A 72,089-nucleotide genomic window follows, 5' to 3' on the forward strand; every position below is an offset into this window, starting at 1 on the left:
TCTCTGTCCTGCTCATCAGCCCTGCTGGTTCTTCCTCCCTGTCTCATCCCAGCTCATTGTGCCTTTTTGCCTTCATCTCTCCGTCCTTTTCCCTGTGTGTTTGTTTCTCTCTCAGCTCCTCTGTCTTCTCTCTTGTCTGATTTGTCTCTTGCTAGTCCTCTGTCCTTCTCCCCAGCAGCTTCAACTGAATGGCCAGGTGTCCCTGCACTCTGGTGGTTCCTCATCACTGCCCTGGGCTGTGTCTGTAGGGCTGGGGATCATTTAGGAGCTGCTCTCCTTCTGCAGACAGCAGAGCCTGGTGCAGCTACAGCAGAGGTTGTTCTCAGCTGCTGCTTATGCAGCTCGTTGGAAGAGCAGCTGTGGGCCTTCTTTGGAAGGGAGGTTTCTTGTTCTGTGCTTACTGCTCCTGGGGACCCTGCACAGGAGCGGTGTTGGGGTCTGCAGGGACGGGTGGGACCTGCTGTGATTCCTGGTGAACGTGAACTGAACTTGTCCTGATGTACTCGAATGAAAACAGACTGACTGGAGATGGTTTACTGCCCTGTTTCAGTTCCAAACTACATGCTTGGCACTGGAGAACATGAGACTTTGTGCTGCGTTCCAGATGTCAGCTGAGAACATCACTGCCTTTGGTACCAGGGCAGGTGGTCTGTGATCAGGGCTGCGGACTTGCATGGCAGTGCTTTAATGAACATTTTATGGTCTTGCCACTTCAAAGCCCTTCATTTTCCTAGAAATTTGAAGATGGCATTTCTCATTCGGAGGTTCAGACTTCGGTTGGACTTGATGTTGAATGGTCCATACAATGGGGTGCATAAAAGAAGAATCTCGCTTCCTTGTTGTTGTTGTTTTCTAACGCTGTCTGAATTTGGTAAGCAAGAGGAAGAGTGGCTTGCAGTGTCTGCTTTTGAGAGGAACGTATTCCTGACTGTCTCCATCTCTGTATGGTGAAGCTTTCTGCCTGCACTATGATTTTGCTGGGCTGTGAGGCTGTGTTGGAGCAGCAGAGCTCAGAAGTGGTGGCTTTAAAGGCGTTGAAGCTGTGGTCAAACTAGCAGGAAAAGCTGGTTTCTTCCCAGAGAGCTGCCTGACAAATATAGCTACAAGTAAAGACCCTTGAAGTTGGCTTTTTTTATTTAAATTTACTATTAATATGTAGCTTTTGGGATTGATTGATTGATTGATTTCTGGGAAGCAAGAAGTGAGAGCCTGTGCACTCCCACAGGCAGAGCTGCCTCCCAAAATAGGTGCCCCCTTCTCCACTTCTGTTCCTTCCATGCTGGTGTAGCACAAGGCCATGCAGCAGTGTGCAGATGTGGTGATTCCAATGTGACTGTGAGGTCAGAGCCCCTCGGTGACGTGCTGTGCTGTGTCTTGGCAGCAGCAGCATCATGGGGCGAGCGTGGGGGCCATGGTCCTCACCCTGTTCCTCCTCCTGGTGTCCCTGCCAGCCCGGGACGCCCAGGCTGCTCCAGCCGAGCGCAGGGAGCAGGTGGGCGAGCAGGGGCAGCACCCAGCCCCGAGCAGCTCAGCAGGGCAGCAGTGGGGCCAGGGCTGGGGCTGGGGCCGGGAGAGCAGCCGGGCTGCAATAGTTGAGCCTTGCAGTAGCCAGCAGGCTCTGATTTAGGAGAAACATGGATGATCATTTTTTGCCCTGGTGCTCCATGCTCCCACGTTAGTGTGGGTTTCCTTTTGTGTGTGTGAGAGGTCTCCTGGTCAGAAGGCCCTGAGAGGCCCCGTGTTGGTCCATCTGGTCCTTGAGGGGTGTTGCATGTGGCCTGGACACAGTAGTTTGGAAGCTGCCAGGTCCCAGACAAGGGCTCTGCAGCCCCTCTGCAGCTTTGGCAATTTCAGCATGCGTCTGGGTCCCGTGTTGTTGCCTGACCCCCGTCCAGGCGCTGCAGGTCATTTCACAACGTGAAATGGAAACGCTTTTCCTTTCTGCTCGATTCCAGCCGTCCCTGTAGGCAGCGGCTCCTTGACTGCTTCACCTGAGTGTGTCCGTGAGCCTCGGGGCCATCCCACAGGTACGACCTGGGAACAGATGAGCGTTTCCATGTTAATTTTCTGTTCCTGTGAAATTTAGCTTGCTGCTTTCTTGGCTGACGCTCGGTCACGCAGAGGGGAAGTGGGTCCAGCTCAGTGCTGTGCCCCAGAGGGCTCTGCCTTGCAAAGCTCTTTGCCAACTGCTCCGTCTCTGCGCCGCTCGCAGTGCCGGCTGCCGAGGCAGCAGCAGGTTGGGGCTGAGTTTAGAGCTGGGTGAGCTCCAGGGAGTCCTTTCTCCTGACAGCTCCAGGCCTGCTTAGTGGCCACTGAGTTTGGGTTTGGGTTAGGGTTAGGCTTAGGTTTTGGAGTTTGGGTTAGGGTTAGGCTTAGGAGTTTGGGTTAGGCTTAGTCTTAAGCTTAGGAGTTTGGTTTAGGCTTAGACTTAGGGTTAGGAGTTTGAGTTAGGATTTAGGGTTAGTCTTAAGGCTAGGAGTTTGGGTTAGGGTTAGGAGTTTCCGTTAGGGTTAGGCTTAGTGTTAGGAGTTTGGCTTAGGCGTCTGGGTTGGGCTTAGGCGTCTGGGTTGGGCTTAGGCTTAGAGTTAGGAGTTTGGGTTAGGGTTAAGGGATTGGGATAAGGGTTAAGAGATTGGGTTAGGGTTAAGGGATTGGGTTAGGATTGGGTTTAGGGTTAGGAATTAGGCTTAGGTTTAGGATTAGGATTAGCGTTATGGTCTGGGTTAGGAGTTGGGGTTAGGAGTTGGGGTTAGGAATCTTAACCCTCGACAGGGACAAAGGGGGTCCCCAGGATGTCACAATGGGCCCTGGGGACAACATGGGGCCCTGGGAATTCACAATGGGCCCTGGGGACAAAGAGGGGTCCTCTGAATGTCACAATGGGCCCTGGGGACAAATGGGGGTCCCGATGGTGTCACAATGGGCCCTGGGGACAAAGTAAGGTCCTGGAATGTCACAATGGGACCCAGTAACAAAGGGGGTCCCCATGGTGCGAAAATGGGCCCTGGGGACAAAGGGGGTCCCTAGGATGTCACAATGGGCTCTGGGGACAATGGGGGGTCCTGGGATGTCACAATGGGCCCTGGGGACAGGGGGGTCCCCCGAATATCACAATGGGCCCTGGGGACAAAGGGGGTCCCCACGGTGTCCCAATGATCCCTGGGGACAATGGGGGGTCCTAGGAAGTCACAATGCGCCCAGGGGAGAAAGCGGGGTCCTCTGGATGTCACAATGGGCCATGGGGACAAGGGGGAGTCATGGGACGTCCAATGGGCCCTGGGGACAAAGGGGGTCCCCAGGATGTCACAATGGGCTCTGGGGACAAGGCGGGGTCCCCATGGTGTCACAAAACACCGTCCTCAGGGATACGGGTCAGTGCCAGGGGTGGGTTATGCTTGGCCTCCATGACCTCGAGGGTCTTTTCCAACCAAAATGAGTTTTTAGGGTTTATCCCAAATGATGGGAACCCCCGCTTCCAGCTCTGCTCTTCACCAAACACCTTTTAGAGGATGAAGAGGAAGGAGACGCAACACCTCAGCATACGGAGGGTCTTCCCCAAAGGGGTGGTCTGGGGTATCCAAAACACAAGGGGTGCTGTGGGCATCCGAAGCACAAGGGGTGGTCTGGGGTATCCAAAACACAAGGGGTGGTGTGGGCATCCGAAGCACAAGGGGTGGTCTGGGGTATCCAAAGCTCTCCTGGAGCGACTGCTGCTTCTTCTTGCTTTCCATCAGCTTCTTGATGTCTTCCCGCGTGGGGACACGCTCGTCATCTTCGTCATCTTCGTCATCTTCGTCATCTTCGTCATCTTCGTCATCTTCGCCATCAGATTCCGAGGATTCTGGAGGAGCGAACAGCGAGAAATGGGCTGGGGAGGGTCCAGCACCGGCCCTGGCTCTTCCTGCCCAGCATCCCAGGCCCATCCCCAGCTGCTCCAGCTTCATCCAAAAGAGGTGGCGAGCTCCAAAAACTCAGTGGCTCCTCCAAGAGCGTCCAATGGGAAGAGGCCCCAGGCAGAGAAGTCGTGGGCTCAAAGGAAAGCACCACGTTGCGAGGATCTCCAGAGGATCCCTGGCCTGCTCCAGAAGATCCCCATCATCAACAAGGTGAGGTCGTCCATGTTGTTTTCAAAGGCGAGGAGGAGCTCAAGGGCCCTCAGCATCGGGGCTCGCGTGCGGTTATGAGAGGGCAAGGAGGGAAGGAGGGAAGGAAGGAGGGAAGGAAGGAGGGAAGGAAGGAGGGAAGGAAGGAGGGAAGGAAGGAGGGAGGGAAGGAAGGAGGGAAGGAAGGAGGGAAGGAAGGAAGGAGGGAAGGAAGGAGGGAAGGAAGGAAGGAGGGAAGGAAGGAAGGAAGGAGGGAAGGAAGGAAGGAGGGAGGGAAGGAGGGAAGGAGGGAAGGAAGGAAGGAAGGAGGGAAGGAGGGAAGGAGGGAAGGAAGGAGGGAAGGAAGGAAGGAAGGAAGGAGGGAAGGAAGGAGGGAAGGAAGGAAGGAAGGAAGGAGGGAAGGAAGGAGGGAAGGAAGGAAGGAGGGAAGGAGGGAAGGAAGGAAGGAGGGAAGGAGGGAGGGAAGGAGGGAGGGAAGGAGGGAGGGAAGGAGGGAAGGAAGGAAGGAAGGAAGGAAGGAAGGAAGGAAGGAACCGGGGGTTCCCATCATTTGGGATAAACCCTAAAAACTCATTAATCACTTTGGTTGGAAAAAAGCACCCACCTCCATAGGACCCCATAGGGACCCATAGAGACCATAGAGGCCCATAGGGAGCCACAGAGCCCCATGGAACCCCATAGAGACCCATAGGGACCGTAAAGCCTGTAGAGACCCATAGGGACCCATAGAGACCCATAGAGCTCCATAGGACCCCATAGGGACCCATAGAGACCATAGAGGCCCATAGGGAGCCGCAGAGCCCCATGGAACCCCATAGGGACCCATAGAGACCCAAAGGGACCCATAGGGACCCATAGAGACCATAGAGACCCATAGGGACCCATAGGGACCGTAGAGCCTGTAGAGACCCATAGGGACCCATAGAGCTCCATAGGACCCCATAGGGACCCATAGAGACCATAGAGGCCCATAGGGAGCCGCAGAGCCCCATGGAACCCCAAAGGGACCCATAGAGACCCAAAGGGACCCATAGGGACCCATAGGGACCGTAGAGCCTGTAGAGACCCATAGGGACCCATAGAGCTCCATAGGACCCCAGAGGGACCCATAGAGACCATAGAGGCCCATAGGGAGCCACAGAGCCCCATGGAACCCCATAGAGACCCATAGGGACCGTAGAGCCTGTAGAGACCCATAGGGACCCATAGAGCTCCGTAGGACCCCATAGGGACCCATAGAGACCATAGAGGCCCATAGGGAGCCACAGAGCCCCATGGAACCCCATAGAGACCCATAGGGACCGTAGAGCCTGTAGAGACCCATAGGGACCCATAGAGCTCCGTAGGACCCCATAGGGACCCATAGAGACCATAGAGGCCCATAGGGAGCCACAGAGCCCCATGGAACCCCATAGAGACCCATAGGGACCCATAGAGACCCAAAGGGACCCATAGAGAGGGAGGGTTTTAGGACCCTGGGGGTTCCATAGAGACCCATAGAGCATCAAGGAGCCCCATAGGGACCCATAGAGCCTGTAGAGACCCATAGAGACCCATAGGGACCCGTAGAGACCCATAGAGACCCATAGGGACCCATAGAGACCCAAGGAGCCCCATAGAGACCCATTAAGACCCATAAGGACCCATAGGGACCCATAGGGACCCATAGAGCCCCATAGAGGCCCATAGGAAACCACAGAGCCCCATGGAACCCCATAGGGACCTAGAGAGCTCCATAGGGACCCATAGGGACCCATAGAGCTCCATAGGGACCCATAGAGCCCCATAGGGACCCATAGAGAGGGAGGGTTTTAGGACCCCGGGGGTTCCTGCTGGGCTCAACTATGGCAAGAAAACCTTAACGAATAATTAACCGAATATTAATGAATGCAAAAGGCCAGGAACCAATGAGGAGTGAGCACTGAGCCCTGGGACAGCGGGGACAGGGACAGCGGGAATGCGACCCTGGGACCCATTGACTCCCATTGACCCCATTGACCCCATTGACTGACCCCATTGACCCCCATTGATCCCCATTGACCGATTGACCCCCATTGACCCATTGACCCCATTGACCCCATTGACCCATTGATCCCCATTGCCCCCCATTGATCCCCATTGCCCCATTGACCCCATTGACCCATTGATCCCCATTGACCCCATTGACCCCATTGACCCCATTGATCCCCATTGACCCCATTGACCCCCATTGACCCCATTGATTCCCATTGACCCATTGACCCCACTGACCCCATTGACCCATTGATCCCCATTGACCCCCATTGAGTCATTGAGTCATTGACTTCATTGACCCCCCATTGACCCCCATTGCCCCCCATTGATCCCCATTGCCCCCATTGCCCCCCATTGATCGCCATTGACCCCCATTGACCCCCATTGACCCCGTTGACCCATTGATCCCCATTGCCCCCCATTGACTCCCATTGACTCCCATTGCCCCCATTGCCCCCATTGACCCCATTGACCCATTGACCCATTGACCGCATTGACTCCCATTGCCCCCATTGACCCCATTGCCCCCCATTGCCCCCCATTGCCCCCATTGCCCCCCATTGCCCCCATTGTACCCACTGCCCCCATTGTCCCCCATTGTCCCCCATTGCCCCCCACTGACCCCATTGCCCCCCACTGACCCCATTGCCCCCCATTGACCCCATTGCCCCCCATTGCCCCCATTGTCCCATTTCAGGTAAAAGAGGACATAAACAAGAGAGAAAAAACAAAACACAACACATTTGGGTACTCCTGGGTCCTTTGGGGCACCCCTGGGTCCCTCCTGAACTCCTGGGTCCTTTGGGGCACTCCTGGGTCCCTCCTGAACTCCTGGGTCCTTTGGGGCACTCCTGGGTCCCTTGGGGTACTCCTGGGTCCCTCCTGAACTCCCCATAGACCCCCATAATTTCCCCCTTAGGGACCCAGGAGTGCCCCATAGTGACCCATAAGTGACTCATGGAGCCCCCTAAGTGTGTTCGGGTCCCTTCGGGTCCCTTCGGGTGAGTGCGGGCCCCACTCGGGTCCCTTCGGGTCCCTTCGGGTGTGTTCGGGTCCCACTCGGGTCCCTTCGGGTGCGTTCGGGTCCCTTCGGGTGCGTTCGGGTCCCTTCGGGTGCCTTCGGGTGCCTTCGGGTCCCCTCGGGTGCGTTCGGGCCCCACTCGGGTCCCTTCGGGTGCGTTCGGGTCCCTTCGGGTGCGTTCGGGTCCCTTCGGGTCCCCTCGGGTCCCTTCGGCTCCCTTCGTGTATCTTCGGCTCCTCTCGGAGCCGCCTCCGCGCACGCCACGCACAGTGGGCGTGGCCACGCACCCACCCCGCTTCCCATTGGCTGCCGCCTGAGGAAGGGGGCGTGGCCTCGCTCGCAGCCACCGCCGCGGCGGGAAACGATCGTGAGGCGGGAAAAGGGGAAGAAAGGGGGCGGGGGGAGGAAGAGGAGGGGCCGGGGGGGGAGCGGAACACGGGTTTTGGGGTAAAAAGGGGGGGATTTGGGAGTTTGGCGCCTTTTGGGGCACTTTCGGGTGGGTTCGGGTCCCTTCGGGGAGACTTCGGGTCCCTTCGGGGAGACTTCGGGCCCCTTCGGGTGGGTTCGGGCCCCTTCGGGGAGACTTCGGGTCCCTTCGGGTGCGTTCGGGTCCCTTCGGGTGCGTTCGGCTCCACTCGGAACCCTTCGGGTGCGTTCGGGTCCCTTCGGGTGCGTTCGGGTCCCTTCGGGTGGGTTCGGGTCCCTTCGGGTTTGTTCGGCTCCACTCGGGCCCCTTCGGGTGGGTTCGGGTCCCTTCGGGTGCGTTCGGCTCCACTCGGACCCCTTCGGGAAGACTTCGGGTCCCTTCGGGTGCGTTCGGCTCCACTCGGACCCCTTCGGGAAGACTTCGGGTCCCTTCGGGTGCGTTCGGCCCCGGCCGGGACTCGGGCGCCGCTCGGCTCCGCTCGGGCTCCGCTCGGGCGCCGCTCGTCTCCGCTCGGGCCCATTCGGCTCCGCTCGGCTCTTTCCGTCTCCGCTCGTTTTCCCGCGCTTTCCCTCAGAGCGCGAAGCGAAGCGCGGGGACCCCCGGGGCCGCTTTTTTCGCGCTTTTCCCGAGGTGACAACAGCGGGGGCTTTGGGGACACAGCTCGGGGAGCCTCAGCGGGAGGGTTTTGGGTTGAAAAAGCGCTATTTTGGGTCAATTTTGAGGTGGTTTGTGGCCCTCCCGGCGGGGCAAGATGGCGGCTCCGGACATCGAGGGGCTGCTGGGTGAGTAATGAGGGGGAATTAGGGGTGATTAGCGCGAATTAGGGGGTAATTAGGGGGCAGCGGGGATACGGGGGGGTGGGGGGGGTGTTAATTAGCGCTGCTGAGGGTGTTAATTGTTAATGAATGCAGAGGAGGAGCCGTTGCAGGAGCTGCACCCCGGGCTGGCCCCGCTGAGGGGGATTGGGGGGGTGGGAGCGGAGCTGGAGAGGGAGGTGAGACAGGTAAGGGGGCATTGGGGACAATGGGGACAGAGAGAGAGAGTGTGTGCGGATCAGCAGTGATCACCCCAAACCTGCCCCGCAGACACGGCACCCAAAATCCTGCACCCCAAAATACTCTTCCCAAACCTGCACCCCAGATCCTGACCCCAAGCCCTGCACCAAAACCCTGCCCCTCAATCCTGCACCCCCAAATCCTCCACCCCCGATCCTGTCTTCCCAAACCCTGCACCCCAGATCCTGCACCCCCAAATTCGGCCCTACCAAACTCTGCACCCCTAAACCCTACAACTGAAACCTTGCACCCCCTAATCCTGCCCTCCCTACCTTCCTGAACCCCGAAACCTGCACCCCAAACCCTGCATTCCCAAATCTTTCCGTCCTATACCCTACACCCCTAAACCTGCCCCCAAACCCTGTACCCCAAAGAATTCCCTCCCAAACCCTGCACCTCCAAATCCTGCACCTCAAAGGCCTGGCAACCCAAGCCCTTCAACCCCATCCCTGCAACACCAAATCCTGTACCCCAAACCCAGCACCCCAGAATCCTGCACCCCAAATCCTGCCTACCAAACCTTTCACTGCAAACCCCTGCACCCCAAGATTGTGCTGCCCTAAACACTGAACCCCCAAATCCTGAAGACCCGGATCCTTGCCTCCCAAGACTCTGCACCCCCAAATCCTGCACCCAAATCTCTCACCCCCACCACCCTGCACTCCCAACCCCTGCACCCCAAAACTCCACACCTCCAAATCCTGAACCCTGAAACCCCGCACCCCCAAATCCTGTGCCCCAGTCCTGTGCACCCCACACTCTGCAACCTTAAATTTCCCCCCAAGCCCCTGCACCCCAAACGCTGCACTCTTAGACCTGACTTCTAAACCCAAGGGCCCATTGTGACATCCCAGAACCTCCTATTGTCCCCAGGGCCCATTGTGACATCCTGGGAACCCCCATTGTCCCCAGGGCGCATTGTGACATTCAGGGGACTCCTCTTTGTCCCCAGGGCCCATTGTGACATCCTGGGGACCGCCCCTTGTCACTGGGGCCCATTGTGACGTCACAGGACCCCCCGTTGTCCCCAGGGTTCATTGTGACGTCTTAGGACCCCCCATTGTCCCCAGGGCCCATTGTGACATCCTGGGGAACCCCCTTGTCCCCAGGGCCCATTGTGACGTCCCAGAACCCGCCATTGTCCCCAGGGCCCATTTTGACATCCTGGGGATCCCTCCTTGTCCCCAGGGCCCATTGGGACGTCCCAGGACCCCCATTGTCCCCAGGGCCCATTGTGACATCCCAGGACCCCACATTGTCCCCAGGGCCCTTGTGAGATCCTGGGGAGCCCACTTGTCCCCAGGACCCATTGTGACACTATAGGGACCCGCCCTTGTGCCCAGTGACCATTGTGACACCGTGGGTACCACCCTTGTCCGCAGGGCCCATTGTGACATCCTGAGGACACCCCCTTGTCTCCAGGGCCCATTGTGACATCCTGGGAATCCCTCCTTGTCCCCAGGGCCCATTTTGACATTCAGGGGACCCCCCATTGTCCCCAGGGCCCATTGTGACATCCTGCGGACCCCCCGTTGTCCCCAGGGCCCATTGTGACATTCAGGGGACCCACCATTGTCCTCAGGGCCCATTGTGACGTCCCAGGACCCCCCGTTGTCCCCAGGGTTCATTGTGACGTCTTAGGACCCCCCATTGTCCCCAGGGCCCATTGTGACATCCACTGCACCCCCCTGTCCCCAGGGCTCATTGTGACATGCAGGGGACCCCTCTTTGTCCCCAGGGCCCATTGTGACATCCTGGGGACCCCCCCTTGTCCCCAGGGCCCATTGTGACGTCCCAGGACCCCCCATTGTCCCCAGGACCCATTGTGACATTCAGGGGACCCCCTTTGTCATTGGGGCCCATTGTGAAATCCCAGGACCCCACATTGTCCCCAGGGCCCATTGTGACATCCTGGGGACCCCCCCTTTGTCCCCAGTGCCCATTGTGACATCCTGCGGACCCCCCTTTGTCCCCAGGGCCCATTTTGACATTCAGGGGACCCACCATTGTCCTCAGGGCCCATTGTGCGGTCCCAGGACCCCCCATTGTCCCCAGGGCCCATTGTGATATCCTCGGCACCCCCTTGTCCCCAGGGTCCATTGTGACACTGTGGGTACCACCCTTGTCTGCAGAGCTCATTGTGACATCCCAGGACCCCCCATTGTCCCCAGGGCCCATTGTGACATTCAGGGGACCCCCCTTGTCCCCAGGGCCCATCCTGATACCGTGTGGACCCCCTTTGTCCCCAGGGCCCATTGTGACATCCTGCGGACCCCCCTTGTCCTCAGGGTCCATTGTGACAGCCCAGGACCTTACATTGTCCCCAGGGCCCATTGTGATATCTGGGGGACCCCCTTGTTCCCAAGGCCCATTGTGACATCCTGGGGACCCACCCTTGTCCCCAGGGCCCATTGTGACATCCCAGGACCCCCCATTGTCCCCAGAGCCCATTGTGACATCCTCGGCACCCCCTTGTCCCCAGGGCCCATTGTGACATCCTGGGGACCCCCCCTTCTTCCCAGGGCCCATTGTGACGTCCCAGGACCCCCCATTGTCCCCAGGGCCCATTGTGACATCCTCTGCACCCCCTTGTCCCCAGGGCCAATTGTGACATTCAGGGGACCCCTCTTTGTCCCCAGGGCCCATTCTGACATCCTGGGGATCCCTCCTTGTCCCCAGGGCCCATTGTGACGTCCCAGGACCCCCCATTGTCCCCAGGACCTATTGTGACATTCAGGGGACCCCCTTTGTCACTGGGGCCCATTGTGACACCATGGAGACCCCCGCTTGTCCTCAGGGTCCATTGTGACATCCTGGGTACCCCCCATTTTCCCCAGGACCCATTGTGACATCCTGGCCACCCCCTTGCTCCCAGGGCCCGTTGTGGCACCATGGGGACACCACCTTTGTCCCCAGGGCCCATTGTGACATCCCAGGACCCCCCTTTGTCCCCAGGGCCCATTGTAGCACCATGGGGACCCCCTTTGACCCCAGGGCCCATTGTGGCACCATGGCAACCCCTTTTGTCCCCAGGGCCCATTGTGACATTCTTGGACCCCACTTTGTCCCCAGGGCCTATTGTGACATCATGGGGACCCCTCCTTGTCACTGGGGACCCATTGTGACACCATGGGGACCCCCCCTTGTCCTCAGGGCTCATTGAGACGTCCCAGGACCCCCCACTGTCCCCAGGGCCCATTGTGACATCCACTGCACCCCCTTGTCCCCAGGGCCCATTGTGACATTCAGGGGACCCCTCTTTGTCCCCAGGGCCCATTGTGACATCCTGGGGACCCCCCCTTGTCCCCAGGGCTCATTGAGACGTCCCAGGACCCCCCACTGTCCCCAGGGCCCATTGTGACATTCAGGGGACCCCCTTTGTCACTGGGGCCCATTGTGACATGCTGGGGACGCTCTTTGTCCACAGGGCCCATTGTGACATCCTGGGGACCCTCCTTGTCCCCAGAGCCCATTGTGACATCCAGGGGACCCCCTTTGTCCCCAGGGCCCATTGTGGCACCATGAGGACCCTCTTTGTCACTGGGGCCCATTGTGACACCGTCGACACCCCCCTTTGTCCCCAGGGCCCATTCTGATACCGTGGGGACCCCCCATTGTCCCCAGGGCCCATTGTGACATGCTGGGGACGCTCTTTGTCCACAGGGCCCATTGTGACATCCTGGGGACCCTCCTTGTCCCCAGAGCCCATTGTGACATCCAGGGGACCCCCTTTGTCCCCAGGGCCCATTGTGGCACCATGAGGACCCTCTTTGTCACTGGGGCCCATTGTGACATCCCAGGACCCCCCTTTGTCCCCAGGGCCCATTGTGACATCCTGGGGACCCTCCTTGTCCCCAGAGCCCATTGTGACATCCCAGGACCCCACTTTGTCCCCAGGGCTTATTGTGACGCCATGGGGATCTCCCTTGTCCCCAGGGCCCATTGTGACATCCATGACCCCCCTTTGTCCCCAGTGCTATTGTGAAATCCTGGGGACCCCTTTTGTCCCCAGAGCCCATTGTGACACCGTGGGGAACCCCTTTGTCACTGGGGGCCATTGTGACATTCCAGGATTTCACTTTGTCCCCAGGGCTCGTTCTGACACCTTGGGGACTCCCATTGTCCCCAGGGCCCATTGTGACATCCTGGGCAACCCCATTGTCCCCAGGGCCCATTGTGACATCCTGGGGACCCCCATTGTCCCCAAGGCCCATTGTGACATTCCAGGACCCCCCATTGTCCCCAGGGCCCATTGTGACATCCACTGCACCCCCTTGTCCCCAGGGCCCATTGTGACATTCAGGGGACCCCTCTTTGTCCCCAGAGCCCATTGTGACATCCTGGGGACCCCCCTTCTCACTGGGGCCCATTGTGACGTCCCAGGACCCCCCATTGTCCCCAGGACCCATTGTGACATTCAGGGGGCCCCTTTGTCACTGGGGCCCATTGTGACATCCCAGGACCCCACATTGTCCCCAGGACACATTGTGACATCCTGGGGACGCTCTTTGTCCCCAGGGCCCATTGTGACATCCTGGGGACCCTCCTTGTCCCCAGAGCCCACTCTGACATCCAGGGGACCCCCTTTGTCCCCATGGCCCATTGTGGCACCATAGGGACCCCCTTTGTCACTGGGGCCCATTGTGACATCCCAGGACACCCCCTGGTCCCCAGGCCCCATTGTGACATCCTGGGGACCCCCTTTGTCCAGGACTTCATTGTGACATCCTGGGGACCCCCCCTTGTCCTCAGGGTCCATTGTGACAGCCCAGGACCTTACATTGTCCCCAGGGCCCATTGTGATATCTGGGGGACCCCCCTTGTCCCCAGGGCCCATTGTGACATCCCAGGACCCCCCATTGTCCCCAGGGCCCATTGTGACATCCCAGGACCCCCCATTGTCCCCAGGGTTCATTCTTACATCCTGGGGACCCCCCTTGTCCCCAGGACCCATCGTGACACCATGGAGACCCCTCCTTGCCTCAGGGCCCATTGTGACATCCTGGCATCCCCCTTTGTCACCCGGGACATTGTAACACCATGGGGACCCCCTTTGTCCCTAGGGCCTATTGTTACGTCCCAGGACCCCCCGTTGTTCCCAGGGCCCATTGTGACACCTTGGGGACCCCCTTGTCACTGGGGACCCATTGTGACACCATGGGGACCACCCCTTGTCCTCAGGGCCTATTGTGAACATCTTGGGGAACCTCCATTGTCCCCAGAGCCCATTGTGAGTTCCTGGGGACCCCCTTGTCCCCAGGTCCCATTGTGACATCCTGGGGAGTCTCTTTGTCCCCAGGGCCCATTGTGACATCCTGGGGACCCCCTTTGTCCCCAGGGCCCATGGTGACATCCTGGGGACCTCCTTGTCCGCAGGACCCATCCTGGCACCGTGGGGACCTCCCTTGTCACTGGGGACCCTTTGTGACACCATGGGGACCTCCCATTGTCCTCAGGGCCCATTGAGACATCCTGGGGACCCCCTTTGTCACTGGGGACCCATTGTGACATCCCAGGAACCCCATTGTCCCAAGGGCCCATTGTGACATCCTAGGGACCCTCCCTTTGTCCCCAGGGTTCATTGTGGCACCATGGGGACCCCCTTTGTCACTGTGTCACATTGTGATATCCAAGAACCCCACTTTGTCCCCAAGGCCCATTTTGACATCCTGGGGACCCCCTTTCTCCCCAGGGCCCATTGTGACATTCAGGGGACACCCCCCTTGTCCCCAGGGCCCATTGTGACTTCCCAGGACCCCCCATTGTCCCTAGAGCCCATTGTGACATTCAGGGGACCCCCTTTGTCACTGGGGCCTATTGTGACATCCCAGGACCCCACATTGTCCCCAGGGCCCATTGTGACATTCAGGGGACACCCCCCTTGTCCCCAGGGCCCATTGTGACGTCCCAGGATCCCCCATTGTCCCCAGGGCCCATTGTGACATTCAGGGGACCCCCTTTGGCACTGGGGCCCATTGTGACATCCCAGGACCCCACATTGTCCCCAGGGCCCATTGTGACATTCAGGGGTCCCCCCCTTGTCCCCAGGACCCATTGTGATGTCCCAGGAGCCTCATTGTCCCCACGGCCCATTGTGACATCCTGGGGACCCCCCTTTGTCACTGGGGCTCATTGAGACACCATGGAGACCCCTGCTTGTCCTCAGGGTCCATTGTGACATCTTGGGCACCTCCCATTGTCCCCAGGACCCATTGTGACATCCTGGGGACCCCCTTGCTCCCAGGGCCCATTGTGGCACCATGTGGACATCCCCTTTGTCCCCAGGGCCCATTGTGACATTCCAGGACCCCCCATTGTCCCCAGGGCCCATTGTGACATCCACTGCACCCCCTTGTCCCCAGGGCCCATTGTGACATTCAGGGGACCCCTCTTTGTCCCCAGTGCCCATTGTGACGTCCCAGGACCCCCCATTGTCCCCAGGGCCCATTGTGACATCCTGGGGATCCCTCCTTGTCACTGGGGACCCATTGTGACACCATGGAGACCCCTGCTTGTCCTCAGGGTCCATTGTGACATCTTGGGCACCTCCCATTGTCCCCAGGACCCATTGTGACATCCTGGGGACCCCCTTGCTCCCAGGGCCCATTGTGGCACCATGGGGACATCCCCTTTGTCCCCAGGGCCCATTGTGACATTCCAGGACCCCCCATTGTCCCCAGGGCCCATTGTGACATCCACTGCACCCCCTTGTCCCCAGGGCCCATTGTGACATTCAGGGGACCCCTCTTTGTCCCCAGGGCCCATTGTGACGTCCCAGGACCCCCCATTGTCCCCAGGGCCCATTGTGACATCCTGGGGATCCCTCCTTGTCCTCAGGGCCCATTGTGACGTCTTAGGACCCCCCATTGTCCCCAGGGCCCATTGTGACATTCAGGGGACGCCTCTTTGAAACCCAGGGCACATTGTGACATCCTGGGGACCCCCCCTTGTCCCCACAGCCCATTGTGACGTCCCAGGACCCCCCATTGTTCCCAGGGCCCATTGTGACATCCTGGGGATCCCTCCTTGTCCCCAGGGCCCATTGTGACACTATGGGGACCCCCCCTTGTTCCCAGGGCCCATTGTGACATCCTGGGTACCACCCTTGTCCGCACGGCTCATTGTGACGTCCCAGGACCCCCCATTGTCCCCAGGGCCCATTGTGACATCCTGGGGATCCCTCCTTGTCCGCAGGGCCCATTGTGACGTCCCAGGACCCCCCATTGTCCCCAGGGCCCATTGTGACATCCTCTGCACCCCCTTGTCCCCAGGGCCCATTGTGACATTCCGGGGACCCCTGTTTGTTCCCAGGGCCCATTGTGACATCCTGGGGACCCCCTCTTGTCACTGGGGCCCATTGTGACGTCCCAGGACCCGCTATTGTCCCCAGGGCCGATTGTGACATTCAGGGGACCCCTCTTTGTCCCCAGGGCCCATTGTGACATCCTGGGGATCCCTCCTTTTCCCCACGACCCATTGTGACATCCTGGGGACCCTCCTTGTCCCCAGAGCCCATTGTGACATCCAAGGGACCCCCTTTGTCTCCAGGGCCCATTGTGGCACCATGGGGACCCCCTTTGACACTGGGGCCCATTGTGACACCGTCGACACCCCCCTTTGTCCCCAGAGCCCATTGTGACGTCCTGGGGACCCCCCTTGTCCCCAGAGCCCATTGTGACATCCAGGGGACCCCCTCTTGTCCCCAGGGCCCATTGTGACGTCCCAGGACCCTCCATTGTCCCCAGGACCCATTGTGACATCCTGGGGATCCCTCCTTGTCCCCAGGGCCCATTGTGACGTCCCAGGACCCCCCATTGTCCCCAGGACCCACTGTGACATTCAGGGGACCCCCTTTGTCACTGGGGCCCATTGTGACATCCCAGGAGCCCACATTGTCCCCAGGGCCCATTGTGACATCCTGGGGACCCCACTTGTCCCCAGGACCCATTGTGACACTATGGGGACCCCCCCTTGTCCCCAGGGCCCATTGTGACGTCCTGGGTACCACCCTTGTCCGCAGGGCTCATTGTGACGTCTCAGGACCCCCCATTGTCCCCAGGGCCCATTGTGACATCCTGGGGATCCCTCCTTGTCCGCAGGGCCCATTGTGACGTCCCAGGACCCCCCATTGTCCCCAGGGCCCATTGTGACATTCAGGGGACCCCTGTTTGTCCCCAGGGCCCATTGTGACATCCTGGGGACCCCCTCTTGTCACTGGGGCCCATTGTGACGTCCCAGGACCCCCCATTTTCCCCAGGGCCCATTGTGACATTAAGGGGACCCCTCTTTGTCCCCAGGGGCCATTGTGACGTCTAACGACCCCCCATTGTCCCCAGGGCCCATTGTGACATCCTGGGGATCCCTCCTTGTCCTCAGGGCCCATTGTGACGTCCCAGGACCCCCCATTGTTCCCAGGGCCCATTGTGATGTCCTTGGGAGCCCCCTCTCTTCCCAGGGCTCATTGTGACTCTCAGGGGACCCCACCTTGTCCCCAGGACTGCTTGTGACGTCCTAGGGCCCCTCTGTGTCCCCAGGGCCCATTGTGACGTCCCAGGACCCCCATTGTCCCCAGGGCCCATTGTGACATCCTCGGCACCCCCTTGTCCACAGGGCCCATTGTGACATTCAGGGGACCCCTCTTTGTCCCCAGGGCCCATTGTGACATCCTGGGGACCCCCTCTTGTCCCCAAAGCCCATTGTGACGTCCCAGGACCCCCCATTGTCCCCAGGGCCCATTGTGACATCCTGGGGATCCCTCCTTGTCCCCAGGGCCCATTGTGACGTCCCAGGAACCCCCATTGTCCCCAGGACCCATTGTGACATTCAGGGGACCCCCTTTGTCACTGGGGCCCATTGTGACATCCTGGGGACCCCCATGCCACTGGGGCCCATTGTGACGTCCCAGGACCTCGCATTGTCCCCAGGGCCCATTGTGACACCTTGGGGACCCCCTTGTCACTGGAGACCCGTTGTGACATCATGGGGACCACCCCTTGTCCTCAGGGCCTCTAGTTACGTCCCAGGACCCCCCATTGTCCCCAGGGCCCATTGTGACATTCAGGGGACCCCCTTTGTCACTGGGGCCCATTGTGACATCCCAGGACCCCACATTGTCCCCAGGGCCCATTGTGAGTTCCTGGAGACCCCCTTGTCCCCAGGTCACATTGTGACATCCTGGGCAGCCTCTTTGTCCCCAGGGCCCCTTGTGACATCCTGGGGACCTCCTTGTCCCCAGGACCCATCCTGGCACCGTGGAGACATCCCTTGTTACTGGGGACCTATTGTGACACCATGGGGACCTCCCATTGTCCTCAGGGCCCATTGAGACATCCTGGGGACACCCTTTGTCACTGGGGACCCAATGTGACATCCCAGGAACCCCATTGTCCCAAGGGCCCATTGTGACATCCTGGGGACCCCCCTTTGTCTCCAGGACATATTGTGACACCGTGGGGACCACATTAGTCCCCAGGGCCCATTGTGACATCCTAGGGATCCCCTCTTGTCCCCAGGGCCCATTGTGACGTCCCAGGACCCCCCATTGTCCCCAGGGCCCATTGTGACCTCCTCGGCACCCCCTTGTCCCTAGGGCCCATTGTGACATTCACGGGACCCCCCTTTGTCCCCAGGACCCATTGTGACATCCTGGGGACCCTCCTTGTCCCCAGAGCCCATTGTGACATCCAGGGGACCCCCTTTGTCCCCAGGGCCCATTGTGACATCCTGGGGTCCCCCCTTTGTCCCCAGGGCCCATTGAAATGTCCCAGGACCACCGTTTGTCCCCAGGGTTCATTATGACATCCTGGGGACCCCATTTGTCCCCACGGCCCATTGTGGCACCATGGGGACCCCCTTTGTCACTGGGGCCCATTGTGACATCCCAGGACCCCACTTTGTCCCCAGGGCTTATTGTGACACCATGGGGATCTCCCTTGTCCCCAGGGCCCATTGTGACATCCCATGACCCCCCTTTATCCCCAGTGCTATTGTGAAATCCTGGGGACCCCTTTTGTCCCCAGGGCCCATTGTGGCACCATGGGGAACCCCTTTGTCACTGGGGGCCATTGTGACATCCCAGGATTCCACTTTGTCCCCAGGGCTCGTTCTGACACCTTGGGGACTCCCATTGTCCCCAGGGCCCATTCTGACATCCTGGGCAACCCCATTGTCCCCAGGGCCCATTGTGACATCTGGGGGACGCCCTTGTCCCCAGGACCCATCGTGGCACCGTGGGGACCCTCCTTGTCACTTGGGCCCATTGTGACATCCTGGGCACCCCTTTTGTCCCCACAGCCCATTGTGGCACCATGGGGACCCCCTTTGTCACTGGGGCCCATTGTGACATCCCAGGACCCCACATTGTCCCCAGGGCCCTTGTGACATCCTGGGGACCCCACTTGTCCCCAGGACCCATTGTGACACTATAGGGACCCCCCCTTGTGCCCAGTGACCATTGTGACACCGTGGGTACCACCCTTGTCCGCAGGGCCCATTGTGACATCCTGGGGACACCCCCTTGTCTCCAGGGCCCATTGTGACATCCTGGGAATCCCTCCTTGTCCCCAGGGCCCATTTTGACATTCAGGGGACCCCCCATTGTCCCCAGGGCCCATTGTGACATCCTCGGCACCTCCTTGTCCCCAGGGCCCATTGTGACATTCAGGGGACCCCACATTGTCCCCAGGGCCCATTGTGACATCCTGGGGACCCCCCTTTGTCCCCAGGGCCCATTGTGACATCCAAGGGACCCCCCCTTGTCCCCAGGGCCCATTGTGACGTCCCAGGACCCCCCACTGTCCCCAGGGCCCATTGTGACATTCAGGGGACCCCCCTTTGTCCCCAGGGCCCATTCTGATACCGTCGGGACCCCCTTTGTCCCCAGGGCCCATTGTGACATCCTGGGGGACTCTCCTTGTCCCCAGAGCCCATTGTGACATCCAGGGGACCCCCTTTGTCCCCAGGGCCCATTGTGGCACCGTGAGGACCCTCTTTATCACTGGGGCCCATTGTGACATCCCGGGACCCCCTTTGTCCCCAGGGCCCATTGTGACATCCTGGGGGACCCTCCTTGTCCCCAGAGCCCATTGTGACATCCCAGGACCCCACTTTGTCCCCAGGGCTTATTGTGACACCATGGGAATCTCCCTTGTCCCCAGGGCCCATTGTGACATCCCATGACCCCCCTTTGTCCCCAGTGCTATTGTGAAATCCTGGGGACCCCTTTTGTCCCCAGGGCCCATTGTGGCACCATGGGGAACCCCTTTGTCACTGGGGGCCATTGTGACATTCCAGGATTCCACTTTGTCCCCAGGGCTCGTTCTGACACCTTGGGGACTCCCATTGTCCCCAGGGCCCATTGTGACATCCTGGGCAACCCCATTGTCCCCAGGGCCCATTGTGACATCCTGGGGACCCCCATTGTCCCCAAGGCCCATTGTGACATTCCAGGACCCACCATTGTCCCCAGGGCCCATTGTGACATCCACTGCACCCCCTTGTCCCTAGGGCCCACTGTGACATTCAGTGGACCCCTCTTTGTCCCCAGGGCCCATTGTCACATCCTGGGGACCCCCGTTGTCACTGGGGCCCATTGTGACATCCAAGGGACCCCCCCTTGTCCCCAGGGCCCATTGTGACGTCCCAGGACCCACCATTGTCCCCAGGACCCATTGTGACATTCAGGGGGCCCCTTTGTCCCCAGGGCCCATTATGACATCCCAGGACCCCCCATTGTCCCCAGGGCCCATTGTGACGTCCCAGGACCCCCCATTGTCCCCAGGGCCCATTGTGACATCCTCAGCACCCCCTTGTCCCCAGGGCCCATTGTGACATTCAGGGGACCCCTCTTTTTCCCCAGGGCCCATTGTGACATCCTGGGGACCCCCCCTTGTCCCCAGGGCCCATTGTGACGTCCCAGGACCCGCCATTGTCCCCAGGGCCCATTGTGACATCCTGGGGATCCCTGCTTGTCCCCAGGGCCCATTGGGACGTCCCAGGACCCGCCATTGTCCCCAGGGCCCATTGTGACATTCTGGGGATCCCTCCTTGTCCCCATGGCCAATTGGGACGTCCCAGGACCCCCATTGTCCCCAGGGCCCATTGTGACATTCAGGGGCCCCCGTTTGTCACTGGGGCCCATTGTGACATCCCAGGACCCCACATTGTCCCCAGGGCCCATTGTGACATCCTGGGGACACCCCCTTATCTCCAGGGCCCATTGTGACATCCTGGGAATCCCTCCTTGTCACTGGGGCCCATTTTGACATTCAGGGGACCCCTCTTAGTCCCCAGGGCCCATTGTGACATCCTGGGGACCCCACTTGTCCCCAGGACCCATTGTGACACTATGGGGACCCCCCCTTGTGCCCAGTGCCCATTGTGACACCGTGGGTACCACCCTTGTCTGCAGGGCTCATTGTTTCATCCCAGGACCCCCCATTGTCCCCAGGGCCCATTGTGACATTCAGGGGACCCCCCTTTGTCCCCAGGGCCCATTCTGATACCGTGGGGACCCCCTTTGTCCCCAGAGCCCATTGTGACATGTTGGGGACGCTCTTTGTCCCCAGGGCCCATTGTGACATCCTGGGGACCCTCCTTGTCCCCAGAGCCCATTGTGACATCCAGGGGACCCCCTTTGTCCCCAGGGCCCATTGTGGCACCATAGGGACCCCCTTTGTCACTAGGGCCCATTGTGACATCCCAGGACCCCCCCTAGTCCCCAGGGCCCATTGTGACATCCTGGGGACCCTCCTTGTCCCCAGAGCCCATTGTGACATCCAGGGGACCCCCTTTGTCCCCAGGGCCCATTGTGGCACCATAGGGACCCCCTTTTTCACTGGGGCCCATTGTGACATCCCAGGACCCCCCCTGGTCCCCAGGCCCCATTGTGACATCCTGGGGACCCCTTTGTCCCAAGACTTCATTGTGACATCCTGGGGACCCCCCTTGTCCTCAGGGTCCATTGTGACAGCCCAGGACCTTACATTGTCCCCAGGGCCCATTGTGATATCTGGGGGACCCCCTTGTTCCCAAGGCCCATTGTGACATCCTGGGGACCCACCCTTGTCCCCAGGACCCATTGTGACATCCTGGGGACCCCCCCTTGCTCCCAGGGCCCGTTGTGGCACCGTGGGGACACCCCGTTTGTCCCCAGGGCCCATTGTGACATCCCAGGACCCCCCTTTGTACCCAGGGCCATTGTAGCACCATGGGGTCCCCTTTGACCCCATGGCCCATTGTGGCACCATGGCAACCCCTTTTGTCCCCAGGGCCCATTGTGACATTCTTGGACCCCACTTTGTCCCCAGGGCCTATTGTGACACCATGGGGACCCCTCCTTGTCACTGGGGACCCATTGTGACACCATGGGGACCCCCCCTTGTCCTCAGGACTCATTCTCACATCCTGGACACCCCCCATTGTCCCCAGGGCCCATTGTGACATCCACTGCACCCCCTTGTCCCCAGGGCCCATTGTGACATTCAGTGGACCCCTGTTTGTCCCCAGGGCCCATTGTGACATCCTGGGGACCCCCCCTTGTCCCCAGGGCCCATTGTGACGTCCCAGGACCCCCCTTTGTCCCCAGTGCTATTGTGAAATCCTGGGGACCCCTTTTGTCCCCAGGGCCCATTGTGACACCATGGGGAACCCCTTTGTCACTGGGGGCCATTGTGACATTCCAGGATACCACTTTGTCCCCAGGGCTCGTTCTGACACCTTGGGGACTCCCATTGTCCCCAGGGCCCATTGTGACATCCTGGGCAACCCCATTGTCCCCAGGGCCCATTGTGACGTCTCACGAGCCCCCATTGTCCCCAGGGCCCATTGTGACATCCTGGGGATCCCTCCTTGTCCCCAGGGCCCATTGTGATGTCCCAGGACCCCCCATTGTCCCCAGGGCCCATTGTGACATCCTCTGCACCCCCTTGTCCCCAGGGCCCATTGTGACATTCAGGGGACCCCTCTTTGTCCCCAGGGCCCATTCTGACATCCTGGGGATCCCTCCTTGTCCCCAGGGCCCATTGTGACGTCCCAGGACCCCCCATTGTCCCCAGGACCTATTGTGACATTCAGGGGAGCCCCTTTGTCACTGGGGCCCATTGTGACACCATGGAGACCCCCGCTTGTCCTCAGGGTCCATTGTGACATCCTGGCCACCCCCTTGCTCCCAGGGCCCGTTGTGGCACCATGGGGACACCCCCTTTGTCCCCAGGGCCCATTGTGACATCCCAGGACCCCCCTTTGTCCCCAGGGCCATTGTAGCACCATGGGGACCCCCTTTGACCTCAGGGCCAATTGTGGCACCATGGCAACCCCTTTTGTCCCCAGGGCCCATTGTGACATTCTTGGACCCCACTTTGTCCCCAGGGCCTATTGTGACACCATGGGGACCCCTCCTTGTCACTGGGGACCCATTGTGACACCATGGGGACCCCCCCTTGTCCTCAGGACTCATTCTCACATCCTGGACACCCCCCATTGTCCCCAGGGCCCATTGTGACATCCAGGGGACCCCCTTTGTCCCCAGGGCCCATTGTGGCACCATGAGGACCCTCTTTGTCACTGGGGCCCATTGTGACATCCCAGGACCCCCCTTTGTCCCCAGGGCCCATTGTGACATCCTGGGGACCCTCCTTGTCCCCAGAGCCCATTGTGACATCCCAGGACCCCACTTTGTCCCCAGGGCTTATTGTGACACCATGGGGATCTCCCTTGTCCCCAGGGCCCATTGTGACATCCCATGACCCCCCTTTGTCCCCAGTGCTATTGTGAAATCCTGGGGACCCCTTTTGTCCCCAGGGCCCATTGTGACACCATGGGGAACCCCTTTGTCACTGGGGGCCATTGTAACATTCCAGGATTCCACTTTGTCCCCAGGGCTCGTTCTGACACCTTGGGGACTCCCATTGTCCCCAGGGTCCATTGTGACATCCTGGGCAACCCCATTGTCCCCAGGGCCCATTGTGACATCCTGGGGACCCCCATTGTCCCCAAGGCCCATTGTGACATTCCAAGACCCCCCATTGTCCCCAGGGCCCATTGTGACATCCTCTGCACCCCCTTGTCCCCAGGGCCCATTGTGACATTCAGGGGACCCCTCTTTGTCCCCAGGGCCCATTGTGACATCCTGGGGACCCCCCCTTGTCACTGGGGCCCATTGTGACGTCCCAGGACCCCCCACTGTCCCCAGGGCCCATTGTGACATCCTGGGGATCCCTCCCTGTCCCCAGGGCCCATTGTGACGTCCCAGGACCCCCCATTGTCCCCAGGACCCATTGTGACATTCAGGGGGCCCCTTTGTCACTGGGGCCAATTGTGACATCCCAGGACCCCACATTGTCCCCAGGGCCCATTGTGACACCGTGGGTACCACCCTTGTCCGCAGGGCTCATTGTGACATCCCAGGACCCCCCTTTGTCCCCAGGGCCCATTCTGATACCGTGGGGATCCCCTTTGTCCCCAGAGCCCATTGTGACATCCAGGGGACCCCTTTGTCCCCAGGGCCCATTGTGACATCGCAGGACCCCCCTGGGCCCCAGGGCGCATTTTGACATCCTGGGGATGCCCCCTTGTCACCGGGACCCATTGTGTCGTCCCAGGACCCCCCATTGTCTCCAGGGCCCATTGTGACATCCTGGGGATCCCTGCTTGGCCCCAGGGCCCATTGTGACGTCTTAGGACCCCCCATTGTCCCCAGGGCCCATTGCGACATTCAGGGGACGCCTCTTTGTCCCCAGAGCCCATTCTGACATCCAGGGGACCCCCTTTGTCCCCAGGGCCCATTGTGACATCGCAGGACCCACCCTGGTCCCCAGGGCCCATTGTGACATCCTGGGCACCCCTTTTATCCCCACAGCCCATTGTGGCACCATGGGGACCCCCTTTGTCACTGGGGCCCATTGTGACATCCCAGGACCCCACATTGTCCCCAGGGCCCTTGTGACATCCTGGGGACCCCACTTGTCCCCAGTACCCATTGTGACACTATAGGGAACCCCCCTTGTGCCCAGTGACCATTGTGACACCGTGGGTACCACCCTTGTCCGCAGGGCCCATTGTGACATCCTGGGGACACCCCCTTGTCCCCAGGGCCCATTTTGACATTTAGGGGACCCCCCATTGTCCCCAGGGCCCATTGTGACATCCTCGGCACCTCCTTGTCCCCAGGGCCCATTGTGACATTCAGGGGACCCCACATAGTCCCCAGGGCCCATTGTGACATCCTGGGGACCCCCCTTTGTCCCCAGGGCCCATTGTGACATGCTGGGGACCCTCCTTGTCCCCAGAGCCCATTGTGACATCCAGGGGACCCCCTTTGTCCCCAGGGCCCATTGTGGCACCGTGAGGACCCTCTTTATCACTGGGGCCCATTGTGACATCCCAGGACCCCCTTTGTCACCAGGGCCCATTGTGACATCCTGGGGGACCCTCCTTGTCCCCAGAGCCCATTGTGACATCCCAGGACCCCACTTTGTTCCCAGGGCTTATTGTGACACCATGGGAATCTCCCTTGTCCCCAGGGCCCATTGTGACATCCCATGACCCCCCTTTGTCCCAAGTGCTATTGTGAAATTCTGGGGACCCCTTTTGTCCCGAGGGCCCATTGTGGCACCCTGGGGAACCCCTTTGTCACTGGGGGCCATTGTGACATTCCAGGATTCCACTTTGTCCCCAGGGCTCGTTCTGACACCTTGGGGACTCCCATTGTCCCCAGGGCCCATTGTGACATCCTGGGCAACCCCATTGTCCCCAGGGCCCATTGTGACATCCTGGGGACCCCCATTGTCCCCAAGGCCCATTGTGACATTCCAGGACCCCCCATTGTCCCCAGGGCCCATTGTGACATTCAGTGGACCCCTCTTTGTCCCCAGGGCCCATTGACACATCCTGGGGACCCTCCTTGTCCCCAGGGCCCATTGTGACGTCGCAGGACCCCCTGTTGTCCCCAGGACCCATTGTGACATTCAGGGGGCCCCTTTGTCACTGGGACCCATTGTGACACCGTGGGTACCACCCTTGTCCGCAGGGCTCATTGTGACATCCCAGGACCCACCTTTGTCCCCAGGGCCCATTCTGATACCGTGGGGATCCCCTTTGTCCCCAGAGCCCATTGTGACATCCAGGGGACCCCCTTTGTCCCCAGGGCCAATTGTGACATCGCAGGACCCCCCTGGGCCCCAGGGCGCATTTTGACATCCTGGGGATGCCCCCTTGTCACCGGGACCCATTGTGACGTCCCAGGACCCCCCATTGTCTCCAGGGCCCATTGTGACATCCTGGGGATCCCTGCTTGGCCCCAGAGCCCATTGTGACGTCTTAGGACCCCCCCTTGTCCCCAGGGCCCATTGCGACATTCAGGGGACGCCTCTTTGTACCCAGGGCACATTGTGACATCCTGGGGACCCCCCCTTGTCCCCAGGGCCCATTGTGACATCCTGGGGATCCCTCCTTGTCCCCAGGGCCCATTGTGACGTCCCAGGACCCCCATTGTCCTTAGGACCCATTGTAACATTCAGGGAACCCCTTTGTCACTGGGTCCCATTGTGACATCCCAGGACCCCACATTGTCCCCAGGGCCCATTGTGACATCCTGGGGACCCCATTTTCCCCAGGACCCATTGTGACACTATGGGGAACCCCCCTTGTTCCCAGGGCCCATTGTGACACCGTGGGTACCACCCTTGACCGCAGGGCTCATTGTGACATCGCAGGACCCCCCTTTGTCCCCAGAGCCCATTGTGAAAACCAGGGGACACCCTTTGTCCCCAGGGCCCATTGTGACATCGCAGGACCACCCTGGTCCCCAGGGCCCATTGTGACATCCTGGGCACCCCTTTTGTCCCCACGGCCCATTGTGGCACTATGGGGACCCCCTTTGTCACTGGGGCCCATTGTGACATCCCAGGACCCCACTTTGTCCCCAGGGCTGATTGTGACGTCCCAGGGCCCCTCTGTGTCCCCAGGGCCCATTGTGACACTTTAGGGACCCCTCTTTGTCCCCAGGGCCCATTGTGACATCCTGGAGACCCCCCCTTGTCCCCAGGGCCCATTGTGACGTCCCAGGACCCCCCATTGTTCCCAGGGCCCATTGTGATGTCCTGGGGAGCCCCCTCTGTTCCCAGGGCTCATTGTGACTTTCAGGGGACCCCCCCTTGTCCCCAGGGCTGATTGTGACGTCCTAGGGCCCCTCTGTGTCCCCAAGGCCCATTGTCACATCCCATGACTCCCCTTTGTCCCCAGTGCTATTGCGAAATCCTGGGGACCCCTTTTGTCCCCAGGGCCCATTGTGACACCATGGGGAACCCCTTTGTCACTGGGGGCTATTGTGACATTCCAGGATTCCACTTTGTCCCCAGGGCTCGTTCTGAACACCTTGGGGCCTCCCATTGTCCCCAGGGCCCATTGTGACATCCTGGGCAACCCCATTGTCCCCAGGGCCCATTGTGACATCTGGGGGACGCCCTTGTCCCCAGGACCCATCGTGGCACCGTGGGGACCCTCCTTGTCACTTGGGCCCATTGTGACACCATGGGGACCCCCCCTTTATCCCCAGTGCCCATTGTGACATCCTGCGGACCCCCCTTTGTCCCCAGGGCCCATTTTGACATTCAGGGGACCCACCATTGTCCTCAGGGCCCATTGTGAGGTCCCAGGACCCCCCATTGTCCCCAGGGCCCATTGTGACATCCTCGGCACCCCCTTGTCCCCAGGGTCCATTGTGACATCCCAGGACCCCCCATTGTCCCCAGGGCCCATTGTGACATTCAGGGGACCCCCCTTTGTCCCCAGGGCCCATTGTGACATCGTGGGGACCCCCTTTGTCCCAAGACTTCATTGTGACATCCTGGGGTCCCCCCTTGTCCTCAGGGTCCATTGTGACAGCCCAGGACCTTACATTGTCCCCAGGGCCCATTGTGATATCTTGGGGACCCTCTTGTTCCCAAGGCCCATTGTGACATCCTGGGGACCCCCCCTTGTCCCCAGGGCCCATTGTGACGTCCCAGGACCCCCCATTGTCCCCAGGGCCCATTGTGACATCCTGGGGATCCCTCCTTGTCCCCAGGGCCCATTGTGATGTCCCAGGACCCCCCATTGTCCCCAGGGCCCATTGTGACATCCTCTGCACCCCTTTGTCCCCAGGGCCCATTGTGACATTCAGGGGACCCCTCTTTGTCCCCAGGGCCCATTGTGACATCCTGGGGACCCCCCCTTGTCCCCAGGGCCCATTGTGACATCCTGGGGACCCCCCCTTGTCCCCAGGGCCCATTGTGACGTCCCAGGTCCCCCCATTGTCCCCAGGGCCCACTGTGACATCCTGGGGATCCCTCCTTGTCCCCAGGGCCCATTGTGACATCCCAGGACCCCCCATTGTCCCCAGGACCTATTGTGACATTCAGGGGACCCCCTTTGTCACTGGGGCCCATTGTGACACCATGGAGACCCCCGCTTGTCCTTAGGCTCCATTGTGACATCCTGGGCACCCCCCATTTTCCCCAGGACTCATTGTGACATCCTGGCCACCCCCTTGCTTCCAGGGCCCGTTGTGGCACCATGGGGACACCCCCTTTGTCCCCAGGGCCCATTGTGACATCCCAGGACCCCCCTTTGTCCCCAGGGCCCATTGTAGCACCATGGGGACCCCCTTTGACCCCAGGGCCCATTGTGGTACTATGGCAACCCCTTTTGTCCCCATTGCCCATTGTGACATTCTTGGACCCCACTTTGTCCCCAGGGCCTATTGTGACACCATGGGGACCCCTCCTTGCCACTGGGGACCCATTGTTACACCATGGGGACCCCCCTTGTCCTCAGGACTCATTCTCACATCCTGGACACCCCGCATTGTCCCCAGGGCCCATTGTGACATCCACTGCACCCCCCTGTCCCCAGGGCCCATTGTGACATCCAGGGGACTCCTCTTTGTCCCCAGGGCCCATTGTGACATCCTGGGGACCCCCCCTTGTCCCCAGGGCCCATTGTGACGTCCCAGGACCCGCCATTGTCCCCAGGGCCAATTGTGACATCCTGGGGATCCCTCCTTGTCTTCAGGGCCCATTGTGATGTCCGAGGACCCCCCATTGTCCCCAGGGCCCATTGTGACATCCTCTGCACCCCCTTGTCCCCAGGGCCCATTGTGACATTCAGGGGACCCCTCTTTGTCCCCAGGGCCCATTGTGACATCCTGGGGATCCCTCCTTGTCCCCAGGGCCCATTGTGACGTCCCAGGACCCCCCATTGTCCCCAGGACCTATTGTGACATTCAGGGGACCCCCTTTGTCACTGGGGCCCATTGTGACACCATGGGGACCCCTCCTTGTCACTGGGGACCCATTATGACACCATGAAGACCCCCCTTGTCCTCAGGACTCATTCTCACATCCTGGACACCCTGCATTGTCCCCAGGGCCCATTGTGACATCCACTGCATCCCCTTGTCCCCAGGGCCCATTGTGACATTCAGGGGACCCCTCTTTGTCCCCAGGGCCCATTGTGACATCCTGGGGACCCCCCCTTGTCCCCAGAGCCCATTGTGACGTCCCAGGACCCCCCATTGTCCCCAGGACCCATTGTGACACTATGGGGACCCCCCCTTTTGCCCAGGGGCCATTGTGACCCCGTGGGTACCACCCTTGTCCCCAGGGCCCATTGTGACATCCTCTGCACCCCCTTGTCCCCAGGGCCCATTGTGACATTCAGGGGACCCCTCTTTGTCCCCAGGGCCCATTGTGACATCCTGGGGACCCTCTTTGTCACTGGGGCCTATTGTGACATCCCAGGACCCCCCTTTGTCCCCAGGGCCCATTGTAGCACCATGGGGACCCCCTTTGACCCCAGGGCCCATTGTGGCACCATGGCAACCGCTTTTGTCCCCAGGGCCCATTGTGACATTCTTGGACCCCACTTTGTCCCCAGGGCCTATTGTGACACCATGGGGACGCCTCCTTGTCACTGGGGACCCATTGTGATACCATGGGGACCCCGCCTTGTCCTCAGGACTCATTCTCACATCCTGGACGCCCCCCATTGTCCCCAGGGCCCATTGTGACATCCACTGCACCCCCTTGTCCCCAGGGCCCATTGTGACATTCAGGGGACCCCTCTTTGTCCCCAGGGCCCATTGTGACATCCTGGGGACCCCCCCTTGTCCCCAGGGCCCATTGTGACGTCCCAGGACCCCCCATTGTCCCCAGGGCCCATTGTGACATCCTGTGGATCCCTCCTTGTCCCCAGGGCCCATTGTGACGTCCCAGGACCCCCCATTGTCCCCAGGGCCCATTGTGATATGTTGGGGAGCCCTCTTTGTCCCCAGGGCCCATTGTGAAATTCAGGGGACCCCAACTTGTCCTCAGGGCCCATTCTGATATCCTGGTGACACTCTTTGTCCCCAGGGCCCATTGTGACATCCTGGGGACCCCATTGTCACCAAAGCCCATTGTGATATCCTGGCGACCACCTTTTGTCCCCAGGGCCCATTGTGATATCCTGAGGACCGCCCTTTGTCCCCAGGGCCCATTGTGACGTCCCAGGACCCCCCATTGTCCCCAGGGCCCATTGTGACATTGAGGGGCCCCCGTTTGTCATTGGGGCCCATTGTGAGATCCCAGGACCCCACATTGTCCCAAGGGCCCATTGTGACTTTCAGGTGACTCCACTTGTCCCCAGGACCCATTGTGACACTATAGGGACCCCCCCTTGTGCCCAGTGCCCATTGTGACACCGTGGGTACCACCCTTGTCCGCAGGGCCCATTGTGACATCCTGGGGACACCCCCTTGTCCCCAGGGCCCATTGTGACATTCAGGGGACCCCTCTTTGTCCCCAGGGCCCATTGTGACATCCTGGGGACCCCCCCTTGTCCCCAGAGCCCATTGTGATGTCCCAGGAGCCCCCATTGTCCCCAGGACCCATTGTGACATTCAGGGGACCCCCTTTGTCACTGGGGCCCATTGTGAAATCCCAGGACCCCACACTGTCCCCAGGGCCCATTGTGACATCCTGGGGACCCCCCCTTTGTCCCCAGTGGCCATTGTGACATCCTGCGGACCCCCCTTTGTCCCCAGGGCCCATTTTGACATTCAGGGGACCCACCATTGTCCTCAGGGCCCATTGTGAGGTCCCAGGACCCCCCATTGTCCCCAGGGCCCATTGTGACATCCTCGGCACCCCCTTGTCCCCAGGGTCCATTGTGACACTGTGGGTACCACCCTTGTCTGCAGGGCTCATTGTGACATCCCAGGACCCCCCATTGTCCCCAGGGCCCATTGTGACATTCAGGGGACCCCCCTTGTCCCCAGGGCCCATTCTGATGCCGTGGGGACCCCCTTTGTCCCCAGGGCCCATTGTGACATGCTGGGGATCCTCTCTGTCCCCAGGGCCCATTGTGACATCCTGGGAACCCTCCTTGTCCCCAGAGCCCATTGTGACATCCAGGGGACCCCCTTTGTCCCCAGGGCCCATTGTGGCACCATAGGGACCCCCTTTGTCACTGGGGCCCATTGTGACATCCCAGGACCCCCCCTGGTCCCCAGGGCCCATTGTGACATCCTGGGGACCCCCTTTGTCCCAAGACTTCATTGTGACATCCTGGGGACCCCCCTTGTCCTCAGGGTCCATTGTGACAGCCCAGGACCTTACATTGTCCCCAGGGCCCATTGTGATATCTGGGGGACCCCCTTGTTCCCAAGGCCCATTGTGACATCCTGGGGACCCCCCCTTGTCCCCAGGGCCCATTGTGACATCCCAGGACCATACTTTGTCCCCAGGGCCCATTGTGACATCCTGGCGACCCCCCCTTGTCCCCAGGATCCATTGTGACATCCTGGGGATCCCTCCTTGTCCCCAGGGCCCATTGTGACATCCCAGGACCCCCCATTGTCCCCAGGGCCCATTGTGACATCCCCTGCACCCCCTGGTCCTCAGGGCCCATTGTGACATTCAGGGGACCCCTCTTTGTCCCCAGGGCCCATTGTGACATCCTGGGGACCCCCCCTTGTCCCCAGGGCCCATTGTGACATCCTGGGGATCCCTCCTAGTCCCCAGGGCCCATTGTGACGTCCCAGGACCCCCCATTGTTCCCAGGGCCCATTGTGATGTCCTTGGGAGCCCCCTCTCTTCCCAGGGCTCATTGTGACTCTCAGGGGACCCCATCTTGTCGCCAGGGCTGATTGTGACGTCCTAGGGCCCCTCTGTGTCCCCAGGGCCCATTGTGACGTCCCAGGACCCCCATTGTCCCCAGGGCCCATTGTGACATCCTCGGCACCCCCTTGTCCCCAGGGCCCATTGTGACATTCAGGGGACCCCTCTTTGTCCCCAGGGCCCATTGTGACATCCTGGGGACCCCCTCTTGTCCCTAGGGCCCATTGTGACGTCCCAAGACCCTCCATTGTCCCCAGGGCCCATTGTGACATCCTGGGGATCCCTCCTTGTCCCCAGGGCCCATTGTGACGTCCCAGGACCCCCCATTGTCCCCAGGGCCCATTGTGACATTCAGGGGACCCCCTTTGTCACTGGGGCCCATTGTGACATCCCAGGACCCCACATTATCCCCAGGGTCCATAGTTACATCCTGGGGACCCCCTTGTCCCCAGGACCCATTATGACATCATGGGGACCCTCCTTGTCACTGGGGACCCATTGTGACACCATGGGGACCCCCCCTTGTCCTCAGGGCTCATTGTGACATCCTGTGCATCCCCCTTTGTCCCCCGGGACCATTGTAACACCGTGCGGACCCCCTTTGTCCCCAGGACCCATTTTGACACTGTGGGGAACCCCCTTGTCCCCAGGGCCTATTGTTACGTCCCAGGACCCCCCATTGTCCCCAGGGCCCATTGTGACACCTTGGGGACCCCCTTGTCACTGGAGACCCATTGTGACAGCATGGGGACCACCCCTTGTCCTCAGGGCCTATTGTGAACATCCTGGGGAACCTCCATTGTCCCCAGAGCCCATTGTGAGTTCCTGGAGACCCCCTTGTCCCCAGGTCCCATTGTGACATCCTGGGGAGCCTCTTTGTCCCCACGGCCCATTGTGACATCCTGGGGACCTCCTTGTCCCCAGGACCCATCCTGGCACTGTGGAGACCTCCCTTGTCACTGAGGACCCATTGTGACACCATGGGGACCTCCCATTGTCCTCAGGGCACATTGAGACATCCTGGGGACCCCCTTTGTCACTGGGGACCCATTGTGACATCCCAGGAACCCCATTGTCCCAAGGGCCCATTGTGACATCCTGAGGACCCCTCTTTGTCTCCAGGACATATTGTGACACCGTGGGGACCACATTAGTCCCCAGGGCCCATTGTGACATCCTAGGAATCCCCTCTTGTCCCCAGGGCCCATTGTGACATCCCAGGACCCCCCTTTGTCCCCAGGGCTCATTGTGACATTCTAGGACCCCACTTTGTCCCCAGGGCCTATTGTGACACCATGGGGAACCCTCCTTGTCACTGGGGACCCATTGTGACACCATGGGGACCCCCCCCTTTGTCCCCAGTACCCATTGTGACATCCTGCCCACCCCCCTTTGTCCCCAGGGTCCATTGTGACATCCTGGGCAACCCCATTGTCCCCAGGGCCCATTGTGACATCTAGGGGGACGCCCTTGTCCCCAGGACCCATCGTGGCACCGTGGGGACCCCCATTGTCCCCAGGGCCCATTGTGACGTCCCAGGACCCCCATTGTCCCCAGGGCCCATTGTGACATACCAGGACCCCACTTTGTCCCCAGGGCTTATTGTGACACCATGGGGATCTCCCTTGTCCCCAGGGACCATTGTGACATTCAGGGGACGCCTCTTTGTCCCCAGGGCCCATTGTGACATCCTGGGGATCCCTCCTTGTCCCCAGGGCCCATTGTGACGTCCCGGGACCCCCCATTGTCCCCAGGGCCCATTGTGACATTCAGGGGCCCCCGTTTGTCACTGGCGCCCATTGTGACATCCCAGGACCCCACATTGTCCCCAGGGCCCATTGTGACTTTCAGGGGACCCCACTTGTCCCCAGGACCCATTGTGACACTATAGGGACCCCACCTTGTGCCCAGCGCCCATTGTTACACCGCGGGTACCACCCTTGTCCGCAGGGCCCATTGTGACATCCTGGGGACACCCCCTTGTCCCCAGGGCCCATTGTGACATCCAGGGGACCCCCCCTTGTCCCCAGGGCCCATTGTGACGTCCCAGGACCCGCCAATGTCCCCAGGGCCCATTGTGACATCCTGGGGATCCCTCCTTGTCCCCAGGGCCCATTGTGACGTCCCGGGACCCCCCATTGTCCCCAGGGCCCATTGTGACATTCAGGGGCCCCCGTTTGTCACTGGGGCCCATTTTGACATTCAGGGGACCCACCATTGTCCTCAGGGCCCATTGTGACTTTCAGGGGACCCCACTTGTCCCCAGGACCCATTGCGACACTATACGGACCCCCCCTTGTGCCCAGTGCCCATTGCGACACCGTGGGTACCACCCTTGTCCGCAGGGCCCATTGTGACATCCTGGGGACACCCCTTTGTCCCCAGGGCCCATTGTGACATCCTGGGGATCCCTCCTTGTCCCCAGGGCCCATTGTGACGTCCCAGGACCCCCCATTGTCCCCAGGACCCATTGTGACATTTAGGGGACCCCCTTTGTCACTGGGGCCCATTGTGAAATCCCAGGACCCCACATTGTCCCCAGGGCCCATTGTGACATCCTGGGGACACCCCCTTTGTCCCCAGTGCCCATTGTGACATCCTGCGGACCCCCCTTTGTCCCCAGGGCCCATTTTGACATTCAGGGGACCCACCATTGTCCTCAGGGCCCATTGTGAGGTCCCAGGACCCCCCATTGTCCCCAGGGCCCATTGTGACATCCTCGGCACCCCCTTGTCCCCAGGGCCCATTGTGACATTCAGGGGACCCCACATTGTCCCCAGGGCCCATTGTGACATCCTGGGGACCCCACTTGTCCCCAGGACCCATTGTGACACTATGGGGACCCCCCCTTGTGCCCAGGTCCCATTGTGACACCGTGGGTACCACACTTGTCTGCAGGGCTCATTGTGACATCCCAGGACCCCCCATTGTCCCCAGGGCCCATTGTGACATTCAGGGGACCCCCCTTTGTCCCCAGGGCCCATTCTGATACCGTGGGGACCCCCTTTGTCCCCAGGGCCCATTGTGACATGCTGGGGACGCTCTTTGTCCCCAGGGCCCATTGTGACATCCAGGGGACCCCCTTTGTCCCCAGGGCCCATTGTGGCACCATAGGGACCCCCTTTGTCACTAGGGCCCATTGTGACATCCCAGGACCCCCCCTAGTCCCCAGGGCCCATTGTGACATCCTGGGGACCCTCCTTGTCCCCAGAGCCCATTGTGACATCCAGGGGACCCCCTTTGTCCCCAGGGCCCATTGTGGCACCATAGGGACCCCCTTTGTCACTGGGGCCCATTGTGACATCCTGGGGACCCACCCTGGTCCCCAGGCCCCATTGTGACATCCTGGGGACCCCCTTTGTCCCAAGACTTCATTGTGACATCCTAGGGACCCCCCTTGTCCTCAGGGTCCATTGTGACAGCCCAGGACCTTACATTGTCCCCAGGGCCCATTGTGATATCTGGGGGACCCCCTTGTTCCCAAGGCCCATTGTGACATCCTGGGGACCCACCCTTGTCCCCAGGGCCCATTGTGACATCCCAGGACCCCCCATTGTCCCCAGAGCCCATTGTGACATCCTCGGCACCCCCTTGTCCCCAGGGCCCATTGTGACATGCTGGGGACCCCCCCTTCTTCCCAGGGCCCATTGTGACGTCCCAGGACCCCCCATTGTCCCCAGGGCCCATTGTGACATCCTGGGGATCCCTCCTTGTCTCCAGGGCCCATTGTGATGTCCCAGGACCCCCCCTTGTCCCCAGGGCCCATTGTGACATTCAGGGGACCCCTCTTTGTCCCCAGGGCCCATTCTGACATCCTGGGGATCCCTCCTTGTCCCCAGGGCCCACTGTGACGTCCCAGGACCCCCCATTGTCCCCAGGACCTATTGTGACATTCAGGGGACCCCCTTTGTCACTGGGGCCCATTGTGACACCATGGAGACCCCCGCTTGTCCTCAGGGTCCATTGTGACATCCTGGGCACCACCCATTTTCCCCAGGACCCATTGTGACATCCTGGCCACCCCCTTGCTCCCAGGGCCCGTTGTGGCACCATGGGGACACCCCCTTTGTCCCCAGGGCCCATTGTGACATTCTTGGACCCCACTTTGTCCCCAGGGCCTATTGTGACACCATGGGGACCCCTCCTTGTCCCCAGGGCCCATTGTGACGTCCTGGGGACCCCCCCTTGTCCCCAGGGCCCATTGTGACGTCCCAGGACCCGACATTGTCCCCAGGGCCCATTGTGACATCCTCTGCACCCCCTTGTCCCCAGGGCCCATTGTGACGTCCCAGGACCCCCCCTTGTCCCCAGGGCCCATTGTGACGTCACAGGACCCCCTTTGTCCCCAGGGCCCATTGTGACATGCTGGGGACCCCCTTTGTCCCCAGGGCCCATTGTGGTACCATGAGGACCCTCTTTGTCACTGGAGCCCATTGTGACATCCCATGACCCCCCTTTGTCCCCAGTGCTATTGTGAAATCCTGGGGACCCCTTTTGTCCCCACGGCCCATTGTGACACCATGGGGAACCCCTTTGTCACTGGGGGCCATTGTGACATTCCAGGATTCCACTTTGTCCCCAGGGCTCGTTCTGACACCTTGGGGACTCCCATTGTCCCCAGGGCCCATTGTGACATCCTGGGCAACCCCATTGTCCCCAGGGCCCATTGTGACATCTGGGGGACGCCCTTGTCCCCAGGACCCATCGTGGCACCGTGGGGACCCTCCTTGTCACTTGGGCCCATTGTGACACCATGGGGACGCCCCCCTTTGTCCCCAGTGCTCATTGTGACATCCTGCGGACCCCCCTTTGTCCCCAGGGCCCATTGTGACATTCAGGGGACCCACCATTGTCCTCAGGGCCCATTGTGACATCCCAGGACCCCCCATTGTCCCCAGGGCCCATTGTGACATCCTCGGCACCCCCTTGTGCCCAGGGCCCATTGTGACATTCAGGGGACCCCTCTTTGTCCCCAGGGCCCATTGTGACGTCCTGGGGACCCCCCCTTGTCCCCAGGGCCCATTGTGACGTCCCAGGACCCGCCATTGTCCCCAGGGCCCATTGTCACATCCTGGGGATCCCTCCTTGTCCCCAGGGCCCATTGTGACATCCCAGGACCCCCCATTGTCCCCAGGGCCCATTGTGACATTCAGGGGCCCCCGTTTGTTCACTGGGGCCCATTGTGACATCCCAGGACCCCACATTGTCCCCAGGGCCCATTGTGACTTTCAGGGGACCCCACTTGTCCCCAGGACCCATTGTGACACTATAGGGACCCCCCCTTGTCCCAGTGACCATTGTGACACCGTGGGTACCACCCTTGTCCGCAGGGCCCATTGTGACATCCTGGGGACCCCCCCTTGTCCCCAGGGCCCATTGTGACATCCTGGGAATCGCTCCTTGTCCCCAGGGCCCATCGTGACATTCAGGGGACCCGTCTTTGTCCCCAGGGCCCATTGTGACATCCTGGGGACCCCCCCTTGTTCCCAGGGCCCACTGTGACGTCCCAGGACACGCCATTGTCCCCAGGGCCCTGTGTGACATCCTGGGGTGCCCTCCTTGTCCCCAGGGCCCATTGTGACGTCCCAGGACCCCCCATTGTCCCCAGAGCCCATTGTGACATCCAGGGGACCCCCTTTGTCACTGGGGCCCATTGTGGCACCATGAGGACCCTCTTTGTCACTGGGGCCCATTGTGACATCCCAGGACCCCCCCTGGTCCCCAGGGCCCATTGTGACATCTGGGGGACCCCCCTTGTCCTCAGGGTCCATTGTGACAGCCCAGGACCTTACTTTGTCCCCAGGGCCCATTGCGATATCTGGGGGACCCCCTTGTCCCCAGGGCCCATTGTGACACCATGGGGACCCCCCTTTGTCCCCAGGGCCCATTGTGACATCCTGGGGTCCCCCCTTTGTCCCCAGGGCCCATTGAAATGTCCCAGGACCACCCTTTGTCCCCAGGGCTTATTGTGACACCATGGGGATCTCCCTTGTCCCCAGGGCCCATTGTGACATCCCACGACCCCCCTTTGTCCCCAGTGCTATTGTGAAATCCTGGGGACCCCTTTTGTCCCCAGGGCCCATTGTGGCACCATGGGGAACCCCTTTGTCACTGGGGGCCATTGTGGCATTCCAGGATTCCACTTTGTCCCCAGGGCTCGTTCTGAACACCTTGGGGCCTCCCATTGTCCCCAGGGCCCATTGTGACATCTGGGGGACGCCCTTGTCCCCAGGACCCATCGTGGCACCGTGGGGACCCTCCTTGTCACTTGGGCCCATTGTGACACCATGGGGACCCCCCCTTTATCCCCAGTGCCCATTGTGACATCCTGCGGACCCCCCTTTGTCCCCAGGGCCCATTTTGACATTCAGGGGACCCACCATTGTCCTCGGGGCCCATTGTGAGGTCCCAGGACCCCCCATTGTCCCCAGGGCCCATTGTGACATCCTCGGCATCCCCTTGTCCCCAGGGTCCATTGTGACACTATGGGGACCCCCCCTTGTCCCCAGGGCTCATTGTGACATCCCAGGACCCCCCATTGTCCCCAGGGCCCATTGTGACATTCAGGGGACCCCCCTTGTCCCCAGGGCCCATTCTGACACCGTGGGGACCCCCTTTGTCCCCAGGGCCCATTGTGACATCCTGGGGACCCCCTTTGTCCCAAGATTTCATTGTGACATCCTGGGGACCCCCCTTGTGCTCAGGGTCCATTGTGACAGCCCAGGACCTTACATTGTCCCCAGGGCCCATTGTGATATCTGGGGGACCCCCTTGTTCCCAATGCCCATTGTGACATCCTGGGGACCCCACCTTGTCCCCAGGGCCCATTGTGACATCCCAGGACCCCCCATTGTCCCCAGGGCCCATTGTGACATCCTCGGCACGCCCTTGTCCCCAGGGCCCATTGTGACATCCTGGGGACCCCCCCTTGTCCCCAGGGCCCATTGTGACGTCCCAGGACCCCCCATTGTCCCCAGGGCCCATTGTGACATCCTGGGGATCCCTCCTTGTCCCCAGGGCCCATTGTGATGTCCCAGGACCCCCCATTGTCTCCAGGGCCCATCGTGACGTCCTCTGCACCCCCTTGTCCCCAGGGCCCATTGTGACATTCAGGGGACCCCTCTTTGTCCCCAGGGCCCATTGTGACATCCTGGGGACCCCCCCTTGTCCCCAGGGCCCATTGTGACGTCCCAGGACCCCCCATTGTCCCCAGGGCCCATTGTGACATCCTGGGGATCCCTCCTTGTCCCCAGGGCCCATTGTGACGTCTCAGGACCCCCTATTGTCCCCACGACCTATTGTGACATTCAGGGGACCCCCTTTGTCACTGGGGCCCATTGTGACACCATGGAGACCCCCGCTTGTCCTCAGGGTCCATTGTGACATCCTGGGCACCCCCCATTTTCCCCAGGACCCATTGTGACATCCTGGCCATCCCCTTCCTCCCAGGGCCCGTTGTGGCACCATGGGGACACCCCCTTTGTCCCCAGGGCTCATTGTGACATCCCAGGACCCCCCTTTGTCCCCAGGGCCCATTGTAGCACCATGGGGACCCCCTTTGACCCCAGGGCCCATTGTGGCACCATGGCAACCCCTTTTGTCCCCAGGGCCCATTGTGACATTCTTGGACCCCACTTTGTCCCCAGGGCCTATTGTGACACCATGGGGACCCCTCCTTGTCACTGGGGACCCATTGTGACACCATGGGGACCCCCCCTTGTCCTCATGACTCATTCTGACATCCTGGATGCCCCCCATTGTCCCCAGGGCCCATTGTGACATCCACTGCACCCCCCTGTCCCCAGGGCCCATTGTGACATTCAGGGGACCCCTCTTTGTCCCCAGGTCCCATTGTGACATCCTGGGGACCCCCCCTTGTCCCCAGGGCCCATTGTGACGTCCCAGGACCCCCCATTGTCCCCAGGACCCATTGTGACATTCAGGGGACCCCCTTTGTCACTGGGGCCCATTGTGAAATCCCAGGACCCCACATTGTCCCCAGGGCCCATTGTGACATCCTGGGGACCCCCCCTTTGTCCCCAGTGCCCATTGTGACATCCTGCGGACCCCCCTTTGTCCCTAGGGCCCATTTTGACATTCAGGGGACCCACCATTGTCCTCAGGGCCCATTGTGCGGTCCCAGGACCCCCCATTGTCCCCAGGGCCCATTGTGACATCCTCGGCACCCCCTTGTCCCCAGGGTCCATTGTGACACTATGGGGACCCCCCCTTGTGCCCAGGGCCCATTGTGATACTGTGGGTACCACCCTTGTCTGCAGGGCTCATTGTGACATCCCAGGACCCCCCATTGTCCCCAGGGCCCATTGTGACATTCAGGGGACCCCCCTTGTCCCCAGGGCCCATTCTGATACCGTGGGGACCCCCTTTGTCCCCAGGGCCCATTGTGACATCCTGGGGACCCTCCTTGTCCCCAGAGGCCATTGTGACATCCAGGGGACCCCCTTTGTCCCCAGGGCCCATTGTGGCACCATAGGGACCCCCTTTGTCACTGGGGCCCCTTGTGAGATTCCAGGACCCCCGCTTTGTCCCCAGGGCCCATTGTGACATCCTGGGGACCCCCTTTGTCCCAAGACTTCATTGTGACATCCTGGGGACCCCCCTTGTCCTCAGGGTCCATTGTGACAGCCCAGTACCTTCCATTGTCCCCAGGGCCCATTGTGATATCTGGGGGACCCCCTTGTTCCCAAGGCCCATTGTGACACCCTGGGGACTCCCATTGTCCCCAGGGCCCATTGTGACATCCCAGGACCCCCCATTGTCCCCAGGGCCCATTGTGACATCCTCTGCACCCCCTTGTCCCCAGGGCCCATTGTGACATTCAGGGGACCCCTCTTTTTCCCCAGGGCCCATTGTGACATCCTGGGGACCCCCCCCTTGTCCCCAGGGCCCATTGTGACGTCCCAGGACCCCCCATTGTCCCCAGGACCCATTGTGACACTATGGGGACCCCCCGTTGTGCCCAGGGCCCATTGTGACACCGTGGGTACCACCCTTGTCCGCAGGGCTCATTGAGACATCCCAGGACCCCCCATTGTCCCCAGGGCCCATTGTGACATTCAGGGGACCCCCCCTTGTCCCCAGGGCCCATTGTGACGTCCCAGGACCCCCCATTGTCCCCAGGACCCATTGTGACACTATGGGGACCCCCCGTTGTGCCCAGGGCCCATTGTGACACCGTGGGTACCACCCTTGTCCGCAGGGCTCATTGAGACATCCCAGGACCCCCCATTGTCCCCAGGGCCCATTGTGACATTCAGGGGACCCCCCTTTGTCCCCAGGGCCCATTCTGATACCGTGGGGACCCCCTTTGTCCCCGGGGCCCATTGTGACATGCTGGGGACGCTCTTTGTCCCCAGGGCCCATTGTGACATCCTGGGGACCCCCCCTTGTCCCCAGGGCCCATTGTGACGTCCCAGGACCCCCCATTGTCCCCAGGGCCCATTGTGATATGCTGGGGAGCCCTCTTTGTCCCCAGGGCCCATTGTGAAGTTCAGGGGACCCCCCCTTGTCCCCAGGGCCCATTGTGACATCCTGGGGACCCCATTATCACCAGAGCCCATTGTGATATCCTGGCGACCGCCCTTTGTCCCCAGGGCCCATTGTGACATCCCAGGACCCTCTTTGTCCCTGTCGAGGGTTAAGATTGCGGGGTGACAATCAAACCCTGGCAGATGTGTTGTCAACCTCCTCTCCCCCCCCCAATTCCCCCTTTTGCCCCTCCCTCTCCCCCCTTCCCACTCAGCACAGACGATCGGGAGGGGAAGAAGCACAGAGGGGAGAGAGCTGGAAAAGTTCAAGATGTTTTACTGATGCTACTGATAAGAGCAGAGAAAATAATACAAATATACAAAACCCATCTTGTAAGTCTCAGCAACTGCAGAGCCAGCACCCAAAGTCCTGGATCAGACTCTGCAGCCAACCGGAGCTGGATTCAGTCTCTCACTGGCCTCAGTTCGCAGGGACGACCAGCAAGGTCCTCTCCTAATGTCAGCCATGAGGAGAAAAGGGAGAAAGGGAAAAGGGGCGAGATCCTCGTGATCTCCCGCTTTTATATGAAGTATTCACGTGAACGGAATGTTATTCACCGTTGGTCAGTCTCTCGATCACCAGTTTCTCGTTGCCCCTCTCGCGAGATGTCCATCTGTGCTTGTCAATAAGTTTTCATTCCATTGCTGGGTTTGCCAAAACATGTGTCTGGTTCTCCAGGAAAATGCAGCTGACATGAAGGCTTGAGCTGACAGGCAAATTCACTAAAAGAGAAACTTGTTTTTAACAAAACCAGGACATTCCACCCCTTATCATATGACATTCACTGAATACTTAAACCTTATCAATACAATCTATCAATACAATCTAATTAATCACTACTACTATATATATATACATATATATATGTACATATATACACAGGAGTAATTAATCAGTGGACCATCCTTTGAAAAGTTCATTAAGTTCATTTTGTCACCACAGTCTCCCAGGGCAGGGAAAATGGTCCAAGTGCATCTCATGACCCCTGTTGGTGGGTTAAGGACACCAACTTCCAAGAAGGTGTCGGGCGCCACTCGAAGAAGCCAGCGCTGGTTTCATCACCATTGTCTTGATCTGAAAGACACTTATTAAACATTGTTAGTGCGGCAATTCACATCGTACAGTTCAGCATTGCACATTTTCACCTAAAATCAAATCCCCTTGAGGTGCACACCGAACTTCTCCATCCTTAAGCATCACCCACCAGGTGCTGCCAGGTCCCTGGGCAAAAACAATCCCACGAATAGGTTTGCCTGTGCCTGAGGCAGGAGGAACCCAGACTGCCTTTCCTAACATATTTTTCATGTGTACTACAGGGACTTTATCTCCTTCTACAGTCCATAGAATTTCTGATTGGGCAGGCCCGGCTCGATTGATTGATCCCCTAGTGTTGACCAACCAAGTGGCTTTTGCTAAATGTGAATCCCAGTTTTTAAAGGCTCCACCACCAAGTGCCTTTAGTGTAGTTTTTAACAAACCATTGCACCTTTCAGTTTTCCCAGAGGCTGGTGCATGATATGGAATATGATACACCCACTCAATACCATGTTCTTTGGCCCAATTGTCTATAATACTGTTTTTGAAATGAGTACCATTGTCTGATTCAATTCTTTCTGGCGTACCCGGCCACCAAAGGACTTGCTTCTCAAGGCCCAAGATGGTATTTCGGGCTGTAGCATGAGGTACGGCAGATGTTTCCAACCATCCAGTGGTTGCTTCCACCATTGTAAGTACATAACGCTTACCTTGGCGTGTTTGTGGAAGTGTAATATAATCAATCTGCCAAGCTTCTCCATACTTACACTTTAACCATCGCCCCCCATACCATACAGGCTTTAACCGTTTTGCTTGTTTGATTTCGGCGCAAGTTTCACATTCATGAATAACCTGTGAAACAGTGTCCATAGTTAAATCCACCCCTCGATCACGAGCCCATTTTCATGTTGCATCTCTACCTTGATGCCCTGAAGCACCATGGGCCCACCGAGCTAGGAAAAGTTCACCTTTATGTTGCCAGCCCAAGTCCACCTCAGCTACTTTAATCTTAGCAGCTTGATCCGCTTGTTGGTTGTTTCGATGTTCCTCGGTGGCTTGACTTTTAGGCACATGAGCATCTACATGACCAACTTCCCCAGGCAGGCTCTCCAGCCGAGCAGCAATGTCTTCCCACAGCGTGGTTCCCAATGGTTTCACCTCTGCGCTGCCAGTTACTTTTCTTCCATTGCCGTAGCCACCCCCACAAGGCATTTGCTCCCATCCATGAGTCAGTATAGAGACAAAGCATTGGCCACTTCTCTCGTTCAGCAATGTCCAAAGCCAGCTGGATGGCTTTCACTGCTGCAAACTGACTGGATTCACCTTGTCCTTCAGGGGCTTCTGTAACTTGTCGTGTGGGACTCCACACAGCAGCTTTCACCTTCGATGTTTTCCTACCGACGACAGGATCCACCTGTGAACAGTGCACACTGCTTATCAGTCTCTGAAAGCGGATTATATGGTGGTGCTTCTTCAGCACGTTTTACTTCCTCCTCATCTGCAGACATCCCAAAGTCTTTGCTTTCTGGCCAGTCTGTAATCACTTCTAATATCCCTGGACGGTTGGGACTTCCAATCCGAGCTCATTGCGTGATCAGTGCAATCCATTTACTCCATGTAACTTCGGCTGCATGATGTGGAGAGGGAACCGTCCCTTTGCACACCCAGCTCAGCACCGGCAGTCGAGGTGCAGGAGGAGCTGTGCTTCAGTGCCCATCACTTCTGAAGCAGCTCGAACTCCTTCATATGCTGCCAGTCTCTCCTTTTCAGTTGCAGTACAGTTGGCCTCAGATCCTTTGTATCCTCGACTCCAAAAACCTAAGGGTCGACCTCGGGTTTCTCCTGGTGCTTTCTGCCAGAGGCTCCAGGTAAGTCCATTATCTCCGGCTGCGGTGTAGAGCACATTTTTAACATCTACTCCAGTTCGGACTGGTCCCAGGGCCACCGCATGAGTTATCTCACGCTTCATTTGTTCAAAGGCTTGGCGTTGTTCAGGGCCCCACTCAAATTGGTTCTTTTTACGAGTCACTCGATAGAGAGGGCTCACAATGTGGCTGTGGTCAGGAATATGCATTCTCCAAAAACCTACAATGCCCAAGAAAGTCTGTGTCTCCTTTTTATTAGTAGGTGGAGACATTGCTGCAATTTTGTTGATCACATCCATTGGGATCTGACGACGGCCATCTTGCCATTTTATTCCTAAAAACTGGATCTCTCGTGCAGGTCCCTTGACCTTGCTTCGTTTTATGGCAAAACCAGCAAGGTCCTCTCCTAATGTCAGCCATGAGGAAAAAGGGAAAAAAGGCAAAGGGGACGAGATCCTCGTGATCTCCCACTTTTATATGAAGTATTCACGTGAACGGAATGTTATTCACCATTGGTCAGTCTCTCGGACATCAGTTTTCTCGTTGCCCCTCTCGCGAGATGTCCATCCGTGCTTATCAATAAGTTTCCATTCCATTGCTGGGTTTAACCAAAACATGTGTTGGGTTCTCCAGGAAAATGCAGCTGACATGAAGGCTTTAGCTGACAGGCAAATTCACTAAAAGAGAAACTTGTTTTTAACAAAACCAGGACACACCCCCACACACTGCACCCCAAATCCTGCACCCCCAAATCCTCCAGCCCCATGTCCCAAACCCCCAAACCCTGCACCCTCAAGTCTTGCACCCTAATTCTGCCCCCCCAAGACCTGCACCCCCAAACCCTGCACCACTAAACCCTGCACCCCCAAACCCTGTACCCCAAATCCTGGCCCCCACAAGTTGCACCCTAAAAACCTGCACCCCAAATCCTGTCCTACCCAACCCTTCACACCAAACCCCTTCACCCCAAGATCCTGCTGCCCTAAACCCTGCACCCCAAAATCATCCCTCCCAACCCTGCCCCCCAAACCCTGTCCCCCTAAAGCCTGACCCCGAAACCCTGTTCCCCAAAACCCTGCTACCCCCAATCTTGCACCCCCCAACTCTGCACCCCCAGATCCTGCTGCTCCAAACCCTGCACCCCCAAATCCTCCAGCCCCACGTACCGATCTCCCAAACCCTGCACCCCACAACCCTGCACCCCACAACCCCTTCACCCCCAAATCCTGCACCCCCAGCCCTACCCAATAAACTTTCCACCCCCAAACCCTGCCCTACCAAGCCCCCCACCCCAAACCCCTGCACCCCAAGATCCTGCACCCTAAACCCTGCACCTCCATATCCTCCTTCCCCAAACCCTGCACCCCAAAACACTGCACTCCAAACCACTGCACCCCTAAATCCTGCAACCCCAAATCCTGGCCCCCAAACCCGGCACCCCAAACTCCTGCACCCAAATATCCTACTGCCCTAAACCCTGAACCCCCAAATCCTGCACCCCTGGAACCTGCAACCCCAGACTCTGCAGCCACAAATCAGGCCCCGCAAAATCCTTGCACCCCCAAATCCTGCACCACCTAATCCTCCAACCCCCTAACACAACCCCCTAAACCCTTCTCCCCAGGGTCCATTGTGACACCCTGGGGATCCCCCTTGTCCCCAGGGCCCATTGTGACACCATGGGGGACCCCCTTCTCACTGAGGACCCATTGTGACACCATGGGGACCTCCCCTTGTCCTCAGGGCCCATTGTGACATCCTGGGGACTCCCCTTTGTCCCCAGGGCCCATTGTGGCACCATGGGGACCCCCTTTGTCCCCAGGGCCAATTGTGACATCCTAGGACCCCCCTTTGTCCCCAGGGCCCATTGTGACAGGGTGGAGATCCCCCTTGTCCCCAGGCCTGTTGTGATGTCCCAGGACTCCCCATTGTCCCCAGGGCCCATTGTGACACCTTGGGGACCCCCCTTGTCCTAAGGGCCCATTGTGACATCCTGGGGACCCCCTTGTCCCCAGGGCCCATAGTGAAGTCCCAGGACCCCCTTTGTCCCCAGGGCCCATTGTGACATCCTGGGGACCACCCTTGTCACTGGGGACCCATTGTAACACTATGGGGACCCCCCCTTGTCCCCAGAGCCCATTGTGACATCCTGGGGACCCCCCCTTGTCCCCAGAGCCCATTGTGACATCCTGGGGACCCACTTTGTCACTGGGGCCCATTGTGACGTCCTGGGGACCCCCTTTGTCCCCAGGGCCCATTGTGACGTCCCCGGATCCCCCATTGTCCCCAGAGCCCATTGTGACATCCTGGGGACCCCAATTGTCCACAGGGCCCATTGTGACATTCAGGGGACAGCCTTTGTTCCTAGGGCCCATTGTGACACCGTCGGGACCCCCGTTGTCCCCAGGGCCCATTGTGACATCCCAGGACCCCCCATTGTCTCCAGGGCCCATTGTGACATACTGGGGACTCCCCTTTGTCCCCAGAGCCCATTGTGACACCATGGGGACCCCCTTTGTCCACAGGGCCCATTGTGGTATCTAAGGACCCCCCAATTGTGCCCAGGGTTCATTGTAACATATCAGGACGTCCCATTGTCCTCAGGGCCCATTGTGACGTCCCAGGACCCCCCGTCATCCCCAGGGCCCATTGTGTCATCCTGGGGACCTCCTTTGTCCCCAGAGCCCATTGTGACATCCTGGGGAACCCTTTGTCCCCAAGGCCCATTGTGACGTCCCAGGACCCCCCTTTGTCCCCAGGGTCCATTGTGAAATCCTGGGGACCCCTCTTTGTCCCCACGGCCCAATGTGACATCCTGAGGACCCCCTTGTCCCCAGGGCCCATTGTGACGTCTCAGGAGCCCCCATTGTCCCCAGGACCCATTGTGACATTCAGGGGACCCCCTTTGTCACTGGGCCCATTGTGAGATCCCAGGACCCCACATTGTCCCAAGGGCCCATTGTGACTTTCAGGGGACTCCACTTGTCCCCAGGACCCATTGTGACACTATGGGGACCCCCCCTTGTGCCCAGTGCCCATTGTGACACCGTGGGTACCACCCTTGTCCGCAGGGCCCATTGTGACATCCTGGGGACACCCCCTTGTCCCCAGGGCCCATTGTGACATTTTGGGAATCCCTCCTTGTCCCCAGGGCCCATTGTGACGTCTCAGGAGCCCCCATTGTCCCCAGGACCCATTGTGACATTCAGGGGACCCCCTTTGTCACTGGGCCCATTGTGAAATCCCAGGACCCCACACTGTCCCCAGGGCCCATTGTGACATCCTGCGGACCCCCCCTTTGTCCCCAGTGCCCATTGTGACATCCTGCGGACCCCCCTTTGTCCCCAGGGCCCATTTTGACATTCAGGGGACCCACCATTGTCCCCAGGGCCCATTGTGACATCCTCGGCACCCCCTTGTCCCCAGGGTCCATTGTGACACTATGGGGACCCCCCCTTGTGCCCAGGGCCCATTGTGACACTGTGGGTACCACCCTTGTCTGCAGGGCTCATTGTGACATCCCAGGACCCCCCATTGTCCCCAGGGCCCATTGTGTCATTCAGGGGACCCCCCTTGTCCCCAGGGCCCATTCTGATACCATGGGGACCCCCTTTGTCCCCAGGGCCCATTGTGACATGCTGGGGATCCTCTTTGTCCCCAGGGCCCATTGTGACATCCTGGGGACCCTCCTTGTCCCCAGAGCCCATTGTGACATCCAGGGGACCCCCTTTGTCCCCAGGGCCCATTGTGGCACCATAGGGACCCCCTTTGTCACTGGGGCCCATTGTGACATCCCAGGACCCCCCCTGGTCCACAGGGCCCATTGTGACATCCTGGGGACCCCCTTTGTCCCAAGACTTCATTGTGACATCCTGGGGAACCCCCTTGTCCTCAGGGTCCATTGTGACAGCCCAGGACCTTACATTGTCCCCAGGGCCCATTGTGATATCTGGGGGACCCCCTTGTTCCCAAGGCCCATTGTGACATCCTGGGGACCCCCCCTTGTCCCCAGGGCCCATTGTGACATCCCAGGACCTTACTTTGTCCCCAGGGCCCATTGTGACATCCTGGCGACCCCCCGTTGTCCCCAGGGCCCATTGTGACATCCTCGGCACCCCCTTGTCCCCAGGGCCCATTGTGACATTCAGGGGACCCCTCTTTGTCCCCAGGGCCCATTGTGACATCCTGGGGACCCCCTCTTGTCCCTAGGGCCCATTGTGACGTCCCAGGACCCCCCATTGTCCCCAGGGCCCATTGTGACATCCTGGGGATCCCTCCTTGTCCCCAGGGCCCATTGTGACGTCCCAGGACCCCCCATTGTCCACAGGGCCCATTGTGACATTCAGGGGACCCCCTTTGTCACTGGGGCCCATTGTGACATCCCAGGACCCCACATTGTCCCCAGGGCCCATTGTGACATCCTCGGGACCCCCATGTCACTGGGACCCATTGTGACGTCCCAGGACCCCCCATTGTCCCCAGGGTCCATTGTTACATCCTGGGGACCCCCTTGTCCCCAGGACCCATCATGTACACCATGGGGACCCTCCTTGTCACTGGGGACCCATTGTGACACCATGGGGACCCCCCCTTGTCCTCAGGGCCCATTGTGACATCCTGGGCATCCCCCTTTGTCCCCCGGGACCATTGTAACACCGTGCGGATCCCCTTTGTCCCCAGGGCCCATTGTGACACTGTGGGGAACCCCCTTGTCCCCAGGGCCTATTGTTACGTCCCAGGACCCCCCATTGTCCCCAGGGCCCATTGTGACACCTTGGGGACCCCCTTGTCACTGGAGACCCATTGTGACAGCATGGGGACCACCCCTTGTCCTCAGGGCCTATTGTGAACATCCTGGGGAACCTCCATTGTCCCCAGAGCCCATTGTGAGTTCCTGGAGACCCCCTTGTCCCCAGGTCCCATTGTGACATCCTGGGGAGCCTCTTTGTCCCCACGGCCCATTGTGACATCCTGGGGACCTCCTTGTCCCCAGGACCCATCCTGGCACTGTGGAGACCTCCCTTGTCACTGGGGACCCATTGTGACACCATGGGGACCTCCCATTGTCCTCAGGGCCCATTGAGACATCCTGGGGACCCCCTTTGTCACTGGGGACCCATTGTGACATCCCAGGAACCCCATTGTCCCAAGGGCCCATTGTGACATCCTGGGGACCCCTCTTTGTCTCCAGGACATATTGTGACACCGTGGGGACCACATTAGTCCCCAGGGCCCATTGTGACATCCTAGGAATGCCCTCTTGTCCCCAGGGCCCATTGTGACATCCTGGGGACACCCCCTTTGTCCCCAGTGCCCATTGTGACATCCTGCGGACCCCCCTTTGTCCCCAGGGCCCATTTTGACATTCAGGGGACCCACCATTGTCCTCAGGGCCCATTGTGAGGTCCCAGGACCCCCCATTGTCCCCAGGGCCCATTGTGACATCCTCGGCACCCCCTTGTCCCCAGGGCCCATTGTGACATTCAGGGGACCCCACATTGTCCCCAGGGCCCATTGTGACATCCTGGGGACCCCACTTGTCTGCAGGACCCATTGTGACACTATGGGGACCCCCCCTTGTGCCCAGGGCCCATTGGGACACCGTGGGTACCACACTTATCTGCAGGGCTCATTGTGACATCCCAGGACCCCCCATTGTCCCCAGGGCCCATTGTGACATTCAGGGGACCCCCCTTTGTCCCCAGGGCCCATTCTGATACCGTGGGGACCCCCTTTGTCCCCAGGGCCCATTGTGACATGGTCTGGACGCTCTTTGTCCCCAGGGCCCATTGTGACATCCTGGGGACCCTCCTTATCCCCAGAGCCCATTGTGACATCCAGGGGACCCCCTTTGTCCCCAGGGCCCATTGTGGCACCATAGGGACCCCCTTTGTCACTAGGGCCTATTGTGACATCCCAGGACCCCCCCTAGTCCCCAGGGCCCATTGTGACATCCTGGGGACGCTCTTTGTCCCCAGGGCCCATTGTGACATCCTGGGGACCCCCCCTGGTCCCCAGGCCCCATTGTGACATCCTGGGGACCCCCTTTGTCCCAAGACTTCATTGTGACATCCTAGGGACCCCCCTTGTCCCCAGGGCCCATTGTGACATCCCAGGACCCCCCATTGTCCCCAGAGCCCATTGTGACATCCTGGGGACCCCCCCTTCTTCCCAGGGCCCATTGTGACATCCCAGGACCCCCCATTGTCCCCAGAGCCCATTGTGACATCCTGGGGACCCCCCCTTCTTCCCAGGGCCCATTGTGACGTCCCAGGACCCCCCATTGTCACCAGGGCCCATTGTGACATCCTGGGGATCCCTCCTTGTCTCCAGGGCCCATTGTGATGTCCCAGGACCCCCCATTGTCCCCAGGGCCCATTGTGACATCCTCTGCACCCCCTTGTCCCCAGGGCCCATTGTGACATTCAGGGGACCCCTCTTTGTCCCCAGGGCCCATTCTGACATCCTGGGGATCCCTCCTTGTCCCCAGGGCCCATTGTGACGTCCCAGGACCCCCCATTGTCCCCAGGACCTATTGTGACATTCAGGGGACCCCCTTTGTCACTGGGGCCCATTGTGACACCATGGAGACCCCCGCTTGTCCTCAGGGTCCATTGTGACATCCTGGACACCCCCCATTTTCCCCAGGACCCATTGTGACATCCTGGCCACCCCCTTGCTCCCAGGGCCCGTTGTGACATCCTCTGCACCCCTTTGTCCCCAGGGCCCATTGTGACATCCCAGGACCCCCCTTTGTCCCCAGGGCCCATTGTAGCACCATGGGGACCCCCTTTGTCCCCAGGGCCCATTGTGACATCCCAGGACCCCCCTTTGTCCCCAGGGCCCATTGTAGCACCATGGGGACCCCCTTTGACCCCAGGGCCCATTGTGGCACCATGGCAACCCCTTTTGTCCCCAGGGCCCATTGTGACATTCTTGGACCCCACTTTGTCCCCAGGGCCTATTGTGACACCATGGGGACCCCTCCTTGTCACTGGGGACCCATTGTGACACCATGGGGACCCCCCCTTGTCCTCAGGACTCATTCTCACATCCTGGACACCCCCCATTGTCCCCAGGGCCCATTGTAACATCCACTGCACCCCCTTGTCCCCAGGGCCCATTGTGACATTCAGGGGACCCCTCTTTGTCCCCAGGGCCCATTGTGACATCCTGGGGACCCCCCCTTGTCCCCAGGGCCCATTGTGACGTCCCAGGACCCCCCCTTGTCCCCAGGGCCCATTGTGACGTCCCAGGATCCCCCTTTGTCCCCAGGGCCCATACTGATACCGTGGGGACCCCCTTTGTCCCCAGGGCCCATTGTGACATGCTGGGGACCCTCCTTGTCCCCAGGGCCCATTGTGACATCCAGGGGACCCCCTTTGTCCCCAGGGCCCATTGTGGCACCATGAGGACCGTCTTTGTCACTGGAGCCCATTGTGACATCCCATGACCCCCCTTTGTCCCCAGTGCTATTGTGAAATCCTGGGGACCCCTTTTGTCCCCACGGCCCATTGTGACACCATGGGGAACCCCTTTGTCACTGGGGGCCATTGTGACATTCCAGGATTCCACTTTGTCCCCAGGGCTCGTTCTGACACCTTGGGGACTCCCATTGTCCCCAGGGCCCATTGTGACATCCTGGGCAACCCCATTGTCCCCAGGGCCCATTGTGACATCTGGGGGACGCCCTTGTCCCCAGGACCCATCGTGGCACCGTGGGGACCCTCCTTGTCACTTGGGCCCATTGTGACACCATGGGGACGCCCCCCTTTGTCCCCAGTGCCCATTGTGACATCCTGCGGACCCCCCTTTGTCCCCAGGGCCCATTGTGACATTCAGGGGACCCACCATTGTCCTCAGGGCCCATTGTGACATCCCAGGACCCCCCATTGTCCCCAGGGCCCATTGTGACATCCTCGGCACCCCCTTGTGCCCAGGGCCCATTGTGACATTCAGGGGACCCCTCTTTGTCCCCAGGGCCCATTGTGACGTCCTGGGGACCCCGCCTTGTCCCCAGGGCCCATTGTGACGTCCCAGGACCCGCCATTGTCCCCAGGGCCCATTGTGACATCCTGGGGATCCCTCCTTGTCCCCAGGGCCCATTGTGACGTCCCAGGACCCCCCATTGTCCCCAGGGCCCATTGTGACATTCAGGGGCCCCCATTTGTCACTGGGGCCCAGTGTGACATCCCAGGACCCCACATTGTCCCCAGGGCCCATTGTGACACCGTGGGTACCACCCTTGTCCTCAGGGTCCATTGTGACAGCCCAGGACCTTACTTTGTCCCCAGGGCCCATTGTGACATCCTGGGGACCCCCCCTTGTCCCCAGGGCCCATTGTGACGTCCCAGGACCCCCCATTGTCCCCAGGGCCCATTGTGATATGCTGGGGAGCCCTCTTTGTCCCCAGGGCCCATTGTGAAATTCAGGGGACCCCAACTTGTCCCCAGGGCCCATTGTGACATCCTGGGGACCCCATTGTCACCAGAGCCCATTGTGATATCCTGGCGACCGCCCTTTTTCCCCAGGGCCCATTGTGACATCCCAGGACCCCCTTTGTCCCTGTCGAGGGTTAGGATTGCGGGGTGACAATCAAACCCTGGCAGATGTGTTGTCAACCTCCTCTCCCCCCCCCAATTCCCCCTTTTGCCCCTCCCTCTCCCCCCTTCCCACTCAGCACAGGCGATCGGGAGGGGAAGAAGCACAGAGGGGAGAGAGTTGGAAAAGTTCAAGATGTTTTACTGATGCTACTGATGAGAACAGAGAAAATAATACAAATATACAAAACCCATCTTGTAAGTCTGAGCAACTGCAGAGCCAGCACCCAAAGTCCTGGATCAGACTCTGCAGCCAACCGGAGCTGGATTCAGTCTCTCACTGGCCTCCGTTCGCAGGGACGACCAGCAAGGTCCTCTCCTAATGTCAGCCATGAGGAAAAAAGGGAGAAAGGGAAAAGGGGCGAGATCCTCGTGATCTCCCACTTTTATATGAAGTATTCACGTGAACGGAATGTTATTCACCGTTGGTCAGTCTCTCGATCACCAGTTTCTCGTTGCCCCTCTCGCGAGATGTCCATCCGTGCTTATCAATAAGTTTGCATTCCCTTGCTGGGTTTAACCAAAACATGTGTTGGGTTCTCCAGGAAAATGCAGCTGACATGAAGGCTTGAGCTGACAGGCAAATTCACTAAAAGAGAAACTTGTTTTTAACAAAACCAGGACATTCCACCCCTTATCATATGACATTCACTGAATACTTAAACCTTATCAATACAATCTATCAATACAATCTAATTAATCACTACTACTATATATATATACATATGTACATATATACACAGGAGTAATTAATCAGTGGACCATCCTTTGAAAAGTTCATTAAGTTCATTTTGTCACCACAGTCTCCCAGGGCAGGGAAAATGGTCCAAGTGCATCTCATGACCCCTGTTGGTGGGTTAAGGACACCAACTTCCAAGAAGGTGTCGGGCGCCACTCGAAGAAGCCAGCGCTGGTTTCATCACCATTGTCTTGATCTGAAAGACACTTATTAAACATTGTTAGTGCAGCAATTCACATCGTACAGTTCAGCATTGCATATTTTCACCTAAAATCAAATCCCCTTGAGGTGCACACCGAACTTCTCCATCCTTAAGCATCACCCACCAGGTGCTGCCAGGTCCCTGGGCAAAAACAATCCCACGAATAGGTTTGCCTGTGCCCGAGGCAGGAGGAACCCAGACTGCCTTTCCTAACATATTTTTCATGTGTACTACAGGGACTTTATCTCCTTCCACAGTCCATAGAATTTCTGATTGGGCAGGCCCGGCTCGATTGGTTGATCCCCTGGTGTTGACCAACCAAGTGGCTTTTGCTAAATGTGAATCCCAGTTTTTAAAGGCTCCACCACCAAGTGCCTTTAGTGTAGTTTTTAACAAACCATTGTACCTTTCAATTTTCCCAGAGGCTGGTGCATGATATGGAATATGATACACCCACTCAATACCATGTTCTTTGGCCCAATTGTCTATAATACTGGTTTTGAAATGAGTACCATTGTCTGATTCAATTCTTTCTGGCGTACCCGGCCTCCAAAGGACTTGCTTCTCAAGGCCCAAGATGGTATTTCGGGCTGTAGCAGGAGGTACGGCAGATGTTTCCAACCATCCAGTGGTTGCTTCCACCATTGTAAGTACATAACGCTTACCTTGACGTGTTTGTGGAAGTGTAATATAATCAATCTGCCAAGCTTCTCCATACTTACACTTTAACCATCGCCCCCCATACCATACAGGCTTTAACCGTTTCGCTTGTTTGATTTCGGCGCAAGTTTCACATTCATGAATAACGTGTGAAACAGTGTCCATAGTTAAATCCACCCCTCGATCACGAGCCCATTTTCATGTTGCATCTCTACCTTGATGCCCTGAAGCACCATGGGCCCACCGAGCTAGGAACAGTTCACCTTTATGTTGCCAGTCCAAGTCCACCTCAGCTACTTTAATCTTAGCAGCTTGATCCGCTTGTTGGTTGTTTCGATGTTCCTCGGTGGCTTGACTTTTAGGCACATGAGCATCTACATGACCAACTTCCCCAGGCAGGCTCTCCAGCCGAGCAGCAATGTCTTCCCACAGCGTGGTTCCCAATGGTTTCACCTCTGCGCTGCCAGTTACTTTTCTTCCATTGCCGTAGCCACCCCCACAAGGCATTTGCTCCCATCCATGAGTCAGTATAGAGACAAAGCATTGGCCACTTCTCTCGTTCGGCAATGTCCAAAGCCAGCTGGATGGCTTTCACTGCTGCAAACTGACTGGATTCACCTTGTCCTTCAGTGGCTTCTGTAACTTGTCGTGTGGGACTCCACACAGCAGCTTTCACCTTCGATGTTTTCCTACAGACGACAGGATCCATCTGTGAACAGTGCACACTGCTTATCAGTCTCTGAAAGCGGATTATATGGTGGTGCTTCTTCAGCACGTTTTACTTCCTCCTCATCTGGAGACATCCCAAAGTCTTTGCTTTCTGGCCAGTCTGTAATCACTTCTAATATCCCTGGACGGTTGGGACTTCCAATCCGAGCTCATTGCGTGATCAGTGCAATCCATTTACTCCATGTAACTTCGGTTGCATGATGTGGAGAGGGAACCGTCCCTTTGCACACCCAGCTCAGCACCGGCAGTCGAGGTGCAGGAGGAGCTGTGCTTCAGTGCCCATCACTTCTGAAGCAGCTCCAACTCCTTCATATGCTGCCAGTATCTCCTTTTCAGTTGGAGTACAGTTGGCCTCAGATCCTTTGTATCCTCGACTCCAAAAACCTAAGGGTCGACCTCGGGTTTCTCCTGGTGCTTTCTGCCAGAGGCTCCAGGTAAGTCCATTATCTCCGGCTGCGGTGTAGAGCACATTTTTAACACCTAGTCCAGTTCGGACTGGTCCCAGGGCCACCGCATGAGTTATCTCACGCTTCATTTGTTCAAAGGCTTGGCGTTGTTCAGGGCCCCACTCAAATTGGTTCTTTTTACGAGTCACTCGATAGAGAGGCTCACAATGTGGCTGTGGTCAGGAATGTGCATTCTCCAAAAACCTACAACGCCCAAGAAAGTCTGTGTCTCCTTTTTATTAGTAGGTGGAGACATTGCTGCAGTTTTGTTGATCACCTCCATTGGGATCTGACGACGGCCATCTTGCCATTTTACTCCTAAAAACTGGATCTCTCGTGCAGGTCCCTTGACCTTGCTTCGTTTTATGGCAAAACCAGCAAGGTCCTCTCCTAATGTCAGCCATGAGGAAAAAGGGAAAAAAGGCAAAGGGGACGAGATCCTCGTGATCTCCCACTTTTATATGAAGTATTCACGTGAATGGAATGTTATTCACCGTTGGTCAGTCTCTCGGACATCAGTTTTCTCGTTGCCCCTCTCGCGAGATGTCCATCCGTGCTTATCAATAAGTTTCCATTCCATTGCTGGGTTTAACCAAAACATGTGTTGGGTTCTCCAGGAAAATGCAGCTGACATGAAGGCTTTGGCTGACAGGCAAATTCACTAAAAGAGAAACTTGTTTTTAACAAAACCAGGACACACCCCCACACACTGCACCCCAAATCCTGCACCCCCAAATCCTCCAGCCCCATGTCCCAAACCCCCAAACCCTGCACCCTCAAGTCTTGCACCCTAATTCTGCCCCCCCAAGACCTGCACCCCCAAACCCTGCACCACTAAACCCTGCACCCCCAAACCCTGTACCCCAAATCCTGACCCCCACAAGTTGCACCCTAAAAACCTGCACCCCAAATCCTGTCCTACCCAACCCTTCACACCAAACCCCTTCACCCCAAGATCCTGCTGCCCTAAACCCTGCACCCCAAAATCATCCCTCCCAACCCTGCCCCCCAAACCCTGTCCCCCTAAAGCCTGACCCCGAAACCCTGCTCCCCAAAACCCTGCTACCCCCAATCTTGCACCCCCCAACTCTGCACCCCCAGATCCTGCTGCTCCAAACCCTGCACCCCCAAATCCTCCAGCCCCACGTACCGATCTCCCAAACCCTGCACCCCACAACCCTGCACCCCACAACCCCTTCACCCCCAAATCCTGCACCCCCAGCCCTACCCAATAAACTTTCCACCCCCAAACCCTGCCCTACCAAGCCCCCCACCCCAAACCCCTGCACCCCAAGATCCTGCACCCTAAACCCTGCACCTCCATATCCTCCTTCCCCAAACCCTGCACCCCAAAACACTGCACTCCAAACCACTGCACCCCTAAATCCTGCAACCCCAAATCCTGGCCCCCAAACCCGGCACCCCAAACTCCTGCACCCAAATATCCTACTGCCCTAAACCCTGAACCCCCAAATCCTGCACCCCTGGAACCTGCAACCCCAGACTCTGCAGCCACAAATCAGGCCCCGCAAAATCCTTGCACCCCCAAATCCTGCACCACCTAATCCTCCAACCCCCTAACACAACCCCCTAAACCCTTCTCCCCAGGGTCCATTGTGACACCCTGGGGATCCCCCTTGTCCCCAGGGCCCATTGTGACACCATGGGGGACCCCCTTCTCACTGAGGACCCATTGTGACACCATGGGGTCCTCCCCTTGTCCTCAGGGCCCATTGTGACATCCTGGGGACTCCCCTTTGTCCCCAGGGCCCATTGTGGCACCATGGGGACCCCCTTTGTCCCCAGGGCCAATTGTGACATCCTAGGACCCCCCTTTGTCCCCAGGGCCCATTGTGACAGGGTGGAGATCCCCCTTGTCCCCAGGCCTGTTGTGATGTCCCAGGACTCCCCATTGTCACCAGGGCCCATTGTGACACCTTGGGGACCCCCCTTGTCCTAAGGGCCCATTGTGACATCCTGGGGACCCCCTTGTCCCCAGGGCCCATAGTGAAGTCCCAGGACCCCCTTTGTCCCCAGGGCCCATTGTGACATCCTGGGGACCACCCTTGTCACTGGGGACCCATTGTAACACTATGGGGACCCCCCCTTGTCCCCAGAGCCCATTGTGACATCCTGGGGACCCCCCCTTGTCCCCAGAGCCCATTGTGACATCCTGGGGACCCACTTTGTCACTGGGGCCCATTGTGACGTCCTGGGGACCCCCTTTGTCCCCAGGGCCCATTGTGACGTCCCCGGATCCCCCATTGTCCCCAGAGCCCATTGTGACATCCTGGGGACCCCCATTGTCCACAGGGCCCATTGTGACATTCAGGGGACAGCCTTTGTCCCTAGGGCCCATTGTGACACCGTCGGGACCCCCGTTGTCCCCAGGGCCCATTGTGACATCCCAGGACCCCCCATTGTCTCCAGGGCCCATTGTGACATACTGGGGACTCCCCTTTGTCCCCAGAGCCCATTGTGACACCATGGGGACCCCCTTTGTCCACAGGGCCCATTGTGGTATCTAAGGACCCCCCAATTGTGCCCAGGGTTCATTGTAACATATCAGGACGTCCCATTGTCCCCAGGGCCCATTGTGACGTCCCAGGACCCCCCGTCATCCCCAGGGCCCATTGTGTCATCCTGGGGACCTCCTTTGTCCCCAGAGCCCATTGTGACATCCTGGGGAACCCTTTGTCCCCAGGGCCCATTGTGACGTCCCAGGACCCCCCTTTGTCCCCAGGGTCCATTGTGAAATCCTGGGAACCCCTCTTTGTCCCCACGGCCCAATGTGACATCCTGAGGACCCCCTTGTCCCCAGGGCCCATTGTGACACCGTGGGGACCCCCTTTGTCCCCAGGGCCCATTGTGACAACCTGGGGACCCCCTTTGTCCTCAGGGCCCATTGTGACACCGTGGGGACCCCCTTTGTCCCCAGGGCCCATTGTGACAACCTGGGGACCCCCTTTGTCCCCAGGGCCCGTTGTGACATCCCAGGACCCCCTTTGTCCCCAGCCCCATTGTGACATCCAAGGGACCCCCCTTTGTCCCTAGGGACCATTGTGACATTCCAGGACCCCCCATTGTCCCCAGAGCCCATTGTGATATCCAGGGCACCATCCTTGATCCGCAGGGCCCATTGTGACGTCCCAGGACCCCCCTTTGTCCCCAGGGCCCATTGTGACATCCCAGGACCCCACTTTATACTGAAGGCCCATTGTGGCATCCTGGGGACCCCCTTTGTCCCCAGGGCCCATTGTGACGTCCCCGGACCCCCCATTGTCCCCAGGGTCCATTGTGACATCCTGGGGACCCCCATTGTCCCCAGGGCCCATTGTGACGTCCCCGGACCCCCCATTGTCCCCAGGGTCCATTGTGACATCCTGGGGACCCCCATTGTCCCAAGGGCCCATTGTGACACCGTCGGGACCCCTGTTGTCCCCAGAGCCCATTGTGACATCCTGGAAACCCCCTTTGTCCCCAGGGCACATTGTGACCTCCCAGGACCCCACTTTGTCCCCAGGGCCCATTGTGACATCCTCGGGACGCCCCTGGTCCCCAGAGCCCGTTGTGACATCCTGGGGACTCCCCTCTGTCCCCTGGGCCCATTGTGACACCGTGGGGACCCCCTTTGTCCCCAGGGCCCATTGTGACATTTAGGGACCTCCCAGTTGTGCCCAGGGCCCATTGTGACATCCCAGGACCCCCCGTCATCCCCAGGGCCCATTGTGACATCCTGGGGACCCCCTTGTCCCCAGTGCCTATTGTGAAATCCTGGGAACCCCCTTTGTCCCCAGGGCCCATTGTGACATTCCAGGACACCCCTTGTCCCCATGGCCCATTGTGAAATCCTGGGGACCTCCTTTGTCCCCAGGGCCCATTGTGACGTCCCAGGACCCCCCTTTGTCCCCAGGGCCCATTGTGACAGGGTGGGGACTCCCTTTGTCCCCAGGGGCCATTGTGATGTCCCAGGATCCCCCTTTGTCCCCAGGGCCCATTGTGACATCTCAGGACACCCCAATTGTTTTTTTAGGGCCCATTGTGACATCCTGGGGACCGCCCAGTTGTCCCCAGGGCCCATTGTGGCATCCTGGGTACCCCTTTTATCCCCGGGGCCCATTGTGACATCCTGGGGACTCCCCTTGTCACTGGGGACCCATTGTGACACCATGGGGACCACCCCTTTCTCCCCAGTGCCCATTGTGACATCCTGGGGACCCCTTTGTCCCCAGAGCCCATTGTGACATCCTGGTGAGCCCCCTTTGTCCCCAGGGCCCATTGTGACATCCCAGGACCCCCCTTTGTCACCAGGGCCCATTGTGACGTCCCAGGACCCCTCTTTGTCCCCAGGGCCCATTGTGACATCCCCGGACCCCCCATTGTCCCCAGAGCCCATTGTGACATCCTTGGGACCCCCATTGTCCCCAGGGCCCATTGTGACATTCAGGGGACAGCCTTTTTCCCAAGGGCCCATTGTGACACCATCGGGACCCCCGTTGTCCCCAGGGCCAATTGTGACACCATGGGGACCCTCCTCGTCACTGCGGACCCATTGTGACACCATGGGGACCTGCCCTTGTCCTCAGGGCCAATTGTGACATCCTGGGGACCCTCTTGTCCCCAGGGCCCATAGTTGCACCCTGGGGACCCCCTCTTTTTTCCCAGTGCCCATTGTGACATCCCAGGACCCCCCTATGTCCCCAGGGCCCATTGTGACACCATGGGGACACCCCTTTGACTCCAGGGCCCATTGTCACATCCCGGGACCTCCCAATTGTCCCCAGGGCCCATTGTGACATCCTGGGGACCCGCCCTTGTCCGCAGGGCCCATTGTGAAGTCCCAGGACCCCCTTTGTCCCCAGGGCCCATTGTGACATCCTGGGGACCCCCCTTGTCACTGGGGACCCATTGTATACACCATGGGGACCCCCATTGTCCCCAGGGCCCATTGTGACATCCTGGGGACCCCCCCTTGTCACTGGTGACCCATTGTGACACCATGGGGACCCCCGTTTGTCCCCAGGGCTCATTGTGACATCCCAGGACCCCCCATTGTCCCAAGGACCCATTGTGACATCTCAGGACCCCACTTGTCACTGGGGACCCATTGTGACACCATAGGGACCCCCGTTTGTCCCCAGGGCTCATTGTGACATCCCAGGACCTCCCATTGTCCCCAGGGCCCATTGTGACATCATGGGGACCGCCTTGTCCCTCTGGCCCGTTGTGGCACCGTGGGGACCTCCTTTGTCCCCAGGGCCCATTGTGACACCATGGGGACCCCTTTTGTCACTGTGGTCCAATGTGACATCCCAGGACCCCACTTTGTACCCAAGGCCCATTGTGACATCCTGGGGACCCCCCTTGTCTCCAGGGCCCACCGTGGCACCGTGGGGACCACCCTTGTCACTGGGACCCATTGTAACACTATGGGGATCCCCCCTTGTCCCCAGAGCCCATTGTGACATCCTGGGGACCCCCTTGTTCCCCAGGGCCCACTGTGATGTCCCAGGACCCCCCCTTGTCCCCAGAGTCCATTGTGACATCCTGGGGACGCCCTTTTTCCCCAGGACCCATTGTGGCCCCATTGGGACCCCCTTTGTTCACTGGGGCCCATTGTGACTTCCCAGGACCTCACTTTGTCCCCAGGGCCCATTGTGACTTCCGGGGGACCCCCTTTCTCACCAGGGCCCATTGTGACATTTCTGGACCCCCCACTGTCTCCAGGGCCCATTGTGAACATCCTGGGGACCCCTCTTTGTCCCCAGGGCCCATTGTGACATCCTGGGCTGCCCCGTATGTCTCCAGGGCCCATTTTGACACCGTGGGGACCCCCTGTTGTCCTCAGGGCCCATTGTGACATCCCAGGACCCCCAATTGTCCCCAGGGCCTATTGTGACACCATGGGGAACCCTCTTGTCACTGGGGATGCATTGTGACACAATGGGGACCCCACCTTTGTCTCAAGTGCCCATTGTGACATCCTGGGGACCCCCTTTATCCCCAGGACCCCATTTGTCCCCAGGGCCCATTGTGACATCCCAGGGCCCCACTTTGTCCCCAGGGCCCATTGTTACAGGGTGGGACCCCCCTTGTCCCCAGGGCCCATTGTGACATCCTGGTGACTCCCTTTGTCCCCAGGGCCCATTGTGGCACCATGGGGACCCTCTTTGTCACTGGGGCCCATTGTGACATCCCAGGACCCCACTTTGTCTTAGAAGGTCACTGATCGGACTACTGGTACATCCTGACTCTGCTTTCTCAATAAACATTGAAGAACACCTGGGGTTTGTTTGCTCCAAGGGAAAACTTCCCTGCCACGGTTCCTGGTTCCCGGTCCTGTTTCCCGGTCCGGTTTGGCTTCGCTATCAGAACAGCTGCTGCCTCCACAGCCGCGCTCGAAGTCCCCGTTGTGACACCGGGATGGCGGGAGAAGGGGGGTGGCGGGGGCGGCAGCGGCGGCGATTGGGGGGGGGCAGTCGGGGCTGGGCGGACAAGCGGCGGCTGCTGCGGCTCCTCAGGCAGCGACAGCAGCAGCGATCGGGGGGACGTGGGGGGCGGACAAGCGGCGGCTGCTGCGGCTCCTCAGGCAGCGACAGCAGCAGCGATCGGGGGGACGTGGGGGGCGGACAAGCGGCGGCTCCTGCGGCTCCTCAGGCAGGACAGCAGCAGCGATCGGGGGGACGTGGGGGGCGGACAAGCGGCGGCTCCTCCGGCCGCGGCCAGGTCGTGGCTTCGCCGGCACCGGGGCCCGAGACCGCGCGCTGTGGGGCTGCGGGGCGGGTGTGGGGCCGGGGGTCTCCGGGGGTCCCGCAGCGGCCGCTGTGGGGAGGGATGGGGCGGCTGTGGAATTACCTGTGGGGCACTCATGGGGCTGCTGTAGGGGCTCTTAAGAGGCATGTCTGGAGCACTTATGGGGCGACTATGGGGCAGGTGCTGGGCTGCTACAGCGGGACCTGTGGGGCAGCCATAGGGCTGCTATGGGGTTGGTTATGGGTCACAGATGGGAGGGGGCAGCTGGGTGTGGCCCCGCCTACATGGGGTGGGGTCAGTGCCGAGGGGCGGGTACTGAGAGGGCACGCCCACGGGGAGCCCCTCGGGGGGGCGGAGCCTCTGTGTCACGCCCCATGGGAGGTGGTCTGGGGGTGGGCATTCTCTGGGGCACGCCCCCATGGGAGGAGCCTCTTGGGGTAGGGAGAGGGTGCGGTCAACATGGCACGGCCCCAAGGGGGCGTGGCTTAGCTCGGGAAGAGGTGGAGCCGAGAAGGGGCTGCCCGACCCGGCTCTCCAGGCGGCTCTGAGACGGAGCGGAGCGGGCCGGGCGGGGCCGGGCCGGGCACTCCCCGGGGCCTCGCAGAAACAGCGGCGCAGCGAGTCCGCTCCGGGCTCCAACGGTGCGCGCACGTGGCCGCCGAGAGCGCCCCGTGCACCTCGCAGCGCCCACTTCTGCGCATGCGCATTGGGAAGCCCTCGAGACAACCCTTCCCCCGCGGCCCGCCCCTTCTCTTCCCTCTCCGCAATCTGATTGGCCAGCTAAGCACGTCAATTTCCATTCTCTCCGCCTATCATCACCCGTCCCCGTTTGCCCCGCGCTGCGCTCTGATCCAGTGTCTATTTACACTTAAATACATTTAAACTTCCATTTTAACACTCAGGTATCTTTTCAAATTTACAGATTTTGACATATTTACAATTATATATATTTAGACTGGGATATCGATTTACATTTATTAATAAATTAAAGGTATGTATACGGGTGTGAGTGGATATATATAGATGATATTTATTACCTATTTAGACTATGTAACACGTAGTAATTATACAGAGCTCTGCCTACTCACACTTTTTTCTATTTTAAGTTCCTATCTAGATATTTTTTTCTTTTTCAAGTCCTTCACTTTTTAATCTACAAATAGATAAGATGTTTGTATTCTTAAAACCATCAACAGAAATTTTTTACATTCTAAAATCCTTTATATAACAGAGTAGAAAAGGGGTTTTATTTTAAAATCATTTTATATCTACATGAATACCATTCTGCAATATATAAATACAAACGACAGACTTCTCTCTGTTTGAAATTCTCACGCTCATATTTACAGGGTTTAATAAGTTTTATCCTCCCCCAGGAATTTTCAGGCATTTTTGGACTGTGACCCCCTCTTTTCAGGGGGACTCCCTTTTGAGCCCCACATTGTGGGGGATTTGAGGGATTTTCTTGCAGTCAGTGAACATTGTATGGAACTGAACTGAACTGAACAGGGCTCTGAGGCCTCTGTGTCCTGCAAGAGAGCAGGAGCGGAGCAGCCCCCGTGTCTACGTGACTGTACAGCCTTCTTCAGTGTTGGAACCGAGCTGCTTCGCCTTCTGTTTGTCCACGTGCACACACACCATTCCTCACTGGAAAACAGGCAGAAACCTTTCCACACGCACCCAGGTCTGTGCACCCAGGCCTTGTCTATTCCTGTCGGGTTTGCTGGGCTCTGTCAGGCTCCTCTGGCTCTGTCGTGCTGTGACAGCCTCTGTCAGGCCCGGCCAGACTCCACTGTTCGCTGTCAGGCGCTGTCGGGATTTGTCGGCCCCTGTTGAGTTCTATCAGGCTCTGTCAAGCCCTGTTGGGCTCTGTCGCGCTTTGTCAGGCTCTGCCTGGCTTTATCATGTTCCATAAGTGCTCCAAAAACTGGATGCTCTTGCGATGCTTGTATTCACACAATTATCGCATATTCATTACAATTTGGGGGAATTTTTAGCATCAAACGCATCTATAGTAAGAAAAAATGTCATAAACCTAGGGTTAGACTGAGGTTAATAATTTCATGGTCTTTGCTGCCATCTAGCGTCCCTTAAGAGAATGCACAGAACACACGTTCGGAGGGTGCCTGCAGGTATGTGCCTGTTCTTGGACGAACCTGTGCGCGAAAGCCTTAGTGCCTATAAACGTTGGTCTGTCCACATGTGAGAGCCTTGATGTCAGCTCCATTTATGCTAAAGCTGGAGCATCATCGTTCAGACGTGTGCGTGTGTGCAGTGTGCCAAACATCCACGCACGTGTTTACCCTCAAGCATGTCAGTACATTTCACGTACGTCTTTCTGTCAATAGATGGGACTGGGCACGCTTGTGGAAGTGTGCGTGTGTGTGGCCACGTGTTTGCTTACACATCAGTGTGTAGCTGCGTGTGCGTGCACGCGGTGATGGGTGCACATACCTGGGTGCCCCACAGGTCCCGCTGTAGCAGCCCAGCACCTGCCCCATAGTCGCCCCATAAGTGCTCCAGACATGCCTCTTAAGACCCCTACAGCAGCCCCATGAGTGCCCCACAGGTAATTCCACAGCCGCCCCATCCCGCCCCACAGCGGCCGCTGCGGGACCCCCGGAGACCCCCGGCCCCACACCCGCCCCGCAGCCCCACAGCGCGCGGTCTCGGGCCCCGGTGCCGGCCAAGCCACGTCCTGGCCGCGGCCGGAGGAGCCGCCGCTTGTCCACCCCCCACGTCCCCCCGATCGCTGCTGCTGTCGCTGCCTGAGGAGCCGCAGCAGCCGCCGCTTGTCCGCCCCCCACGTCCCCCCGATCACTGCTGCTGTCGCTGCCTGAGGAGCCGCAGCAGCCGCCGCTTGTCCGCCCAGCCCCGACTGCCCCCCTCCAATCGCCGCCGCTGCCGCCCCCGCCACCCCCCTTCTCCCGCCATCCCGGTGTCACAACGGGGACTTTGAGCGCGGCTGTGGAGGCAGCAGCTGTTCTGATAGCGAAGCCAAACCGGACCGGGAAACAGGACCGGGAACCAGGAACCGTGGCAGGGAAGTTTTCCCTTGGAGCAAACAAACCCCAGGTGTTCTTCAATGTTTATTGAGAAAGCAGAGTCAGGATGTACCAGTAGTCCGATTAGTGACCTTCTAAGACAAAGTGGGGTCCTGGGATGTCACAATGGGCCCCAGTGACAAAGAGGGTCCCCATGGTGCCACAATGGGCCCTGGGGACAAAGGGAGTCACCAGGATGTCACAATGGGCCCTGGGGACAAGGGGGGTCCCACCCTGTAACAATGGGCCCTGGGGACAAAGTGGGGCCCTGGGATGTCACAATGGGCCCTGGGGACAAATGGGGTCCTGGGACGTCACAATGGGTCCTGGGGATAAAGGGGGTCCCCAGGATGTCACAATGGGCACTTGAGACAAAGGTGGGGTCCCCATTGTGTCACAATGCGTCCCCAGTGACAAGAGGGTTCCCCATGGTGTCACAATGGGCCCTGGGGACAATTGGGGGTCCTGGGATGTCACAATGGGCCGTGAGGACAACAGGGGGTCCCCACGGTGTCAAAATGGGCCCTGGTGACATACGGGGCAGCCCAGGATGTCACAATGGGCCCTGGGGAAAAGAGGGGTCCCCAGGATGTTCACAATGGGCCCTGGAGACAGTGGGGGGTCCAGAAATGTCACAATGGGCCCTGAGGACAAAGGGGGCTCCCCAGGATGTCACAATGGGCTCTGGGGACAAAGGGGGTCCCCACGGTGTCACAATGCACCCTGGGGACAATGGGGGGTCCTGGGACGTCACAATGGGCCCTGGGGACACAGGGGTCCCAAGGATGTGATAATGGGCTCTGGGGACAAGTGGGGTCCCCAGGATGTCACAATGGGCACTGGGGAGAAAGGGGTGGTCCCCATGGTGTCACAATGGGCCCTAGTGACAAGGAGGGTCCCCACGGTTCCACGATGGGCCCTGGGGACAAGGGGGTCCACCAGATGTCACAATGGGCCCTGGGGAAAACAGGGGGTCCCCACGGTGTCACAATGGGCCCTGGGGACAAAGGGAGGTCCTAGGACGTCACAGTGGGCCCTGGGGACAAAGTGGGGTCCCCTGAATGTCACATTGGGGCCTGCAGACAAAGGGGGGTCCTGGGATGTCACAATGGGCCCCAGTGACAAAGGGGGTCCCCAGGATGTCACAACAGGCCCTGGGGACAAAGAGGGCTCTCCTGAATGTCAAAATGGGCCCTGGGGACAAGGGGGGACCCCAGGATGCAACAACGGGCCCTGGGGACAAAGAGGGGTCCCCTGAATGTCACAAAGGGCCCTGGAGACAAGGGGTGTCCTGGGATGTCACAATGGGCCCCAGTGACAAAGGGCGTCCCTGTGGTGCCAAAATGGGCCCTGGGGACAAAGGGGGTCCCCAGGATGTCACAATGGGTCCTGGGGACAAAGGGCATCCCCATGGTGCCACAATGGACCCTAGTGACAAACGAGGTCCCCAGGATGTCACAACGGGCCCTGGGGACAAAGGGGGGTCCTGGGATGTCACAGTGGGCCCTGGGGACAAAGATGAGTCCCCTAAATGTCACAATGGGCCCTGGAGACAGAGGGGCTCCCCATGGTGCCACAATGGGCCCTGAGGAAAAAGCGGGGTCGCCAGGATGTCACAATGGGCTCTTGGAAAAATGGAGGGTCCAGGGACGTCACAATGGGCCCTGGGGACAAAGGAGGTCCCCAGTATGTCACAATGACCCCTTGGGACAACGGGGCCATTGTGGACATCACAATGGGTCCTGGGAACAAAGTGGGGTCCCCAGGATGTCACAATGGGCCTTTGGGACAAAGGGGGTCCCCAGAATTTCACAATGGACCCTGGGGACAAAGGGAGTCCCCACACTGTCACAATAGGCCCTGGGGACAAAGGGTGTGCCCAGGATGTCACAATGGGTCCTGGGGACAAAGGGGGTCCCCAGGATTTCACAATGGGCCCTGGGGACAAAGGGGGTCCCCATGGTGCCACAATGGACCCTGGGGACAAACGAGGTCCCCAGGATGTCACAATGGGCCCTAGGGACAAAGGGAGTCCCCACCCTGTCACAATAGGCCCTGGGGACAAAGGGGGTGCCCAGGATGTCACAATGGGTCCTGGGGACAAAGGGCATCCCCATGGTGCCACAATGGACCCTAGTGACAAACGAGGTCCCCAGGATGTCACAACGGGCCCTAGGGACAAAGGGGGGTCCCCAGGATGTCAAAATAGGCCCTGGGGACAAAGGGGGGGCCTAGGACATCACAATGGGCCCTGGGGACAATGGGGGGTCCTGGGATGTCACAATGAGCCCTGGGCACAATTGGGGGGTCCTTAGATGTCACAACGGGCTCTGGGGACAAAGGGCGTCTCCAGGATGTCACAATGGGCCCTGGGGACAAAATGGGGTCCTGAAATGTCACAATGGGCCCTGGGCACAAAGGGGGTTCCCAGGATGTCACAATGGGCTCTGAGGACAACGGGGATTCCAACGGTGTCACAATGGGCCCTTGGGACAAAGGCTGTCCCCTGAATGTCACAATGGGCCCTGGGGACAAAGCGGGTCCCCAAGATGTCACAATGGGTCTGGGGACAATGGGGGGTCCGGGGACGTCACAATGGGCCCTGGTGACAAAGGGGGTCCCCCGGAAGTCACAATGGGCCCTGGGGACAAAGTGAGGTCCTGGGAAGTCACAATGGGCCCCAGTGACAAAGGGGGTCCCAATGGTGCCACAATGGGTCCTGGGGAAAAAGGGCGTCCCCAGGATGTCACAATGGGCTCTGGGGACAAGGGGGGGGTCCTGGGACATCACAGTGGGCCATGGGGAACAAGGGGGTCCCCAGGATGTCACAATGGGCTCTGGGGACAAGGGGGGATCCCCATAGTTTTACAATGGGTCCCAGTGACAAGGGTGGTCCCCACGGTGCCACGGTGGGTCCTGGAGACAAGGGGGGTCCCCACGGTGTCACAATGGGCCTTGGGTACGAAGTGGGGTCCTGGGATGTCACATTGGACCACAGTGACAAAAGGGGTCCCCATGGTGTCACAATGGGCCCTGGGGACAAAGGAGGTCCCCACGGTGCCACAACGGGCCAGAGGGACAAGGCGGTCCCCATGATGTCACAATGGGCCCTGGGGACAATGGGAGGTCCTGGGATGTCACAATGAGCCCTGGGGACAAACGGGGGTCCCCATGGTGTCACAATGGGTCACCAGTGACAAGGGGGGTCCCCAGGATGTCACAATGGGCCCTGGGGACAATGGGGGTCCCCATGGTGTATACAATGGGTCCCCAGTGACAAGGGGGGTCCCCAGGATGTCACAATGGGCCCTGGGGACAAAGGGGGTCCTGGGACTTCACAATGGGCCCTGCGGACAAGGGCGGGTCCCCAGGATGTCACAATGGGCCCTGGGGACAATTGGGAGGTCCTGGGATGTGACAATGGGCCCTGGAGTCAAAGGGGTGTCCCCATGGTGTCACAATGGGCCCTGGGGACATAGGGGGGTCCTGGGATGTCACAATGGGCACTGGGAATAAAGAGGGGGTCCCCAGGGTGCAACTATGGGCCCTGGGGACAAGAGGGTCCCCAGGATGTCACAATGGGCCCTGAGGACGAGGGCAGGTCCCCATGGTGTCACAATGGGTCCGCAGTGACGAGGAGGGTCCCCATGGTGTCACAATTGGCCCTGGGGACAACGGGGGTCCCGATGGTGTCACAATGGGCCCTTGGGAAAAAGGCTGTCCCCTGAATGTCACAATGGGCCCTGGGGACAATGGGGGTCCCAAGGATGTCACAATGGGCTCTGGGGACAATGGGGGGTCCGGGGATGTCACAATGGGCCCTGGGGACAAAGAGGGGTCCTGGGATGTCACAATGGGCCCTGGGGAGAAAGGGGTGGTCCCCATGGTGTCACAATGGGTCCCCAGTGACAAGGGGAGTCCCCAGAATGTCACAATGGGCCCCGGGGATAAAAGGGGTACCCAGGATGCCACAATGGGCCCTGGAGACAACTGGGCGGTCCCCAGGATGTCACAATGGGCCCTGGAAACAATTGGGGTGTCCTGAGATGTCACAATGGGCCCTGGGGACAAAGGGGGATCCTGAGATGTCACAATGGGCCCTGGGGACAAAGGGAGTCCCCACCCTGTCACAATGGGCCCTGGGGACAAAGAGGGTCCCCAGGATGTCACAATGGACCCTGGGGACAAAGGGGGGTCCTGGGACGTCACAATGGGCCCTGGGGACAAAGGAGGTCCCCAGGATTTCACAATGGGCCATGGGGACAAGGGGTGTCCTGGAATGTCACAATGGGCCCTGGGGATAAAGGGGGTGCCCAGGATTTCACAATAGGCACTGGGGACAAGGGGGTCCCCAGGATGTCACAATGGGCCCTGGGGACAAAGAGCATCCCCAGCATGTCACAATGGGCCCTGGGGACAAAGAGGGGTCCCCTGAATGTCACAATGGGCCCTGGGGACAAGGGGGTGCAGTGGATGTCACGATGGGCCCTGGGGACAATGGGGGGTGTCCAGGATGTGAGAATGAGTCCTGAGGACAAGGGGGGGTCCCCATGGTGTCACAATGGGTCCCCAGTGACAAGGAGGTGTCCCCATGGTGTCACAATAGGCCCTGGGGACAAAGTGGGGTCCAAGAATGTCACAATGGGCCCTGGGGACAAAAGGGCTTGCCATGGTGCCACAATGGGCCCTGGGGTCAAAGGGGGTGTCCCCATGGTGCCACAACGGGCCCTGGGAGCAAGGGGGTGGCCAGGATGTCACAATGGGTCCTGGGGAAAATGGGGGGTGCCCAGGATGTCACAATGGACCCTGAGGACAATGAGGGTCCCCAGGATGTCACAATGGGCCCTGGGGACAATGGCGTGTGCCCAGGATGTGAGAATGAGTCCTGAGGACAAGGAGGGGTCCCCATGGTGTCACAATAGGCCCTGGGGACAAAGTGGGGTCCTAGAATGTCACAATGGGCCCTGGGGACAAAAGTGGTCCCCATGGTGCTACAATGGCTCCTGGGGACAAAGGGGGGTCCTGGGATGTCACAATGGGCACCGGGGACAAGGGGGTGTCCCCATGGTGCCACAATGGGCCCTGGGAGCAAGGGGGTGGCCAGGATGTCACAATAGGTCCTGGGGACAATGGGGGGTCCTGGGATGTCACAATGGGCCTTGGGGTCAAGGAGGGATCCCCAGGATGTCACAATGGGCCCTGGGGACAAAGAGGGGTCCCCTGAATGTCACAATGGGCCCTGGGGACAAGGGGGTGCCGAGGATGTCACAATGGGCACTGGGGACAATGGGGGTCCTGGGATGTCACAATGGGCCCTGGGGACAAGGGTGGGTCCCCAGGATGTCACAATGAAGTCCTGGGACAAAGGGGGTCCCCAGGATGTCACAATGGGGCCTGGGGACCAGGGGGGGTCCTGGGATGTCACAATGGGCTCCAGTGACAAAGGGGGTCCCTATGGTGCCACAATGGGCCCTGGGGACAAAGGGGGTCCCCAGGATGTCACAATGGGCCCTGGGGACAAAGAGCGTCCCCAGCATGTCACAATGGGCTCTGGGGACAAAGGGGGTCCCCTGAATGTCACAATGGGCCCTGGGGACAATGGGGGGTCCTGGGATGTCACAATGAGCCCTGCAGACAAGGGTGGTACCCACGGTGTCACAATGGGCCCTGGGCACAAGGGGGGGTCCCATAGTGTCACAATGGACCCTGGGGACAAGTGGGGTCCCCACGATGTCACAGTGGGCCCTGGGGACAATGGGGGGTACCCAGGATGTGAGAATGAGTCCTGAGGACAAGGAGGGGTCCCCATGGTGTCACAATAGGCCCTGGGGACAAAGTGGGGTCCTAGAATGTCACAATGGGCCCTGGGGACAAGGGGGTATCCCCATGGTGCCACAATGGGCCCTGGGAGCAAGGGGGTACCCAGGATGTCACAATGGACCCTGAGGACAAGCAGGGGTCTCCATGGTGTCACAATGGGCCCCCAGTGACAAGGGGGAGTCCCCATGGTGCCACAATACGCCGTGGGGAGAAACGGGTCCCCAGGATGTCACAATGGGCCCTAGGGACAAAGGGGGGTCCGCCGGATGTCACAATGGGCCCTGGGGACCAGGGGGGGTCCTGGGATGTCACAATGGGCCCCAGTGACAAAGTGGGTCCCTATGGTGCCACAATGGGCCCTGGGGACAAAGGGGGTCCCCTGGATGTCACAATGGGCTCTGGAGACACGGAGGATCCCCAGGATGTCACAATGGGCCCTGGAGACAAAGAGGGGTCCCTAAAGTGTCACAATGGGCCCTGGGGACACAGAGGGGCCCTGGGACGTCACAATCAGCCCTGGGGACAAAGTGGGGTCCTGGGATGTCACAATGGGCCCCAGTGACAAAGGGGGTCCCCATGGTGCCACAATGGGCCGTGGGGACAAAAGGGGTGCCCAGGATGTCACAATGGGCCCTGGGGACCAGGGTGGGTCCTGCAATGTCACAATGGGCCCTGGGGACAAAGGGGGTCCCCTGTATGTCACAATGGGCTCTGGGGACAAAGGGGGGTCCTGCGATGTCACAATGAGCCCTGCGGTCAAGGGTGGTACCCACGGTGTCACAATGGGCCCTGGGAACAAGGGGGGGTCCCCATAGGGTCACAATGGGTCCTGGGGAAAATGGGGTCCCCAGGATGTCACAATGGGCCCTGGGGACAATGGGCGGTCCTGGGAT

The 72,089-nt window shown here is 59.4% G+C and overlaps 1 long non-coding RNA gene across 2 annotated transcripts; it reads left to right on the forward strand.

Moving 5' to 3' along the window:
• Nucleotides 1-7,439: 7,439 nt before the first annotated feature.
• LOC139825655 (uncharacterized) lies at nucleotides 7,440-42,704 on the forward strand. Of its 2 annotated transcripts, none has more exons than XR_011735858.1 (3): nucleotides 7,440-7,504; nucleotides 8,287-8,346; nucleotides 42,246-42,704. It is a non-coding gene; the product is annotated as an uncharacterized lncRNA (long non-coding RNA). The 2 variants fall into 2 exon arrangements; XR_011735859.1 differs by lacking the exon at nucleotides 42,246-42,704 and adding an exon at nucleotides 8,476-8,508.
• The last annotated feature ends 29,385 nt before the right edge of the window (nucleotides 42,705-72,089 follow it).

Source organism: Patagioenas fasciata, chromosome 26 (assembly GCF_037038585.1).
Source record: "Patagioenas fasciata isolate bPatFas1 chromosome 26, bPatFas1.hap1, whole genome shotgun sequence".
In the NCBI taxonomy this organism is placed as follows: domain Eukaryota; kingdom Metazoa; phylum Chordata; class Aves; order Columbiformes; family Columbidae; genus Patagioenas; species Patagioenas fasciata.